Source organism: Eumetopias jubatus, unplaced genomic scaffold (genome assembly GCF_037043125.1).
Source record: "Eumetopias jubatus isolate StellerSeaLion01/CBP00866 unplaced genomic scaffold, mEumJub1_p1.0 scaffold_9, whole genome shotgun sequence".
NCBI classification, from domain to species: domain Eukaryota; kingdom Metazoa; phylum Chordata; class Mammalia; order Carnivora; family Otariidae; genus Eumetopias; species Eumetopias jubatus.
In genome coordinates this window covers 5,961,890-6,033,978 of record NW_028274815.1, presented here as the reverse complement: position 1 = coordinate 6,033,978, position 72,089 = coordinate 5,961,890, and positions in this window count along the sequence as shown.

Sequence of the window (72,089 nt, the reverse complement as noted above, 5' to 3'; positions counted from 1 at the left end):
CCCTCCCATGTAAATAACAGCACAGATCAGAAAGAAAGAATTAAGCAACCCATTGCAAATAGGCACAGGTAGAAAGAGGCAGAACTTAGAAGTGGAAGGGTCAATGACCAGGAAGCAAATCAAGAAAAGACTTTCCTCAGTATCAATTCAAGAAATTTAAATTAACAAAATTTTAGAAAAACTGATGTAAATGATCTGGGTTAGGATTCAAGGAAATAGAAATGCTCATACACTGCTGTTGAGTATCAACTGTTGGGGGAAAATGGACAATATCCATTGTAATGATTTTTTTTATGTTCAGTTAGCCACTGTATAGTACATCATTAGTTTTTGAAGTAGTGTTCAGTGATTCATTAGTTGCACATAACACCCAGTGCTCATCACAACACGTGCCCTCCTTAATCCCCATCATCCGGCTACCCCCTCCCCCCACCCCCTCCCCTCTGAAACCCTCGGTTTGTTTCCCCGAGTCCATAGTCTCTCCTGGTTTGTATAGTCTCCCTCTCTGATTTCCACCCCTTCAGTTTTCCCTCCCTGCCCCTGTGGTCCTCCGTGCTGTTCCTTATGTTCTGTATATGAGTGAAACCGTATGATGATTGTTGTTCTCCACTTGACTTACTTCACTGAGCATAATCCTCTCCAGTCCCATCCATGTCGATGCAAATGGTGGGTATTCATCCTTTCTGAATGCTGTGTAGTATTCCATTGTATATATGGACCACATCTTCTTTATCCATTCATCTGTTGAAGGGCATCGTGGCTCCTTCCACAGTTTGGCTATTGTGGACGATGCTGCTATGAACGTTGGGGTGCATGCGGCCTTTCTTTTCACTCATCTGTATCTTTGGGGTAAATACCCAGTAGTGCAGTTCCTGGGTCATAGGGTAGCTCTATTTTTAACATTTTGAGGAAACTCCATACTGTTTTCCAGAGCGGCTGTACCAGCCTGACCTCCCACCAACAGTGTAGGAGGGTTCCCCTTTGTCCACATCCTGGCCAACATTGGTTGTTTCCTGTTTTGTCAATTTGTTAATTGTAATGATTTGAGAATGGTCTTACTATTGGAATCAGCAGTTCTATTTTAGGAATTTATCCTAAGGAACAGTCACACTGTCGTACAACATCTATATGAAATCACAGTCCTTATGTGTTTATAAACAGTGGAAAATTTGGAAACCAACCAAAGATGTGGTTATGTTCACCTCTGATCCACAGGGGTGTCATCGAGCCCATTCATTGCACAGTTGCCCTCAAAGCTCTCCTTCCTTCTGAGACATGCAGGTCTCCAAAGCCACGTCCCAAATCCCCAGAGTGATCCAAAATTAAGGAGAACTTAATTTTTCTGGTATTTTTTTAAGTTCTCCTCGTTCCAACAATCTCCTTATCTTCACCAGAGAATCCTACCTATCTCCAGTGAATCTTCTGGGACGTCTGTCCCAACCTCCTCCTTCAGCCCCTTCTCTCCTCAATCTTCATATCAAAGTCTGTCATTCTGTCTCAGATCAAAGCAAACAGTGAGGCTGGTGCCAGATGCTTCCTCGGCCTGCTTCCATTTCTTATCTCATCCTTGCTGCTCCCAGAGGTGGTTGCTTCAGGTGATTGGTGCATGAGCATCTCCCATTCTGGGAACCCTGGTCAGGTGTTTAGCAGCCCCCTTCCCAGACACGTGTCAGCATAACTAGTGCTGCCAGAGCATCCCACACCAGCCACATGGCTACATGTCAGGCTGATTCTGACCTGTGGGTCTCATGTTCATTCCTCAAGTCCTGGCACAGCCCTCACTTCGTACACGGATGCTTCCATGTGGATACCCTGCTCGTGCTGTCCCTTCCTGAGATGACCAGGACTGAAACTTGCCAGATCTTCTCTGATAAGGACTTCCAGCAAACTCTGCATTGTGCCTTCCCCCATGCCATCCATCTCCAAGCCAGATTATGAGTTTGGGTGGGAAAGAAGGGGGGAATCTGGGTGTTCTGAGTGCCCTCTGATGGTATATATACCACAAGACATAACAGTAAAAGGAGAGGCAAGAACCCTACTGTGGGTTGAATTGTGTCCCCAAAACAGATACATGGAAGTCTTAACTCCAGGTGCCTGTAAATGTGACCTTCTTTGGCTTTCTGTAAATATAATCAGTTAAGACAAGGCCACATTGGAGTCGGATGGTCCCTTCATCCTGTATGACTGATGTCCTTGTAAGAAGAGGTAGAGACACCGACATGAGGAGTACGCCATGTGCCAATGAAGGCAGAGATTGGATTAATGATGACGACAAGATTACTTAGTGTCTCTAAGCCGAGGAAGGCCAAGGATTGCAGGCAACCACGAGCAGCTGGAAGAGGCAAGGAAAGACCCTCCTCTAGAGCCCGCAGAGTCAGCCTGGCCTGAGGACACCTGGATGAGAGACTTGTGGCCTCCTGAACCCTGAGAGAATAAGCCAGCCAGTCTGTGGTACTCGGTGGAAGTAGGAGGCTGAGCCAGCCCTGGAGCATCCCTGCTGTGTCCCCACTCTCTTCCATCTCTCACATTCAGGCCATTCACCTATGCTAGACGGTGAACTGCTTAGAGACAGATCCTTTGTTTTTCTGATCTTTGGGTTTCCTAGAGCCAGGGTTAGCCAACTGCGGCCTGAGGGCCAAATCCAGCCGACTGCCTGGTTCTGTCAAGATTGGCACTCCGTCACGCCTGTTTGGTCACATGCAGTCCATGGCTGCCTGCCAGCCCCAGAGACAAGTCATCAGAGACCATGTGGCCCACAAAACATTGACTCCCCGACCTTTACAGAAAAGGTTTGCCGGGCCCTACCCTAGGCCATAATAAACATTCCTCACATTTTTAGACAAATGAAAGGAATGGAATGGATTCACGCCCCTAAGACTGCCCCATCCACTCTTCTCCAGGGATGGTGAGGTGTGAGACAGCGTCCCTCCCGGGCTCAGCGAGGGGAAGACGGCATAAGCTACTCGCAGGACTTACAAGAGGGAAACTGCACGGTGATCAGGATGGATTTTCCAAGCTTTAGAAAAGCTTAGCTTTGTTTGAAAGAAAGAATTATTTGTGGTGGAAGAGAAGGCAGCCTGCCAAGAGAGAAGAGATTCCTCTTTTCTAAACAAAAGGTTTTCAAAGTGAAACCTGAGATGGGAGAGCATGGCTTTGGTACGGTCCTCCGAAGGCGGGGGTGGCCCGGAGCAGAACCCCAACTCCGCTGCTCACCACATGGGTGGCCTTTGGAAGCATTTGCCAATGTCTCTGGGTCTTACTCTTCTCGTTTATAAAATGGAAGATTCAATAAGGAGCTAAACCAAGGCATGGATGAGAATAACCTGGGCAGCTTGTTTGAACATGGGTGCTCAAGAATCTCCTTGGAGACTGTCACTGCACAGTTCTGAGGGAGGATCCAGGAACAGGACTCCTTAAGAAGCAGCCTGTGTGTCAGGCTTCCCCGGCCAACATAGGGCATCTCTGAATGAGTCTAACAGTCCTTCCAACTCAGTGACTCTCTACTGAGTCTTGATAATTCAGTAACCGGACCCAGCCTTCATTCACACTTCGCACCACCAAACCCCTTACCTCCTACCACATGCCTGTGTGTGTGTGTGTGTGTGTGTGTGTGTGTTTGTGCGCGCGCGCAGGCACACACACGTACACACACAGCATTAAGCTTCCTCTTTCCTGATGTTCTGGGTTTCCGTTTTCATGAGGGAAAAACAATGCATTTTTAACTAAACTGGCCTTTCCTGAGGGTATGTCATATTCCAGAAGATACTCACCCCGCATTTGTCTCAGTCACATGTTTCACTAAAATCAGAAGCCTCCTTATTTTCAGGGCAGCCACAGTCCCTGCTGACAAAGGACCTGGGACGGAGCCAACAGGTGAGTGAGCGCCGCTGGGTTCTCTGTGCACCTGTGTTCAAACAATTTCCAGAAACATATTGTGCTTTCTTAAATCAGCGAGCCGTAAGCGCTCGTGGTTTCAACTCCAGTGCTTGGCATTCTCCAGCTCTGATTTTTTTGTTTGTTTATTTCTTGATGATTTAAGAAGGTGAATAACTTCTGATCAAATTCGGTATATTATTTCAAGGGGTCCAAACAGCTCAGAGGATTAATTTATTGCCTTCTACCAGGTTGAAACAATTTGGCAATTCCTAATTTTCAAAAGGGATTAAGTTGTGCTCCTTTGAACAGATTGTCATGCATTTTAGTAAGTAAGTAGAGGTTAGAGACACATGTGATTACATGGAATGAGGCGATGAGTTAAGAAGCATGTATAAAAAGAGGTTTAAACACCAGACGTGTGCCATTTCTGCTGCACCTAGGGAGGGGAGTTAGGAATACTGAGAAATGTGTCTGTTTTCTCCCCTTCTCTCTCCTCTTTCTCTCTGAAGTGCTTACCTTGAACATAGAGGCTACAGGTCTGTTACTAAGTCAGTTTTGTTTAATTAGTAAAATGATTCCATAAATAAAATCCATGCCATGATACCGTCTGAATGTGTGTTCAGAAACTTACTTAATCTGCTTTTCTGGTACCTTAAAACAGTTTAAAGCAGCTAATAATTCTGGCCGCTCGGCTCTAAAGTTTTCCCAGTGGCCTTTGGGCAAACAAAATCCGCTCTATTCTGATGGGTCTCAGACATAAGAGTTCAATCCTGCAGCTCCTGCCTGGCCGCAGGAATAGGAACGTACTCTCTGTTTCTCCTCCTCATGTTTAACCTGGGGTGTCATAAGCACCTGCTCACGATGCAGAAGGAAGGGAGAAGCGACCGCTTGCCTGGTGCAGTGACCAGGACCTGAAGAGCAGAGCTGAAAAGTGTGTTTCCTGGACTCAAGCACCTCACAGATTGATGAAGAAACAGATCCGTAAAGAAATAATTGAAATATGTAGTTGTAAATGCTGTGCTATGTAGGATTATCCTTAATATTCTTGATTTGCATTGTGCATTGAGGCACCCCCCCCCCCAAGGAAGAAAGAGCAGTAAAGATTGTCCCGGGTGACGAATCCACTGTGCATTCTAACTCCTATGGAGGACCAGAAACCAGAGACCCCAAGACCCTGACGCGCTTCTAGCAGTGTGGTGCGTGTGGTCAGAAAGACAGCAGGGAAATTCTCACCAAAATACTAGCCAATAGGATCCAACAGTACATTAAAAGGATTATTCACCACGACCAAGTGGGATTTATCCCTGGGCTGCAAGGTTGGTTCAACATCCGCAAATCAGTCAACGTGATACATTACATTAACAAAAGAAAGAGCAAGAATCATATGATCCTCTCAATAGATGCAGAAAAAGCATTTGACAAAGTACAGCATCCTTTCTTGATCAAAACTCTTCAGAGTACAGGGATAGAGGGTACATACCTCAACATCATAAAAGCCATCTAGGAAAAACCTACAGCGAATATCATTCTCAATGGGGAAAAGCTGAGAGCTTTTCCCCTAAGGTCAGGAACGCGGCAGGGATGTCCACTCTCATCGCTGCTATTCAACATAGTATTAGAAGTCCTGGCCACAGCAATCAGACAACAAAAAGAAATCAAAGGCATCCAGATCGGCAAAGAGGAAGTCAAACTCTCACTCTTTGCAGATGATATGATACTGTATGTGGAAAACCCAAAAGACTCCACCCCAAAACTGCTAGAACTCATACAGGAATTCAGTAAAGTGGCAGGATATAAAATCAATGCACAGAAATCAGTGGCATTCCTATACACCGACAACAAGACAGAAGAGAGACAAATCAAGGAGTCGATCCCATTTACAACTGCACCCAAAACCATAAGATACCTAGGAATAAATTTAACCAAAGAGGCAAAGGATCTGTACTCAGAAAACTCACAAGAGGGAAAGTGCATGGGAAAATACTCATGAAAGAAATTGAAGAAGACACAAAGAAATGGAAAAACGTTTCATGCTCATGGATTGGAAGAACAAACATTGTAAAGATGTCAATGCTACCTAGAGCAATCTACACATTCAATGCAATCCCCATCAAAATACCATCCACTTTTTTCAAAGAAATGGAACAAATAATCCTAAAATTTGTATGGAACCAGAAGAGACCCCGAATAGCCAGAGGAATGTTGAAAAAGAAAAGCAAAGCTGGCGGTATTACAATTCCGGACTTCCAGCTCTATTACAAAGCTGTCATCATCAAGACAGTAGGGTACTGGCACAAAAACACACACATAGATCAATGGAACAGAATAGAGAACCCAAAAATGGACCCTCAACTGTATGGTCAATTCATCTTCGACAACGCAGGAAAGAATGTCCAATGGAAAAAAACAGTCTCTTCAACAACTGGTGTTGGGGAAACTGGACAGCCATATGCAGAAGAATGAAACTGGACCATTTCCTTACACCACACACAAAAATAGACTCCAAATGGTTGAAAGACCTAAACGTGAGACAGGAGTCCATCAAAATCCTAAAGGAGAACCCAGGCAGCAACCTCTTTGACCTCAGCCGCAGCAACTTCTTCCTAGAAACATCGCCAAAGGCAAGGGAAGCAAGGGCAAAAATGAACTATTGGGATTTCATCAAGATAAAAAGCTTTTGCACAGCAAAAGAAACAGTCCGCAAAACCAAAAGACAACCGACAGAATGGGAGAAAATATTTGCAAATGACATATCAGATAAAGGGCTAGTATCCAAAATCTATAAAGAACTTATCAAACTCAACACCCAAAGAACAAATAATCCAATCAAGAAATGGACAGAAGACATGAACAGACATTTTTCCAAAGAAGACATCCAAATGGCCAACAGACACATGAAAAAGTGCTCCACATCGCTCGGCATCAGGGAAATCCAAATCAAAACCTCAATGAGATACCACCTCACACCCGTCAGAATGGCTAGAATTAACAAGTCAGGAAACGACAGATGTTGGCGGGGATGTGGAGAAAGGGGAACCCTCCTACACTGTTGGTGGGAATGCAAGCTGGTGCAGCCCCTCTGGAAAACAGTATGGAGGTCCCTCAAACAGTTAAAAATAGAGCTACCGTACAATCCAGCAATTGCACTACTGGGTATTTACCCCAAAGATACAAATGTAGGGACCCAAAGGGGTATGTGCACCGCAATGTTTATAGCAGCAATGTCCACAATAGCCAAACTGTGGAAAGAGCCAAGATGTCCATCGACAGATGAATGAATAAAGAAGAAGTGGTATATATACACAATGGAATATTATGCAGCCATCAAAAGGAATGAGATCTTGCCATTTGCAACGACGTGGATGGAACTGGAGGGTGTTATGCTGAGTGAAATAAGTCAATCAGAGAAAGACATGTATCATATGACCTCACAGATATGAGGAATTCTTAATCTCCGGAAACAAACGGAGGGTTGCTGGAGTGGTGGGGGGTGGGAGGGATGGGGTGGCTGGGTGATAGACATTGGGGAGGGTATGTGCTATGGTGAGCGCTGTGCTATGGAGAGCGCTGTGAATTGTGCAAGACTGTTGAATCACAGATCTGTCCTTCTGAAACAAATAATGCAACATATGTTAAAAAAAAAAGAAAAAAGAAGATAGCAGGAGGGGAAGAATGAAGGGGAGTAAGTCGGAGGGGGAGACGGACCATGAGAGACGATGGACTCTGAAAAACAAACTGAGGTTTCTAGAGGGGAGGAGGTGGGGGGATGGGTTAGCCTGGTGATGGGTATTAAAGAGGGCACGTCCTGTGTGGAGCACTGGGTGTTATGCACAAACAATGAATCATGGAACACTGCATCAAAAACTAATGATGTAATGTATGGCGATTAACATAACAATAAAAAATTTAAAAAAAAAAGACAGCAGGGACTCAGAAATCTCTGCTCCCCCCCCAACAGGTCCCGTCTGACCTTTTAGCCGTGCTTCCTTCAAGATGTCACCTGTCTGAAGTGCCACTGTGGGGACTGAAGGCAATGACCCAGGCCAAGTGGTCAGCCAAGTCTGGCTGCTGGATAACCATTCGTTTTATTCCTCTTTCCAAATACAGAGCAAGTTCCTTAATGAGGTTGTCCCATTAGTACGTCTTTGTCCGAGTGCCATGAAATGTAGTGTTAAGAGGGACTGACGGGGTTCACATCCCCTTACCAGTTGTGTGTGCAGATTTTCTGAGCTTCTGTTTCCTCGCGTATGTGCAAAATAGGGAGATAGTTGCCTTTGTCTGCTAGTGTCCTTGTGAAGGGGAAGTGGGTCAGCATGCATGAAGAGCGTACAACAGTGCCTGGTATATGCCAATCTCCATTGTTCAGAATATCGGCTACATCTGTGTGTTGCCTCTTTCTGCTGTACAAATTGCCTTTATTAAAGACCGTCTGTCTTGGGATAAAAAGGGGCCCACCCATACCTTAGTCTTCACTCAACCGTGGGACCACAGTGGAATTCCTTCGAGACCTTGCTGTCTGTCTGTCCCTCACTGAACACATAGAGCTTCCTCTCGCAGAACTAGTAAAAACAAAGGATACCCACTCCCCACATTTCCTCTCTGGTGCGGGTTTGCAAGCCTGTGATATATAGTAAAAGTGGAAGGGCCTTAGAGGCAGCTTGTCTACACCCTTCATTTTCTGAAGATGGCCTTTGGGCAAACATGATCAGCAGATGAAGAGAGAGCGGCACTGAGACAGAAGGAGGGATTTGTCTCTGGCCAACCAATGTCAGAACTTGGACTAGAATCTAGGTCCCCCGCCCCTGCCCCCCGCCCCGCTCTCTTCTAGAGTATGTTAAGAGGCAGCACAGTGAGTGGAAAGAACATGAACTTAGAGAGTCATAAGGCCACGTCCAAATCTTGGCTCCTCTGATGCGTCACCTGACCATCTTTATCAAATAAAGATATTAACTCCTTTCTCACAGAGTTGCTTTGAGGATTAAACAGGGTTCTGTGTGTGAAAGCACCTGGCTTGAAGCAGGTGCTTAATGAATGTCAGTTTCTTCCCATTGCAATAGAACGTGTATATTTATAGATGCTTGGAAACAGGCGAGAGACCCCGGATTAACAAAGGCTTCTGACAGAGCAGCTGGCCCAGCGCCTTGCTCAGAGGTGTGCACAGGTGAGTGCCTTTAGGCGCCGACCTGAGCAGAGACGGAGAGCTCCAGCAGAGAACAGTGGGATCTCTTTTCTCCAGGAACACAAACGAACTGGCTCAGACGCTGTGGGAAAGGGAGGTTGTGAAACTCACAGGTGGCCCTGAGCAGAGCAGTGACCAGAGTCAATGTCAAGGCTGTTTTCCTCTGGGCTGTGCCCACTGCCAGGTTTGTGGGGCCTGTGGCCAAGTCAAACAGGGCGCCCCACACTCAGGGCCGCACTTCATCCAGGCGCTCCCAGGGACGAATGCGCCAGACTCTCAGGTCAAACGTTCGCCCCCTGTCACCGGGAGGCGGTGCCCCTGTGTGGCCATCACGGACCCGCTGAGAGGCCAGCCCCTCTATTCCTCCAAAAAAGCTCCTGGGTTTGCATTTTCTTTAAAGCATCAAGCACCAACTGAACGCCAAGCCCTCAGCCAAGTCTGAACATTTGCCTTGGCACCAGGCCACCCTAACACAAGGCCTTAATGCCGTCCCAGGCTGCCATGCCTTAAAAGAGATTCGCAAGTTGAAATTCAGTGGGAGCATAGATATGCCAGGTAGACAGTTGAATCTGAAGATTAGAATCACAGGGTGAGTTATTAAATCCGAGGAGAAGTCGGGAAACAGCAAACTAATTTTACAGCGTTCTGGAAGCCCCACGCTCGGAGAACGCCTTCCCCCTTCCCTTCATTGAGTGCTGCTCTGGCCACGTCCCTCCTGTGCCCTCCTGCTAAGCCTTAGCGACAACTTATTGTTATCATGACTACTTTGTGGGTGCACAGACTGAGGCTTACAGGTCATAGGTGACTTTGCACAAGGTCACGGAGCTTATGTATATGATGGAGCCAGATTTTAAATGAAGGTTGGTTTAACAACAACAACAAAAAAAAGAGCTCACATTGTTTTTATAGATCTGTTAGGAAACCAGAGTGAGTGAAAAAGAAATTAGATATCCTCCTAAGAGTCTTAACAAAAATTAACCAAAGTGTGGATTTCTTCGCTAGCTGGCTGCAAACAAATGCTAATAGCCTTCACCGAAGGCAGGACACAAAAGTTCAGGTTTCAGCTCATTGCCTGTGGCTCTTCTTCAATATTCTGTGCCCGTGCCAAAGTGGATTCTTTTCCAGTGCGCTCCCCAAGGGCTTTCTCGTTGTCATTGCCTCGCTGTTCCTTCTGCAGAGCACACCTTTCAGATCTCTGATTTCTGAAACCTTACCCACCCTCCACTCTCCTGCCCGCACGACGGGTCTCTGAGAACGACACACTGCATTCTGTGGGTGCTGGTTAAAATGCAGATTCCTGGGTCCTGCCTTAGAGATGCTGACTCACTGAGTCTAGAGTGGACCTCCAAAATATCTGTTTGAATAAACATTTAGATGATTGTGATACAGAAGATACATGGGGTGTGTCTAGCTATACAGACAGGAGAGTCTGAATCACACAGATTCCTCTAGCCCTTTGGACTCCCAACTGGGTGAGATAGAACCAGTTGGGTCTCTTGAGAGTTCGTACACCTACACTTTAGATAAATTAATGGATCTGCAAAAGGCCTCAGATATGATAAGCTCTGTGTGGCCCCAGCTCAAAGCTTCCTAAATGCCACATGCATTTAAACTCACCAAATTCAAAGTTCATAAGGAAATGTGAGGCTCAGCCAAAGCAAGGCTCAGAACACATGTTGTAGGCTTTGGAATCCAGTGTCTTCACAGTGGGCTTTAGAAAGCTTAACCTGAATCCCCAGGACAGCCTCCCGTGCTCCCATCCTCTTTCCCTGTGGCCTGGATCTTTAGACCATTCTGGTTTGTGCGTGTTGTGTTCATCCCTCGAAGGAAGCTTCCTTTCTTTTACCTTTTCCAGACCCTGGGAGATGTTCCTTTACTCAGTGGCTTGGCTCTCTTCTCCCTCCTTCCACTCTTTCTCCTCTTTCTGTTGCTCCTAGAATGACTGTTGAATTACAACCTTAGAGGCAAACTCAAATTCTCTTTATATCCCATAAAATTATTTCATAAGGAGGTTTGAGTGAGGTTGTTGTTAAGAATTAATTTGTAGCATCCACACCGGTGGGTGGAGCATACCATAACTTGATTTATTTACTTGATGTGAAAGGGACTATAATATCACATTTTATATTTCTTAACCATTTAACGAGATGGCCCTTTTTTGCAAACAACTTTTACTACCTCACTGGATACCCAGGATCTTTGGGGGCAGAGCTGGGCAGCACTGGTTTGAACACTTAGGCATTTACAACTTTCAGCATTTACCTGGAGGTTCTTTTAGATTGATGTGGTCATGCCACAACTCAAGGAATTCTCAGTCCTCTACTCATTAAATAAGAACAAATGAAAAAGCAAAAAAGAAAAAAAAATCACCACCTATTATGTGCCAGGTACTCTTCAAGGTGCTGGGAAATATGATCTTCACTCCTTAAGAACTCACAGTCTATTAGGCAAAACCTAATAAAATGAAATGAAAACAGACAATTTTGATAAAACCAGGTAATTGCTCCAAAGGGCGTGTGAATAAGGTTGACGAGACCATGGAGAAGGACCCTCTACAGTTCCCTGGACTGAGTGTAGAGGAGCACAGGTCCTGGACACAGAAAACTTAGATTTGAATCTAGACTCTTTTTCCTCTTTGACCTTGAAGTAGTGCTTTTATCTCTACCTGTATCTGCGTCTGTCTCTGTGTGTATGTATCTGTGTAAGGTGTTTCCTCATCTGAACTGGGGTCAGGAACAACGCTCACCACATAGGGCTGTGCTAAGGTGATGTGAGTTGATATTTGCTAAGTACTTAGAGGACTGCATGGCATATTTTCATTCCTTTTATTAGTTCATAATAATATCTAGTTTCAGCATAAATGTCTATGAAGAGCATTTCACCGATACCATACCTTTGCACCTCCTACTAAATCTTGACGCTAAATGAATATGAATGGCCACATGAAATACGGTGCTGACCATTAGAAGGATTACACTCCATCTTTACAGTTTCTCATTTAATTCGTCAGTAAATTAATAAGCACCATCATCCAATGGGGGTATGGCTCTATGCTAAGAGAGAGGGGGTATTAAGATCATCAAAGAACTTTCCCTTCTTAAGGTGAGCTCAAAGTTTAGTAGGACAGACAGGCATGTGGCTCTAATGGACAATTATAATAGTGAAAATTAGCAACACATGTCAGGAGAGTAGAGCTGGTCCACCTAATCCCGCTCGAGGGTCTCAGAGGAAGCCTCCCAGGGCAAGGCCCACCTGAGCCAAGTCCTCAAGGGTGTATCGAAGCTGGCTGAGCAAAGACATGAGGAGAAATGATAGTTTGGTGAGGAGAGAAATGAGAAGCCCCGGTAATGCCCAGTTAGGCCTCCACGGGGCCGGGAAGGTATGTGGAGGTCCCACTGGGAAGGGACTTTCTGGAGGCATGGTGGGTAAGGAAAACATTTGATAGGGGTGTGTTATTTGAATCTCTGAAGGAAAGTGACTTTCCCAAGATGACATCATGGAGGAGCTGAGGCAGGAAAGCTGGAGAGCCCTCCCAGAATGTGGGGCGCAAAAGCCCATGGCAGAGCTCAGAAAGGCGAATCAGCCTGGCTCTGTCTCCATCACCTGTGTTCAGAGGTGCGTGCGCTCACTCTCGGCCCGGGTCAGGCCACGCGGGCTTCTGTAATGGCTTGGCAGAACTGGAGGGCCTGGCCATATGCTGGCCTTCCCCCTAGGCCCCAAAGCAGCTCACTGAAAACAGCTTCTTTCTTTGTATATCCAACCTTAGGAAAAAAGAAAAATCTCAATGCTCTGTTCTCCTAATAGCTTAGGCTACTTTTTTTCTACTATAATTGTACATTACAATGTTGTGCCCATTAAAATGCTCCACGGCAAGCATGAGAACAATCAGTGTACAATAGGTATGAAGAATGGGGCCTTGCTGATACAGTTTAGGTTGACTGGTTTACAGGAATTATTTGTATTCTACGATAGAAATTTTGAGTATCACCAACAACACCGAAGACGAAACCTAACTTTGCAAAAACACTTGCATGCATGTTGATTAAAAATATTTAAAATATGATAAACAATATCTGCTTTTGTCATTCCCAGGCAGAGGAAAACTTCTGGGCCTCATGTTCTGCCTTTGGGCACATGCTGAGTCTCCCTAATTTTATGTTGCAGAGGAAGGCTCATTATTTCCTGGAGGTCTCTGCTTACTAAAGTCAGCACCAGGCCAGATCCCAAGTATCAGGGAGTGTTTGGGGACCAGAATAAAGCACCAGATAACACCTCCTGTTTGGTTATTTTCAAAACATCTGGTGTGTATCATCTCTCATGTGGTCCTCAAAGAAAACTTGGGAAATAGGCTGAAGATGTTATCCTAGTGTAGACTTTACAGATGAAGAAAGGGAGGTGGGGGATATTTTAATTCCATACAGTCTGATGGCTGTCAAATGGCATTTGTATCTTTTGACCACAAATAAAGGATCTGTCGCCTGAACCATGAGGAAGGTAGTTCGGTATCACCAACCTGCTTTGAGTTGGGTGTGGCCAGGGTGTTGTTGGCCAAGTTATGACCTCTGGACCTCGGCTCTCTCATCTGTAAGACAGATAAAAAGAACTGTCTTGTGGGACTATTGTAGGGTTACATGGGGCGGTGGGTGGTGTCTGAAGTGCTTAACACAGCACCCGAAACAGAAATTTCAGTGTTTTTTCTTAAGGCATTAATATGTAAATTCTTCTTTCCTATCTCAACTTTAAAGTATCTTCTCTTCCTTGTCATACAAAGTAGCTTTTTTTAACTTTAAAAAAATCTCTAGCTTGTTTCTGTTGTAGAAGAGACTCATGAATCTCATTTTCATTTCTGAACCTGGCAGTGACCAGTGTTGGTAACGTCACCGAGGGACTTGGTGTGTAGGGAGCAAAAGCTCCCCGGTCCCGGGTCAATCGTCTTTACGAGTATACTGTCGAGGGGACTGAAGACATGGCCCCAGAATGAAGAGGCCAGCGCTGCTAATACTGCTTTCCTTTGAGAGAAGCCAAAGGCAACAGACAACTCTGGCTCTTTCTTCACCTGAGGAGGATTCACTTTGTCCTCTTTCTCTGAGAACAAGGTGGAGGGTTCAACCTTACTTTGACTTTGCCCCCCGTTCATCTAGTGACCCCTCCAGACTGACGTATCGCCCACCCACGCAGAGCCTGCCAAATCCAGAATGACGTTCCTCCGCAGACCTGACCATCCTTGAATCTGTGATATTGTTCCAAAACTCTCACTTTTCTTACTGAAGAAAAACCTAAGTCACTGTCTTGGGATTCATGATCTAAGTACTAGTTCCTTTCCTGTCCTGTCTCACCTCCCGCCCGTCCTCAGACATGCTTGAATCCTATGTTTAACGATCACGCAGCGGATATTTTGTACATGTTGCTTCTGAAGGGCACAAAGCCTGCATTTTCCTCACCTCCTACGGAAGAACTGTTCATTCTTTGGGTCTCATTTCTGGGCAGTCTCTTCGGACCCTCAGGCATCTTTGGTCTGTCCTCCTTTAAGCTCTTGTGACTCCTTGCATGACTCACTGTACCCTCTCTTCTGACACATCTTTCCCTGCTCAGGAAGAAGTTTGACAGGACTGGGTCATCATCGCTGCGCCTCCTTGTCCTCACACGGTGTGGGACCCACCGCTGCTGCCTGTTAGTACTTGTTGAATCCGTAAATGTAGCTTCATTCTTGACCTCATGAGCTTAATAACTGCCACATACATGTTTACTGCCTACTATGTGTGATGTGCTGTTCTAGATGCCTCGGGCATGTCAGGGAGCAAAAAACAAACAAAAAAAAAAGACGAGGAACCCCAACCTTTGCAAATTATGTTCTAGCAGAACTGTGACTCAGCTCCTTCTACTTCTCTTTCTGTCAAAACAGAACTTTTATTCATGTATTCCTTCTTCTCTTCCTTCCTTCACTTATATATCAAAAATGAACATGCCTTTACCACATGTCGGGTGTTTTAACGAGGGATCCCCCATGCGCAATCTAGTGTAATTTTTACAAAATAATTTACAAAAATTCTATGAGACAGCCATCATTTCTGTTCTACTTATGGAAAAACTGTTCAAACTCAAAGAAGTAAACTATTCTACTAGGATGCTTTTGACTGTGGGCAATTTTTTAATCTCAAATATGTAACTTCAGAGAGAGGAGAAACTTCAGGGTTGGTTGTTGGTGTTTTCAGCTTACCAATAAGGCTTAAGTTCTTTCTAGGTCTCTGCTCTGATGTCCGTGTCGCTGACTTCAGCCTCCTCCTGTCAACCCTTCTTACTTTAAACACAGCTGCCAGAAAATCAGGGCTTTGCTTCTTGTTCATATCCAGTGGAAGGGGGAGAGTGAGATACACACGCGTGAGCGCTCACACACACACACACACACACACACACACTGTGTGAGAAAGAGACTATAGACTTTCTTAAGAAGTCTCTCAATTTTTTCCTCACAAGTTGCCTGAAATTTGTCACATGCCCATTATGAATCAGCTATTTGGCAAAAGAGATGGCATTACTCTTGCACTAATTATTCCCAAACTCGATCTGAGCTCAGTTCTCCAACTTGCACTGCATCCAAGAAACACTAGAATAGATGTCGGGGAGTCAACTGCAGTATCCCCCACAGACGACAGCGGGAGTAGGAAGAACCAGAATGTCCATACACATCTGAGGGGCACCATGAGTCAAAGCTGGTGAGGGGGATCTTGCCATCGCTGGAGGAAAAACAGCTCAGACGTGCGTGAAGAAGCCAAATTTTGGGACTCTGGAAAGAGGAAATAATGTGGAAGAGAATGAAAAGCAAGGAGCGGGGAGAAGCCCTAGAGCCCACAATGACAGGTGGGGCCCCAAGCGCGGATGCGGACAGACTGCTGGACAGAGCTGTCCCACAAATGTCCAGTTTTTATCAGAGGCTGAATTTTGACAGGGAGGGGAATGTTATTGCTGGGCTCACTCTGTGCTGGGTATATGGTACACAGGCATTTGGATGTAGAAACTATAAATGACATTTTTTCCACTTTGAAAATAGAATATGCTAAAAAATAGAAATATATTTTTTGATTCTCTTCTTTTATTCACTTTTAAAATTTTGGTTCACAACTGAATATTCATATTTTTCAAACATTTTTAATCCACTAAAATACTATGGTAAAAAGATTGATAAATGAGGCTACATTGGAAGCGTATAGGTACCGGTTTTTAAGCATGTTGATAATATTGATAATTAAAGCTGGACACTTGTAGCCCTGTCACCAAGGAAGTATGCACCTAGCATACCCAACAGAAAGGTGTGCATCCATTTACAGGCAACGCATGCAAGGCTGGTCATAGAAATGGTATTTTATAACAGTGCTAAGCCTGAAGTAACCCAAATATCCACCAATAATAGAGGAGAGGGGGTGGGACTTCCAAAATGACCGGGCAAGGAGCTCAGGGCTCAGCAGGACTTCCCTCCAGAAAAGTAACAACTGACTGGTTAAATTCATGTCAGAAAACAATCATATAATCTCTCTGGAAGTTGTCCTAAGCACACACACAGCAAATGGGGAAAATTTAATTCAAGAAAATCTCAATCTCCCTGTAATCAGTGAGAGTCTGTGGCATGTGGGCCACTCCCTGCTTCATTGACCTCCCTTACCCCACTCCGTGCTACAGAAGCTCTCCTGTGGGCCAGTGCAGTGAGAAGGGGTCCCTCTCCCCCAGTTCCTAGTCTGGGCTACAGTTTCCTTCCAAGAGGGGCAGGCAGCAGGGTCTCTCATCATCCCCAGCCCTGTGTTGCAGAAGCTTGGTTCCAGACAGGTGGGGCAGAGACGACCTGTCTATCTTCCCACACCCAACCGAGGCAGATGGGACTACAGGGACTTCTGTGTCCCCTGCCCCAGCTTGCTTGTAGGGAAAGGGTTCCGCATCTGGAAGGGCAAGCCAAGAAAACCAGAGGTTGTCCTTCCCAAGTGCCCCCTGTAGAGAGAGGTGTCACTCTGGGAGAAGTGGATTCCAGCACTGTCTATGGGGAAAGGCAGGTCATACGGAAGAAGAGCTCCATAGCTCTGCCTGAGGAGGATGACTCTTTGGAACAGCATGGGAGAAATCCGTTCCTCAGGGTATTGTTGAAAAGTATGGAGAGCTTGGTGGAGAGTGATGAAGAGTGGGCTGGTAGCTCCCAGATACATGTAAAATGGCAGAGGACCCAGTTTAATAGGAAGAACCAGGAAAAGAGATGGTCAGGAAGAACCCTCTCAGCATCAGAGACAACTCTGGAGATCAGGAAAGCTGGGAGCATGTGCTAGACTGCACCCAGTCAGAAGGGGTAGGACGTGGCATAGACTTGCAGGCATCCCCCTGAAGGCATTACTGACCAGTCAACAAACAGCAGAAAAGCCTCACCAGCCAAGAGGCTTAAACATGAGCTCTGCCCAAATACAGATGGAACCAAGTCTGACCAGGGACTATAGCTAGAAAGCCAGGCTTAAGATTAAAATCACACTCAGTCCTGGCAGCCTGGAAGGTTGTGTGTAGGTGCAATGCTGCACTCTCTCAGGGATTATCATAGAGGGAATCTGGAAGCTACCAGTCCTTGGAAAGCATGGGACTCTCTAAATTGATAGCAACCTCAAAGCATATACTCATCCAATGACCAAGGGTAAAAATATAACTGGCCAAGGGGACTTAAGCACAACCTTTGACCAATAAGGAGTTTATGCTGACCCAGAGGTGAAACCTCTAGATAGCAAGGCTAACAGAATTAAAAAAAAAAAAAAAAAAATTGGGGGAAAAAATCCAAGCAGGAACAAGAGAAACTGCTTTGCAAAGAAAGTAGATGTAATAGATTCAGTTTCAGCCAAGTCCATAAAGACCAGACAAACAACAGCCACCTCTGGGAAGGAGGACTACAATACGTTACCTACAAAAATTGTAAGCCATACAAACAAACAGGGATGTATGATCCACACACACTGGGGAGAAAAAGCAGGCATTTTGAAACTGCCTTTGAAGGTGAACTGGGCAGAGAGAGACTTCGAAGCAGATACTATAAATATCTTCAGGAATCTATGCTTTAAAAATTAAATGAAAGTAGAATGACACTGATATTGAATATCAATAAAAAGAAGTTATAGAAAGACCAAGAGTTGGAAAGTATAATAAACTAAATTTAAAAATTCACTAATGATCAGAAATAAGACAAGGATGCCCAAGAGTGGACTGCTTGTATTTTACATTTTCTTGGAGGTCCTAGTCAGGACAATTACACATTAAAAAAAAAAAGACCTCCAGATTGGAAAAGAAAAAGTCAACTCTTCTCTCTATATTGTAAATAGAAAATTCTAAGGAATCCACTAAAAATCTATTAATAAACTAATAAAAATTCAGCAATGCTGCAGAATACAAGATCAGTATGCAAAACTCAATTTCCCTTCTGTACGCTAACAGTGAGTATTCTTAAAATAAAATTAATATAGCAATACCATTTATGATACCATCAAGAGGAATAAAAACAAACATAACAAAAGAAGTGCAAGTCTTGTATACTAGCACTACAAAACAGTAATGAAATAAAGATCCAATAAAAGGAAAACATCCACATTATAAAATTTAATATTGTCAATATGGCAAGACTCCCAAAATAGATCCTCAGATTCAACTGAACCTTTCAGAATCCCAGATGCCATATTTGCAAAAATTGACAAGCTTTTCCTAAAATTTTATAGAAATGTACAGGACCCAGAATAGCCAAAACCATCTTGAAAAAGAACAAAGTTGGGAGACTCAAAATCACTGATTTCCAAAACTTAGAACAAAGATACAGTCGTCAAGACAGTGCGGCACTGGCATGAGGATAGACACATAAGCAAGGGGACAGAATTGAGAATCAAGAAACAAACCCATATGTCTATGGTCAAGTGATTGAGGATAAGGATTCCAAGACCATTCATTTGGGAAAAACAGTCTCTTCAACAAACAGAATCAGGAAAACTGGATACATAGATGCAAAAGAATGACTTTGGACCCTCACCCCACACCATACAAAAAACTATGAACTTAAAATGGGTCAGAAATTAAAAACTAAAACTATAAATTCTTATAAAAGATAGGACTAAATACTAGTGACCTTGGATTACATCATGGTTTCTTAAATAAGACACCAAAAGTATGAGTGATGAAAGAGAAAATAGTTAAATTGGGCTACATAAGAACTAAAAACTTTTGTGCCCCCAGACAATACCATCAAGAAGGTGAGAAAACACCCATAAAATGGCAGAAAACATTTGAGAATCATTTAACTGGTAAGAGATTTGCATCCAGAATACATAAAGAACTCACAATTAGAAGTCAATTTTTAAAAGACAACCCAATTTTTAAAATGGGCAGAGGATTTGAATAGATATTTCTCCAAAGAGTATATACAAATGGCCAATGAATATGTGAAAAGATGTTCCATATCATTAGTTATCAGACACAGGCGAATGAGAAGCACAGTGAAAGACCACTTCACACCCACCAGGGCTGTAATCCAAAGAACAGAGAATAACAAGTGTTGGTTGGAGATGGACAAATCAAAAACCCTCATACATTTGGAAAACAGTTTGGCAGTTCCTCAAAGAGTTTACCACAGGGTCACCACATGTCTCATCCGTTCTACTTGGAGGTGTGTCCCTGAGAGAAATGAAAATACACATCCATACACGTCTGCACTATTACAGCATGATTCATAATAGCCAAGACGCGGAAACAACCCAAATGTTCATCAACCGATGAACAAATCAATAAGAAGCGGTCCATCTGTACAATGGAATATATTCAGTTATTAAAAGAAATGAAGCACTGATCCATGCTACAGGAGACCTTGAAATTATTATGCTATGTCACAGAAACCACATACTGTATGATTCCATTTACACGTAATCCAGAATAGGTGAGTGTATGGATATAGGAAGAAGATGAGTGGTTGCTTAGGGCTGAATGGGGGAAGAATGCGTAGGGAAGTGGACACTGAGTCTCTGGGTTTCTTTTAGTGAGAACCAAAAACGTTCCAAAATTAGATTAGTTGATGGTGATGGTTGCACAGCCTGTTAGTACACTAAAAATCATTGAATTGTACACTTTAAATGGGTGAATCATATGCTATGTGAATTATTTTTCAATAAAGCCATTTTTAAAAGACTAGAACAGCTAAATTGTGATTAATTTGTGCATTATTTACAGAAATGGGAACGAATAAATTTATACATGAAACATGGGTGTCTATTACAAAGATAATGTTGAGCAAAAGAAGCCAAACACAAAAGAGCACAGGCTGTTTGATTCCATTTCCATACATGCGCTCCTGTGTGCAATGGACGTAGAGTTGGGGTTGCCTTCGGGAGGAGGGAGCCGATGGGAGAGGGTGCCGGACAGGGCGGGCCTCTGACCCACTGCTCATGATGCTTGCTTCCTCCATCTGGGTGCTGCTTACGTGCATGCATTCCCTTTGTGAAGTCCGTAGAGCTGAGCACTGCTAGTTTTGTCTGGCTTTTTTACATGCATGTTAAATTTCAATAAAAAAGATTTTTAAACACTCTATACGTCTTGTCATTTCATTGTGCACCCTCGTTCAGAGCTCTGGTGAAGGAAGCAGCCAAGCATGCAAGATTCTCAGTTTGGCAACATGTTCTCTGTTGGGTCAGCATAATATTTAAGACCCACACGCAGAGGCTTTGAAAATGCCCTAGGTTTCTGGATCAAGAAAGTGGACTGAACACTGCAACTGCTTTCTCTTTCCCCAAGTCCCCAGGGAATTAGCAGACAACATGTAGCTTTGCTTAAAAATAAGAAGGGGAGCCAGCAGTGGGCCAGATATTTTGAGATATCTTGGGAAACAGAACACAGATTAGATTGGATGGATGGAAAAGAAGAAAGAAACTGTGCATCCACACCAGAGAGATACAGCGTGGATGCCATCCAAGGTGACCCCAGAAGAGTCTCAAATGGATAGCCACACAGAGAGCTGAGTGATCATACTCTTTGGGGTGATCTGGGAAAGAATGGAGAAGTACATTCGGGGCAGCCGGGCTAACAAAGCACAGTATGGTGAGCTTCAGCTATGGTGACCCTCCACACCAGGTGCTGAGAGGCTGCAGGGAAGGCAGCTCCCCTAGGTAGAGCAACACTACGGATTCTTCATCCTTGTCCCCTCACTGGCATTGAGAGATACTCTAAGAGCTCACTGCTCTTAGTGTGGGCTAAGGAGCAGCAGCGGGGTGGGGGGTGGGGGGTTGCTGGTTGGAAATGTAGACTCTCAGGCCCCGCCCAGGACCTACCAGATCAGTCTTCATTTTAATCACCTGGGGGCGTTTATATGCACATTAAACATTGGGAAACTTACCTGCTAATACTTTTGAATCTACTGTAACAATGTCCTTAGCATACATTTCAGTAATTACTACATGTTCTTTTAGACGCGCTGGAGAAATTTCCCTCCAACCTCAGTGCCGAAAAGTGAATTAACTCATTGTGTTAGTCGGTGTTCCCCAGAGATGCAGAACTGATAGGATGCGTATGTATCTATACATAGAGAAAGAGATTTATTATAAGGAATTTGCTCGTACGATTATGAGGACGAGTCACAAGTTCTGCGGAGTGAGTGTTCATTGGGTATTTATTGAGTTACGTGCCAGGGACCGTGAAAACTGTTGGGGCGTGAGGGGTCAGGAGTGAACATAATAAATCTTCACAGAGTGGGCGCCTGGGTGGCTCAGTCGGTTAAGCGACTGCCTTCGGCTCAGGTCATGATCCTGGAGGCCCGGGATCGAGTCTCGCATCGGCAGGGAGTCTGCTTCTCCCTCTGACCCTCCCCCCTCTTGTGTGCTCTCTCTCTCTCTCTCTCATTCTCTCTCTCAATAAATAAAATCTTAATAAATAAATAAATAAATAAATAAATAAATAAATCTTCACAGAGTCTGTCGTTGATCCCATGAATAATCCAAACCTTATAACGGATATGGTTTCCCATTGCTTTAGTTATTAGGGACTTAGACTGATGGAGGATTCTATCTGCAATTTTGTAAAATCCCTCAGCATTAATTTTTCTGTACTACAATCATTTCTTTCATAGCCTTATCTTACTATTTTCCTTTCTTTTCACTTCACTCAGAGTTTTTTTTAAGATTTTATTTATTTAGTTATTTGAGAGAGAGAGAGCGAGCGAGCAGGGGGAGGGGGAGGGGCAGAGGGATAAGCAGGCTCCCCGCTGAGCAGGGAGCCCAATCCCAGAACCCCCACAATCACAGCCCGAGCCCAAGTCAGATGTTTAACCGACTGAGCCACCCAGGCCCCCCTTGATCAGATTTTTCATATTTATTTTTGGTTGTTCCATATGTTTTTGTTATCTGCTTAATCTCTCTCTGGGACATTGTGGCACAGTTGACTAAATGAGGATATGTGAACTATTTCTGCTGGGCTAGGGTACTTGAGGTGCCTCTGCCAGGGCACAGGCCAGCCCTGGGAGGAGGAATTTAGGGTATGGTGGCTGAGTAGAGACCAGGACTCCCCTCCCATTTCATCTCCCCTCATGTGGTGCTTTGTTATCTAGTGCTCTTTCAGGACACCTGCCATTTACTCACTGGCATCCCCTTCTGAGATGGAAAGAATGATGCCCTCCCCCCAATTCATGTATTGAAGCCCTAACCTCTAAGGTGACTGTATTTGGAGATAAGACCTTTAAGGTGGTAGTTAAGGTTAAATGAGGTCATGAGGGTAGAATGGATCTGGTTCTGTACGTATACAACAGATTTCTTATTTTGGCTCCGATTAAAAAAAAAAAAAGTTTGACAACCAGATCTTAATCCAAGATGGCTGATGTCCCTATAAGAAGCGGAAGAGACACCTGTGGGGTACACACACAGAGGAAAGGCCATGTCAGGACACGGAGAAGGCAGTCCTGCTGATACCTTGATCTTGGACTTCCAGCCTCTAGCACTGTGAGCAGTAAATTACTCTTATTACACCACACAGTCTGGTATTTTATATAACAATGCTCTAGACTAACATACCTTTGTTTAGCTTAAGCCAGATGGACCCCTAATCGCTCCCCTGCAGCCCAGGACTGAAGCTCATCCTCCAGCACCCTTCAGTTGCTCACTTCTTGGTCTGGCTGAGTTGATCTGATTATTTTCCCTGAGTACCAGCGAGGGGTGTTTCTCATGAACTAATCTGAAGGCACGTGAGAGGTGGCAGAGAGGATCTTTCTTTAAGGGATGATATTTATTGTCCACAGTGATTTTCCTTGATACCCAATGGCATGGTCCACCCAAAGGCTCTGTTTCTAGCTATCACATGGTTATTTCCACATCACCACGTCATCAGCCTGTGAGTGCAGAAGCTAGGGAAAGTAAAGTCTTCTGCAAAGCCCTTCCTGCCTTTCTCACCAAGGAGTGTACGGTTTGAGCTCTGGATCCAGTTGGGTCCACCCATTGATGGACCAATATCCTATATATCTACTATGCCTGTCAGGCGCTACTGGTCTGGGACAGAATTAGACAACAGGGACATCTGTCCCTTTTCCTCCACATTAACCTGCGTAGTGATGTCTCATGAGCCATCCTAGTTCATTTTGTTTGGCTCCTTTGTCCGATTTCCTTTTTCCTACTGCAGCGGTTCTCAAACCCATGGAGCTTCAGAATCCCCTGTAGTACTTGTTAATGGACAGCTTGTGGGAGCCCATTCCCAGAGGTTCTGGTTCAGCAGGTCTGGGGTGGAGCCTGGGAGTTTGCGGGTCTCACAGATTCCTGGGTGAAGCTACTGCAGTTGGTCAGGGGAACCCTCTTTGAGAACTGCCACTGTACTGTGACCCAGAGGGGCTTCTGGGTGGTTATTGACTTTGGGCCTGAAACCCCACACTTGAGAGGATGACAGGCTGCAGACCCAGTGGTTAGAGGAAAGCTACTGCCTAGTTCAGCCTCAGAGCCAGCCAACGCCTCTGCCAACGATTTAGGCTCTGAGTCAAAGTTCAGGTCAACCGTGGGAAATGTGGTTTTTAGCAGCATTGCTGAAACCAAAAACTTTGTCCAATTTAAAGTGTCAGAAGCCTACATCAAGCATTGGCTCTGCTTCTTTTCTTCTGCGGGAGTCTCTGCTCCTCTGTATGTGAAAGTTTCAGCTGCTATAGCACTTGGGGCTTGGCAGGGAGGGACATTCCACAATAATGAGGTGACTGTGTTCTAGAGGGCTTGACAATGCCGGATCTGTGTCTGGGTGACTTCCTCCATCAGCCAAGCTCCATGGAGTCTCCCTCCCCAGGAGAATGACATGCCTCCCCTCCCAGGCTCCGAGTCAGGGAGCCCCTTATGGAGGTGTCTTAAATGATACGACCTCACCTAGCCGAGACAGGCCACTGCAGCCATCAAACAAAAGTCCTATGGGAAGCATATTACTGTCACAAAGCTCATGCATTTTATTGTATCAGTGTAAGAGAATCTCGCACGCATGCATGGCTAGATCATTATTGTAAAACAAAGCCATGAATAGTATATACTAATATGCTAACAGCCATCGTTAGTGACAGAAGAGAGCAGAATGAATACCTAGACTATCGGTACGAATTTGAAAGAACTCCATGAGAGCAACAATCTGGGTCCAGACTAGGGGACATTCATTCCTTGCACTTTACTATCTCTAAGGGCACTACAGGGCACGGTCTAGTGGATGCAATGTTCTAAGCCCACCTAGATGGCCTAGAACTATAAGAAGGCCCAGCTAGGTTCCCTGTTCTCAATATAGGAAGGCTAAGATATGTATGCCGTATGGTATTAAGATTTCTACAGAATGATAGGGGGACTGTGGACTAGTGCTCCAAAGCCCAGAATCTGGGCTGAATTTGAATACAGACTTCTCCACGTACTAGCTGTGCAATCTTAGATGATTTACTGGATGTCTCTTGGCCTCAGTGTCCTCATCGGTAAAATGAGAATAATGATAGTAACTATATTATGAAGTTATTAAGAAGACAAAAGTTTTAATGCATGTAAAGTGCATTAGAATGGCCCATAGGATAATATATTGTTTATTAAATTAAGATAATCTGGTAGTTCATGAAGTACTTTGAATTTTTTATTAAATAAATGATCAAAACAGAATTTTAGATGTGTTGTGCTAGTAATCATAAATTTTGGTTATGGAGAGAATTCCTATTGTGGGGAAGCTCCTTATTTTCTGATTCTGGTGGGTAAATGAGATGCTCTGGCTATTTAAGACTTACAGGAAGGTGTTCTGGAAGTAGAGAAAGCGTGGGTCTCAGTTCAACAGATTTAGGCCCAAATCCTGGCTGTGTCAGTTCTAGTCAATGACCTTGGGCAGGACCATCACCCTCTCTGAACTCTGCTCTCATCCTCTGAGAAATAAATATCCACAACTTATTTAAAGCACCTCACAAAAGCGGAAACACTCACTAGGCCCTCCCTCAAAGGTGGGGTCGTGTGACTGTGTGTGTGGCCGGGAGGGCGGGTAGCAGCAGTGCGCTCTGACGGAACTCAGGTGTCAACCATACAAAGGCAAGGCACAGCAAGTTACCTGGGCTGCCCCTGCTTGCCCCCCGCTCCCCCCGGTGCCGGCCACCTGCCTGGCGGCCTGCTGGGTGTTTTAGGGCTGTTCCATAAAACAGTCACGAGAAGCCACCTAGACACCTGAGCTCTTGTCCCATCTCTTTTATTAACTGAACACAAACTCAGGTGAGTCACTTTCCCTTTCTGAGGCTCAGGTATTCTGTCTGTAAAATACTAAGCCTGAAGCACCTTCTGGCTCCCAATCCATCACAGTCCACAGTGACATTCTGAAGGGTTTTGACTGAGCCTGAATGAGCTGCAGTGAGCTGTCCTGTCCTCACTCAGTTTGCTTTTCTATTCACTGGCACATGAATTTTCATCCACATACGTTGGTTTTCTAGCCATGTTGCTCGTCTTCGTAAGCCCTTGCCTCAAGAGGCCAGCACTCGGCTATATTGTCCTCCCTCTCTGCAAACCTCACCTCTTCTTGCCAGTTTCCAGAATGTTTATATCAAGGGGCAGCTTAAAAACTCAAAATACTTTAGAGAACCTGACAAAATCACATCTGACAAATATATTTCAAAAGTATATGTGAGTCCAGGAGCAAGAAGGCAGAGAAGTAGGAGACCTGGATTTCGTCTGGTCTCAGGAATTCAGCTGAATAGGGATCCAACCATTCTGAACACCTACGAACTCAACAGGAGATCGAAGAGGAGAGTAGCAACAACTCTCTGAACAGAGAAGCGACCACTTACTGGAAGGTAGGACGTGCGGAGAAGTGAATCCGAGGTGATATTCGGGAGGATAGACGGCGGGGTGGGAGCCTCCGTCGGCCGCTTCTGGCAAGTGCTAGAGCCGCGGAGCACAAAATCGGACCTTTGAGAAGCCGGCTCCGCGGAGGGACGTCGCTCCAGTGGCTAAGCGGGGGGTGGAACCCTCGCGGGACAGTGTGGTCTCAGGACCCTCGGGGTCACAGAAAGACCGGGGGTGCCTGAGTGCGGGCAGAGCTCCCAGGGATCGGAGCGGGGAAGCCGGCTGCAGAGACGGAGCCGAGGCGCGGGCTCTCAGCTCGGGGTGGCCATAAACTGTGATCCGCGGCCCAGTCGGGCCACTGCTCCTCCAGCAGGGACCCAACAAGCGGCAGATTCGGGGAGACTCCCCTTCCTCCCCGGGGAGGAGCGGCGCGGGAGCGCACCGCAGGGATCTGCTGGGTTTGGAGACTCCACACGGGGTCGGGAGCCAGAGATAGCAACGCTCGGTCACAGGCCGGGTGAGCACGGAGTGCGGCTGGAGACCGGGGACACGGGAGTGACTGCTTTTCTCTGGGGGCGCACTGAGGAGCGGGGCCCCGAGTTCTCAGCTCCTCCAGGCGGAGAATGGGAGGCCACCATTTTCACTCTCCTCCTCCAAAGCTGTACGGAAAACTTGCAGGGAACAAAAGCTCCCGAGAGCAAACCCGAGCAGCTTGCTTAGCCCCGACCGACAAGGGCGGGGCAGTTCCGCCTCCGGCAAAGACATTTGGGAACCACGGCAACAGGCCCCTCCCCCAGAAGATCAGCACGAACAGCCAGCAAGCCAAGACCAAGTTTACCGATCAAGGAGAACGGGAGAACTCCAGCGCTAGGGGAATACTGCACATAGAATTCATGGCTTTTTTACCATGATTCATTAGTTCATCAAAGTTAATTTTTTTAACTGTTTGTTTTTAATTTTTCTTTTTCCCTTTTTCAACCAACATCTTATCAATCACTTTTTGAAAAAAAAAATTTATTTTTCATTTTTAGTCATATTCTATCCCTTCGTAGTAGATACCCTTATTTTTGTCATATATATATATGTTATTCTCTCTTTAAAATTTTGAGATACAGTTTCTTCTAACAGATCAAATATACCCTAAATCACTAGGGTATGTCTTTGTTCTAGTCTCCTGCCTGATCACATTCTCTTCCTTTTCTTTTCTTTTTTTTTTAACTTCTTTCTTTTTTCAAACAACTTCTTATCAATTCCTTCTAAAAAATCTTTTATAATTTTCATCTTTACAGTCATCTTCCATCCCTTCATTTTATCAACCCTTATTTTGTACATATATAAGTCCTTCTTTCTTTAAAATTTTAGGAGACACTTTCTTCTAACAGACCAAAATACACCCAAAATCTAGTGTGTGGCACTTATCTATGCACTAGCCTGATCATATTTGATCATATTCTGTTTCTTTTGTTTTCTCCTGTTTTTGTTTGTTTTTATCTTTTTCTTTTTCTTTTTTTTTTCTCCTTATTTTTTCTTTCTTTCCCTTTCCTTTCCGCTGGCTTCAGGTCTTTTCTGATTTGTTTAGAGTATATTTGCTGGGGACGTTGTTAACCTGTTAGCATTTTGTTCTCTCATTCATCTATTCTCCTCTGGACAAAATGACAAGATGAAAAAAAAATCACCTCAACAAAAAGAACAAGAGGTAGTACCGTCTGCCAGGGACCTACTCAATACGGACATTAGTACGATGTCAGACCTAGAGTTCAGAATCATGATTTTAAAGATCCTAGCTGGGCTTGAAAAAAGCATGGAAATTATTAGAGAAACCCTTCCTGGAGAAATAAAAGAACTAAAATCGAACCAAATCAAAATCAAAAAGGCTGTTAATGAAGTGCAATAAAAAATGGGGGCACTAACTGCTAGGATAAATGAGGCAGAAGAGAGAATCAGCGATATAGAAGACCAAATGATGCAAAATAAAAAAGCTGAGAAAGAGAGAGATAAACAACTACTGGATCACAAGGGCAGATTTCAAGAGATAAGCAATACGATAAGTCGAAACAACATTAGAGTAATTGGGATCCCAGAAGAAGAAGAAAGAGAGAGAGGGGCAGGAGGTATATTGGAGCAAATTATAGCAGAGAACTTCCCTAATGTGAGGAAGGAAACAGGCATCAAAATGCAGGAGGCACAGAGAACCCCTCTCAAGTCAATAAAAATAGGTCAACACCCCGACATCTAATAGTAAACCTTATGAGTCTCAGAGACAAAAAGAAAATCTTGAAAGCAGCTTGGGAGAAGACATATGTAACCTATAATGGTAGAAACATTAGATTGGCAACAGACCTATTGACAGAGACCTGGCAGGGCAGAAAGGACTGGCATGGTATCTTCAGAGCACTAAACGAGAAAAATATGCAGCCAAGAATACTATATCCAGCTAGGCTGTCATTGAAAATTGAAGGAGAGATAAAAAGCTTCCAGGACAAACAAAAACTGAAGGAATTTGCAAACACGAAACCAGCCCTCCAAGAAATATTGAAAGGGGTCCTCTAAGCAAAAAGAGAGCCTAAAAGCAGCATAGACCAGAAAGGAACACAGACAATATACAGTAACAGTCACCTTACAGGCAATACAATGGCACTAAATTCGTATCTTTCAATAGTTACCCTGAATGTAAATGGGCTCAATGCCCCAATCAAAAGACACAGGCTATCAGATTGGATTCAAAAACAAGACCCATCCATATGCTGTCTGCAAGAGACTCATTTTAGACCCAAAGACACCCCCAGATTGAAAGTGAGGGGCTGGAAAACCATTTACCATGCTAATGGACACCAAAAGAAAACGGGGGTGACAATCCTTCTATCAGACAAATTAGATTTTAAAACAAAGACTGTAATAAGAGATGAGGAAGGACACTATATCCTACTTAAAGGATCTATCCAACAAGAAGATCTAACAATTGTAAATATCTATGCCCCTAACATGGGAACAGCAATTATATAAGGCAATTAATAACAAAAGCAAAGAATCACATTCACAACAATACAATAATAGTGGGGGACGTTAACACCCCCTGACTGAAATGGACAGATCATCTAAGCAAAAGATCAACAAGGAGATAAAGACTTTAAACGACACACTGCACCAAATGGACTTCACAGACATATTCAGAATATTCCATCCCAAAGCAACGGAACACACATTCTTCTCTAGTGCCCATGGATCATTATCCAGAATAGATCACATCCTAGGTCACAAATCAGGTCTCCAGTGGTACCAAAAGATTGGGATTATTCCCTGCATATTTTCAGACCACAATGCTTTGAAACTAGAACTCAATCACAAGAGGAAAGTGGGAAAGAACTCAAATACATGGAGGCTAAAGAGCATCCTACTAAAGAATGAATGGGTCAACCAGGAAATGAAAGAAGAATTAAAAAAATTCATGGAAACCAATGAAAATGAAAACACAACCATTCAAAATCTTTGGGATGCAGGAAAGACAGTCCTGAGAGGAAAGTATATAGCAATACAAGCCTTTCTCAAGAAACAAGAAAGGTCTCAAATACACAACCTAACCCTACACCTAAAGGAGCTAGAGAAAAAAACAGCGAATAAAGCCTAAACCCAGCAGGAGAAGAGAAATAATAAAGATCAGAGCAGAAATCAATGAACTAGAAATCAAAAGAACAGTAGAACAGATCAAGGAAACTAGGAGCTGGTTCTTTGAAAGAATTAACAAGATTGATAAACCCCTGGCCAGACTTATCAAAAAGAAAAGAGAAAGGACCCAAATCAACAAAATCATGAATGAAAGAGGAGAGATCACAACCAACACCAAAGACATACAAACAATTATAAGAACATATTATGAGCAACTCTATGCCAGACCTGGAAGAAATAGATGCATTCCTAGAGATGTATCAACTACCAAAATTGAACCAGGAAGAAAGAGAAAACCTAAACAGACCTACAACCACTAAGGAAATTGAAGCAGTCATCAAAAATCTCCCAACAAACAAAAGCCCAGGGCCAGATGGCTTCCCAGGGGAATTCTACCAGACATTTAAAGAAGACTTAATACCTATTCTTCTGAAACTGTTCCAAAAAATAGAAATGGAAGGAAAACTTCCAAACTCGTTTATGAGGCCAGCATTACCTTGATCCCCAAACCAGACAAAGACCCCATCAAAAAGGAGAATTAGAGACCAATATCCTTGATGAACATGGATGCAAAAATTCTCACCAAAATACTAGCCAATAGGATCCAACAGTACATTAAAAGGATGATTCACCACGACCAAGTGGGATTTATCCCTGGGCTGCAATGTTGGTTCAACATCTGCAAATCAATCAACGTGATACAATACATTAACAAAAGAAAGAAAAAGAATCATATGATCCTCTCAATAGATGCAGAAAAAGCATTTGACAAAGTACAGCATCCTTTCTTGATCATAACTCTTCAGAGTATAGGGATAGAGGGTACATACCTCAACATTATAAAAGCCATCTAGGAAAAACCTACAGCGAATATCATTCTCAATGGGGAAAAGCTGAGAGCTTTTCCCCTAAGGTCAGGAACGCGGCAGGGATGTCCACTCTCACCACTGCTCTTCAACATAGTGTTAGAAGTCCTAGCCACAGCAATCAGACAACAAAAAGAAATCAAAGGCATCCAGATTGGCAAAGAGGAAGTCAAACTCTCACTGTTTGTAGATGATGATACTGTATGTGGAAAACCCAAAAGACTCCACCCCAAAACTGCTGGAACTCATACAGGAATTCAGTAAAGTGGCAGGATATAAAATCAATGCACAGAAATCAGTGGCATTGCTATATACCACCAACAAGACAGAAGAGAGACAAATTAAGGAGTCAATCCCATTAACAATTGCACCCAAAACCATAAGATAGATACCTAGGAATAAATCTAACCAAAGAGGCAAAGGATCTGTACTCAGAAAACCATAAAATATTCATGAAAGGAATTGAAGAAGACACAAAGAAATAGAAAAACGTTCCATGCTCATGGATTGGAAGAACAAACATTGTGAAAATGTCAATGCTACCTAGAGCAATCTACACATTCAATGCAATCCCCATCAAAATACCGTCCACTTTTTTCAAAGAAATGTAACAAATAATCCTGAAATTTGTATGGAACCAGAAGAGACCCCAAATAGCCAGAGGAATGTTGAAAAAGAAAAGCAAAGCTGGCGGCATCACAATTCCGGACTTCCAGCTCTATTACAAAGCTGTCATCTTCAAGACAGTATGGTACTGGCACAAAAACAGACACATAGATCAATGGAACAGAATAGAGAGCCCAGAAATGGACCCTCAACTCTATGGTCAACTCATCTTTCATAAAGCAGGAAAGAATGTCCAATGGAAAAAAACAGTCTCTTCAACAAATGGTGTTGGGAAAACTGGACAGCCACATGTAGAAGAATGAAACTGGACCATTTCCTTACACCACACACAAAAATAGACTCCAAATGGTTGAAAGACCTAAACGTGAGACAGGAGTCCATCAAAATCCTAAAGGAGAACCCAGGCAGCAACCTCTTCGACCTCAGCCGCAGCAACTTCTTCCTAGAAACATCGCCAAAGGCAAGGGAAGCAAGGGTAAAAATGAACTATTGGGATTTCATCAAGATCAAAAGCTTTTGCACAGCAAAAGAAACAGTCCACAAAACCAAAAGACAACCGACAGAATGGGAGAAAATATTTGCAAATGACATATCAGATAAAGGGCTAGTATCCAAAATCTATAAAGAACTTATCAAACTCAACACCCAAAGAACAAATAATCCAATCAAGAAATGGACAGAAGACATGAACAGACATTTTTCCAAAGAAGACATCCAAATGGCCAACAGACACATGAAAAAGTGCTCCACATCGCTCGGCATCAGGGAAATCCAAATCAAAACCTCAATGAGATACCACCTCACACCAGTCAGAATGGCTAAAATTAACAAGTCAGGAAACGTCAGATGTTGGCGGGGTTGCGGAGAAAGGGGAACCCTCCTACACTGTTGGTGGGAATGCAAGTTGGTGCAACCCCTCTGGAAAACAGTATGGAGGTTCCTCAAACAGTTGAAAATAGAGCTACCATACGATCCAGCAATTGCACTACTGGGTATTTACCCCAAAGATACAAATGTAGGGATCCGAAGTGGTACGTGCACCTCAGTGTTTATAGCAGCAATGTCCACAATAGCCAAACTGTGGAAAGAGCCAAGATGTCCATCGACAGATGAATGGATAAAGAAGCAGTGGTATATATACACAATGGAATATTATGCAGCCATCAAAAGGAATGAAATCTTGCCATTTGCAACGATGTGGATGGAACTGGAGGGTGTTAAGCTGAGCAAAATAAGTCAATCAGAGAAAGACATGTATCATATGACCTCACTGATATGAGGAATTCTTAATCTCAGGAAACAAACTGAGTGTTGCTGGAGTGGTCGGGGGGTGGGAGGGATGGGGTGGCTGGGTGATAGACATTGGGGAGGGTATGTGCCGTGGTGAGCACTGTGAATTGTGCAAGACTGTTGAATCGCAGATCTGTACTTCTGAAACAAATAATGCAATATACGTTAAGGAAAAAAAAAGAAGAAGATAGCAGGAGGGGAAGAATAAAGGGGAGTAAGTCGGAGAGGGAGACGAACCATGAGAGACGATGGACTCTGAAAAACAAACTGAGGGTTCTAGAGGGGAGGGGGGTGGGGGGATGGGTTAGCCTGGTGATGGGTATTAAAGAGGGCACGTTCTGCGTGGAGCATTGGGTGTTATGCACAAACAATGAATCATGGAACACAACATCAAAAACTAATGTTGTAGTGTATGGTGAATAACATAACAATAAGAAAATTTAAAGAAATTAATCACCAAAAGAAATCTGGAAATAAAAATGCTGAAAATGAAAAAAAAATTTTTGCGTGAGAAGAAAGCTACCTGGTTGATAGAGAAAGCCTGGGCTTTGGACTTGGCATTACTTCACCCATTCTCTGCACCTCACCTTCATCATCAGTGAAATGGGGACGAGTGAGAGCGAGAGCCAGCAGAATAGATGTGAAGGTGAAGGTACTAATTCGTGGTTTCTGGTGCAGTGCTTAGTGCCTAGAGTTGACAATTTTGTTATCTTCTCTCTGCAAGTTTTTACTTTGCTTAAATACCAATATAAATTAAAAGACAAAGTCAACTGTGGAATAACTCAGAAGGAGTTTCATAGTGAGGAGGCTGTGCAGGGCGCCATGCCATGCCAAGGGGTGGTCTTTCTCTGCCTCTAGTAGGGACCGGCCAGGCTGAGCCCCTCCCCTCTCCAGGGAGGGTGGTGGGAACTGGAGAGATCACTGGGCTTGGATGGGGGAGAGATGGGCTGGAGTCCTGGACCCCACACCTGTTAACTGTGGGGCCTCAACATTGGGGAACCAGTCTCTGAGAAAGACTGGCTCTTCGAGGGTGCTCACTTGCCCTTTCTGGGTGACAAAGAACCCGTCACTGTGAGTGCTCTGGAATAATGTCCAGCCCTCTGCCATATTGTTCTCACCTAGAATACAAGTTTTCCTCAACATTCCAAGGTGTTTGTTCTTTCCATTGTTTTCAGTATAGCGTTTGGGAGAAAAAGCACAAGTCCTTAGGGCAGTAGTCGGAGTCTCTTGCAGCCTTTGCCATAGCTCTTGTTTTTGCATTTAAAAAATGTCACTGACATGATTTAATTTTCCCTTGCAAGCTGAGTTCAAGTAATGTTTAAATGCAAATTGCTTACGTGCAGTCCCTTTCACTTGCACCTGTAGAGCTGCCGATATTAAAGGGAAAGTATTACCTCACCTGAGGTTTTACCTTTTTGTCATCTCATGAATTTTTTTTACAGCTTCACAATGGATCTTCTATTTCTCCATCTTTGAGCAAACAAAAACAGTTGGAAGATGTGAGACTACACCTCACTGAGCCACAACCAAGTTCACTTTTCATCCGTTCCTGCCCAAGTGTCTTAGCTTTGGCCTTGAATGATGACACATCATTGGTGGTGTACTTTTCAGAGAATTAATTTGAGATCTTGATGTTTCTTGCATAGGATAGCTGGTTGGGTTATGTAGCTGTCTGCTTGAGCCAAATAAAATAGTGACACGCAAACCGATCAAAGCTGTTTCCGCCTTAGCTCTCTGCCTTGTAAAGTGCGATTCGATCATTTGTTCATCCAGGCATCGGTTCATCCTTCCATTTAATAAAGACACCAACCGACTGCTATATCCAAGGCACGCTGCTGAGCAGTGTATCCAGTGCCCAGTTAACAGTGAATGTTCTACTGTGGCTAAATGCAAGGTGTTAAGGAACACAGGCTCTATGTCTCAGAATTAACTGACTGCTTCTGCTGTCTTACTCCCCACTGGTGATTGGGCCCCACTTGACTGAGATACAATGCAGGTGTACTCTTCTGGCTTTGAACTCAGCACTTTTCATAGACCACAGTTCTCAGCCCTTGTCTTCTGGGCCCATATGCAGGGTGAGTGATAGACAAAGATGCACCTATCCATGCTTCTGTGTGTGTATGTATGTGTGTGGTATGTGTGGTGTGTGTATGCATGTGGTGTGTGTGGTGTGTGCATGTATATTGCATATGTGTATGTATCTGGTGTGTGTGTATGTATGTGGTGTATATGTATGATGTGTGTGGTGTGTATATGTCTGTGTGTATGTGGTGTGTGTGGTGTGTGTGTATGTGCCACGTGTGTGGTGTATGTATGCATGTATGTATGTGGCATGCATGCATGTTGTGTGTGGTGTGTGTGTGGTGTGTGTGTATGGTTGGTGTGTGTATGTGTGTGGTGTGTGTGGTGTGTATTTGTATGTGGCATGCACGTACATATGTTTTGTGTAATGTGTGTAGTAGTGTGTATGCATACATGTGGCATGTGTGGCATATATATGCATGTGTGTGGCATGTGTGTATGTATGTGGTGTGTGTGGTGTATATATGCATGTGTGTGGCGTGTGTGGTGTGTGTGGTGTGTACATGTATGTATGTGGCATGTGTGTATGTGTGTGGTGTATATATATGCATGTGTGTGGCGTGTGTATGTGGTATGTACATGTATGTGTGTGGCATGTGTGTGTAGCGTGTGGTATGTACATGTATGTATGTGGCATGGGTGTGTGTGGTGTATATATGCATGCGTGTGGCATGTGTGTATGTATGTGGTATGTGTGGTGTGTACATGTATGCATGTGGCATGGGTGTATGTATCTGGTATGTGTGGTGTATATATGCATGTGTGTGGCATGTGTGTATATATGGTGTGTGCTATGTATGCATGTGTGGCGTGTGTGTGTGTGTATGTTTGTGTGTATGTGATGTGTGTGTGGTGGAAGAGGTGCTCATATTCTCGGTTTGGTCACTGGGGATGAATGTTGTAAATCACCTAGCAGAGTCGGTTCTCTGACTCCCTGTCAGTGCGAATGACGGGTGAAGTCCTCGGGGCGCCAAGACAGGAGGCACTGTGGCGTGGTGGGGTGGAGGCCTGGTGCACCAAGGTTGCTGCGCCCCTGCAGAGCGGCCCCGGGTCTCAGCTGGGGAGAGTGGCCTCATGGGGAAGGCACAGCGGTGGCACAGCAGGTGCACTGGCCGCTGGGTGTGCGGAATCCTGGGCTCTGGGGCACGAGGCCTCGGGTCAGACTCCACAGCCCTGAGCCCCCGACCCCCGGGGCCGGGAGGCACCCCCACACCGAGCCCGACCTGAGCAGCACCCAGCTCGCAAGTGGCCTTATTTGGTAGCAAAGCCAGCTAGCCTAGTTTGGCGGTCCCTCCTGAATTCCGCCTGGGGTCTGCGCTTCCTCAGAAGCACGAGGCCTGTGCTGTTTCGGAGTAAACAGGCTCCCCCGGCCGCACAGCCCGGCTTGGCAAGTGACGGCTGCCAGACAGTGGCTGACACAGGCGAGGACTAATTTGGTCATGGGGCGCACTGCGGAGTGACATTTACTGGCTCCTTGGTGGAGCTAACCCAGCACAGCCTGGGGACGCAGGAAAGGGCCTGGGAACCCCGGGGAAAGTGGAGGGGGGCTAGGGTCCTGGGGACTGGGGCTGGGGATCCAGGGAGGGGGCCTGGGGATGGGACTGGGGGAGCAGAGGGGGCCAGTTCCCTAGGGAAGTCGGAGTCCTGCCTGGCGCTGACTACTTCTCCATCTCAGGGGGTGTCTGGGATTTCTCCACCACCCATGCCCCTTGTCCTCCCTCGGTCCCTGCTCACCCCAGGCAGCAGCACAGTGAGATGCTGTGCTGTGTGAAAGGCAGCATTTTCCTGAGAAAACTGAACTGGCCCTTGAACTGTGCAGGGGAATTGTGGAATCCTTGGTGGAAAGAAAGCAGGTTCTGCCACCTTTGATTACACCGGGAGTGAAACCCATCATTCTCCCAGATTGCAACTGAATTTGATTCCAGGGGCCTGTTATGAAGAAAGATCTTGTTTTCAGGGCGCCTGGGTGGCTCAGTTGGTTAAGCGACTGCCTTTGGCACAGGTCATGATCCTGGAGTCCCGGGATCGAGTCCCGCATCGGGCTCCCTGCTCGGCGGGGAGTCTGCTTCTCCCTCTGACCCTCTTCCCTCTCATGCTCTCTGTCTCACTCTTTCTCTCAAATAAATAAATAAAATCTTAAAAAAAAAAGAAAGAAAGATCTTGTTTTCAGATACCCGTCCTTCAACTTGGAGGTCACTGGACTTTTTCTATCAGTGGACTGTAACTGTTTGAGGTTTTGTGAGCCGCAGGGTTTCTGAAGTAGTTGTTCAACTTTGCCCAGCCGTGCAAAGGCAACCCCAGAAAATGCACGAAGCAGTGGGAGAAGCAGTGTTCCCCTAAGACTTCATTTACAAAAGCTGTCCCCCAGCTGGATTTGGCCTGTGATTCTAATTTGTCTAACTCTCCTTTAATTCATCACCAAATACTGAGTAAATGCCTACATTTTCTCGGCCCTACAGAGACAGTGATGACCTCAAACACAGAATCATTGCCCCAGTAGAGTGCATATTTATGGGGCAGAGAAACCAAAACTCCTAAATAATTAGGCAATAAATGACAGGTTGCAAAGTGTGCTATACAGAAAAGCAAAGCTGGGTAAGTGACAGTCTTAACATTTATTCAGGCTCTTTAAGTTCCAACCTTGCATTCAACCCCGTGAGGACAGGAACCTAGAACATCTAATTTATTTTTCTGTCCCCTACACCTTGTGTAGTATTTGCTCATGATCACTTCCTGAAACTGGCCTGTGCAACTAGATAAGAGAAAGAAACCAATGACATAACACTTTGAAAGCAGGCAATAAAAGTGCCTATTTGTGGATGAGGTGCTTATATTCCTATATGAAAAATGTGCTTATATTCCTATATGAAAAATACCATAAACAGTAAGAAAATTCAGCTAATGCAGGGGGTATACACAATATAGAATGAAAAGGGGGGTTATTGCCCCTTCCATTTGTAAATATATCTGTTTACATGTACATACACACACAGCGGAAGAAATAAAGCCCATGAACAAAAACAACAAAACAACTTAAGAATAAACTTAGGATATATATGACCTACAACAAGAACATTTAAAAATATTTCTAAGGTAAGGATCAGAAAAATACAAGATGTGACAAATAGAAATGAATATTATATTTTTGATTAAGAAGGCTCATCATTATAAAGATATGAAAATTCCCAAGGACAAATGGTTTATTTAATGTAAATATAGATCCCTTTTATTTTTTTAAAGGAAGGTAATTCTCATTTGAAAAGGGACTTCTGTTTTATGCTTTCCTTTGGAGCTGTCTGGTGATGAAAGAGTTTCCTAACAAAGATACAGAGCCTACTTTCAGTCAGCACTGTCAACTTGATAGAAAAATAGGAGAACAGAGAAGTTCCTAGCTCTGTCTGTGATTAGGTTAGCTATTATTATTATTATTATTTTCATTAGAAAAGAAAGTAACTAGCTTCATCTTTGAAGAATGATATAGATATTCTAAATAAAACTTCATTAAATCCAATCTGGCACTGCATTAAAATGATCAAATAGGGTGTATCTGAGGAACACATCGATGACTTAATATTAAAATATCTATCAGCATGATATGACATATTATGGATTTGAAGAAAAAATACATCATTTTAATAGATGAAGAAATGATTTAGGAAATTCTCTAAGCATTCTAGACTTTTTAAGTTCTTAAGAAGTTGGATGCAAAATGCAAGTTTTTTTTTTCACTACAAAAAGGCATCTATCACAAATCTATAGTAAACATCATACTTACTGGTAAATGATGGAAAAATTTGCGTTAAATTTAGGAAAAGATAGACATTCTCATTATCACCAAACTTTATTTTTCAACAGTTTCTTCAGGTATCAGAAAATGCACTACAATAACAACAAAATGAAATAAAATATCTTATAAGAATTGGCAATATAGTAACAAAAACTTTTTAAAGATTGTTTATTTATTTGAGAGAAAGAGAGAAATGGGGGCCAGAGAGAGAGGGAGAGAGACTCTCAAGCAGACTCCACATTCAGCATGGAGCCCAACGCAGGTCTCGATCTCATAACCCTGAGACCATGACCTGAGTCCAAATCAAGAGTTGGACGCCCAACCGTCTAAGCCACCCAGGCACCCCATAACAAAATTCTTATTTGCAGAGACAGTTGTCCGCATACAAAATTCATGAAAATCTAAAAACAAACTTTGAGAATTAGTGATAGTTTAGCAAAGTTACTAGATATGTCAGTATCATATGAAAAAGGATACAATTTTCTTGCCAGCAAAGACAAATAAGATGTAAAACAAATACGCTAATTTTAGTAGTGACAAAACCGTAAGGTACATGGGACTCAATCTACTTGATTTTCTTTTTTCTTTTCTTTCTTTTTTTTTTTGATAAAAGTTAAATATCTTTTTTTTTTTTTTTTGAACTAGGCTCCACACTGGTGTGGAGCCCAACACTGGGCTTGAATTCATGCCCTGAGATCAAGACCTGAGCAGAAATCAAAAGTCAGACACTTAACCAACTGAGCCAGCCAGGTGCCCCCTTAACTGATTTTCTTATGAAAAGTATTTTTATAAAAATTATGGATAAAGAGACTTTTAGTCCTAGAAATGGCAGGTTAGGTGATTAAAATAAATCCTTTCATAAAAGACAGCAGTAGCAAAATTGCTGGATTAAAAGTGAGAATATTCTGAAAACATCCAAGAGCTAGTAACATAATAAGAAATAAGTGAGCTAAAATTAAAATCTAAGAGTAGATGATTCCCTGAAGAGGTAAACCTTACACTCACATAGGCTTTTCCTTGAGGATGACAGCTGATCAAGAAGAAACATCACCAATACCAGCATTATGGGATGGAGAAATTAACGCCAAGTGTCTGCCCAATGCCCAGCCATGTTTTAAGCTGGTGTTCAAAGTGGCTTCAACCACAAATTGAGTAGGAATCTGAAGTTAATCAGTGCTCCTGTGGGTACCAGCCTGTGCTTGTATCTCCTGGGTCTTCCGGAAAATCTCAAGCCTTGAATATGGAATTAAAGCACTCCTAGAACGTTTCTCCCATAGCCATAGAAAAGAAAGGAAAATCTTCTTTTAAGAAATACTTCAATTTTCGGGGTGCCTGGGTGGCTCAGTTGGTTAAGCATCTGCCTTCGGCTCAGGTCATAATCTCAGGGTCCTGGTCCCACATTGGGCTCCCTGCTCAGCGGGGAGCCTACATCTCCCTCTCCCTCTGACTGCTAGTCTGCCTACTTGTGATCTCTCTCTCTCTCTCTCTGTCAAAAAATAAATAAAATATTTAAAAAAAAGAAATACTCGATTTTCATATACCTCAACTTTTGCCTAGAAATAGTCTTAAATATTATGATCAGCACACAAAAGTAAACAGGCACCCCAAAAAACAAGGTGTGGGAATGTGAGAAATCAACAGACAACAGAGATGCACTTACACAAATAGACAAAATGTACACGGCCTGAAATAGTTATGTGTCCTATACTTAAAGGTCCTTGTCTGAGAGTAAAGGAAATGGTGACAGTGTACTTTGATAAGTTAGGATCGTATAGTTTATGAACTATTAAAGAGGCAAAAAGTGGAATGATAGAAATTCTCCATCAAACCAAACAAGGCAAGAAAGGAGATAAAGAAGCAGAGAACAATTAGGCCACATAGAAAGAACAAAATAAAATGGTTAACTCAAAATACAAAAGTAGTTATATTAAAGCAGAAGGTACTAAATTCTTCAATTAAAAGACAAAAATTGAATGGATTAAAAAGAGAAAGTGAGGTATCTTACACATAAGTGCATTAGTTATTTATTGCTGTGTAAAAATTACCCCCAAACTCAGTAACATAAAACCACACACTTTTGTCTTCTAATAGTTTCTGTGGATCCAGACATGGTTCAGCTGGGTCCTTTGCATCAGGATCTCGCAAGGCTTCCAACAAGATATCGAAAGGGGCTACAGAGTCTCTCTTCTGAAGGCATGCCTGAGGAAGGGTCTAATCCCAAGCTCGCTCATGTGGTGATTAGCGATATTGAGCTCCTTCAGGGACATTGAACTGATGGTCACCCTCAGGTTCTTGCCTATCCGTAGGGAAACTCACAAGCTTCCTTCATCAGAGCAAACATGTGAAAAGAGCCAGAGAGAGAGTTTGAGTAAGGCAGAAGTCAGGTTCTTTTATAACCTAATAATAGAAGTGATATTCTATCATTTTTGCCATATGTTATTTCTAGCGATGAATGACTAATCAACACCCAAGGACTGAGGACAGCATAGGGTGTGAATTCCAGGAGATGGGGATCGTCAGAGGCCACACTGGAAGGCTGCCTGACAAAGCTTGTCTATCCCAGCTCTCTGCAATTTTCCTTCCCCACATAATACTTGATGGGTTGCTTGTGTGTCTACTTATTTATTGTCTGTGTCCACCCCCTTGAATAATATGTCCAGGAGTGCAGAAGTTGCGCCTATTACAGTAGATGATCAATAATACTTATTGAATACGGGAATAAACCAATGAATGACCTGAAAATACCTGAGAAGTTGGCTGTCTTTCCTGGAGAACCAGTAGGCTGTTCTCCCTGGAGATTGCAGAAACCAGGGCACACTTTGACGGATGCAGGAGCAGTGGACCAGGGTGTCTCTGATTTATTTTACAGCAGATGTTCTTTCTGTTCTCTGATCTCTGTCCTGGGGAGAGCAGTTTAGAAAATGAAGGGGTGGCCGCACATGATTATGCCACACACACTTATTTAATTGAAGTGATGTCATTTGTGATAGCGACTATAAACTGAGTGAGAGCCCTGAGTGGCGGTGGTGGCTGTCCTCAATGGGCTGTTCACCTGGACCCTGGGCTTCATGGATCATCCTCTATAAATCTCTCTTCTGCTTCCCTGGCCGTTCCCCTCATCATTTTTCCCCTCTGCCTTCAAGATGACTTGTCTTCCTCCCCCAGCAGTTGAAATTTAATTATCCCTTATTTCATGATCTCATGGTATTCTATTTGTTCAACTTACATAAATTCTGGTCAAGGCTCTGATTTTAGTCATCCTCTGAAAGCCTGTATAAGGACAGCCTAAGCGCCTGCCTCAGAGTCTATTTCTCCCCTTGCTCACTTACATTCTTTAGCTCTAGACAGTCATGAAACTTGTACTGACATGCCCATGCCCTGCCCTAGACATTCAGCCTGGACATGCAGCAAATGAATTGGTCAAGTTAAAGGTAATGTTCACCACCCTTTCTAGAATTTCTGTTCTCTGGACCATGTGCTACCCTTCCATTTGCTATTCTTACCCTCTCGCCAAAGCATCCTTGGACCATCAGCTAATCCGGGGGGGGGAAAGAAAAAGAACTCTTAACTTTGGCAGTGATTGCGAATTTGAATCACAAACACAGATATTTAGATAATAAAATTTTCTTTTAATGTAGTCAAAGATGTCCAAAGCACATCGTTTTAGAATCTGGTAGTACTATGATGTTTACAAAAAAAAACAGGAGACTGGGTTCCACCTCTCTCATTTCTATTCCCACCTCAAAGAGGTGGCCATTCTAGCCCTTCTAGCTGATTTTTCCTGTGTTAGTGACCCACAGACTTCTATAAAGCCACCAGATGCTTCTATGTCTTGACTTTTCCATTTTAGCTGTTACCTATTGACTTCCTATTATGGAAGATGGGGAATCAGCTCCCTGACAACACCCCCCCACGCAGACACCAATACAGACATGTACACTCACATAGATATGTCCACAATCTCCTTCCCAAGACAGTGATGATTTCTGTGCATTATGATGATCATCTCCTTCTTGTACATTTCATTTTGTTTTGTTTTAATACTTTATCTCTTGTACCCATTTAGATTTCTAACTAGCCATAAAGAACGCATTCTACACCTGCCTAACTGGAGGGTAAATCTTACCTTAGCATATTGAATTTTTCTTTTTTTCCTGGAAAACATTTATTAGGAGTCTTCTGTTGTTCTCCTCTAATGAGCTAGACATGTGCCTAGCTGTACCCATGGGAATTCCCTTTATAGTTATCCTGGGAATTTGCCTATTCACTTTTTTTTCCCTTTGAGGTTAAATATTTCTCTCTTGAAACCCATCTTCTCCTCTTTCATGGTTTAATTCTTCATTTATTTGAGTTCGTCTTCCAACAAAGAGCATGTGGAAAGTAAAATGTTAATTTATCTTAAGACATTCCATACATTTGCTTAATGGATGGCTTGAATACAAATAGGATTCCAGGTGAAAAATGACTTTTTTCCACAATAATTTTAAAGATGTTGCTCATTTTCTTCTAGCTTCTTCTGTTGCTCTTGAAAAGTTCTTATTTCACTTTTATCTTGCTGAGTAGGAAACTGTCCCAGATATTAGTGCTTAAAACAATAATTTATCATTTGTCATGATTCTCTGGGGTGGCTGGTGGTTCTCTTACTGGACTTACATGGGCTACCTCATATGATAGCATCCACCTGGGTTATAGCTTGGGACTGGGCTCAACTGGGATTTCCTCTCCTTACCGTGTTTTGTCCTTAAGAGGGCTGGGCTTGGCTGGACTTCCTCACATGGTGGCAGCAGTATTCCAGAAAAGCACGACCCCAGCAACAGGACCACTTATTAAGCATTTCCTTGCAACATATTCACTGATGTCTGCCCATTGGCCAGAGCGAGTCCCATGGCTAAGCCCAGAGTGTTTGAGAGCTGATTATACAAGAGTGTGGGCACTGGGAGGTTTGATTCACTGGGCACCATTGGTGTATCAGCCTACAGCAGTCCATCCTCCTGCCCCAATGATTCACTCCTCTCCATATGCAAAACACACTCATTCCCTAATAAGACCTCCACCCCAGACTCATCAGGTCACAACAATGAGTTTGAAGTCCATCATCTCATGATCTACATCAGGCCCAGACGTGAAGTAGGCTGTGTGGATGCTTCTGTCTCTGACCAGAGATTTGTGAATTAAAAAGACATGCAATCTGCCTTTCACACATCTACACACAATGGTAATATGGAGACAAGATCACTGCAACAAAAACTCTGAATAGGAAAGGTAGGGACAGGAGGCACACAGGGCTCCCTGGTCCATAGCAATTCTGAAAACCAGCTGATCATGTCAGAGCCTGTGTCTGCAAGCAGGAAATCTTCCTTGATTGGGGCCAATTCTGCCTCTCAGAAGTAGTTCCCTAACTCATGATTTTTTCCTGGGTTTTGATTCCATCTGCTGGGATTCTTCCTTCTGAAACATCTTTCTTTCCTCTAAGAAATAGCCCATGTGTTCAGTTTTCTTAGCCTCCTTCTTGGCTGTGGGAAGTTGAGAATCCCAGAGGTATCTTTCCTTTTTAATGATTTCTACCCCTTTCAATCCAAACTTCTACAACCCCTTTGGAGATTTTGTGGGCTTTTTACTGAATCTGATTGACTCATTTCACGTCCCGGAAGCCGTGCCCTTACTTCTGTTTGAGCGAATGCTCTCAACTTCGGGCCAAGTATACAGCTGCAGCGAAGTGACGCTTTTAAGATTCTTAGAAGTGCTTTCTCCTAGTTGAGAGAATCTACTATGCTGGCGTCTTAAAAAGGGTCTTATGACCACATCCTTGATTTACTCTTTATCCTGAGGCCATTTCTTATTTTGAGAGTCTTGTGCCAATGGGTGAGCCTGAAAATGTGGAACTTCAGGTTTATTTTTTCAATCTAGTAAGTCTGGATTCGAAATTCTGCTTGCATTGAATAGTTCTCTCTTCAGCTCATCTTCATCATCCTGTATCTTATCATATGCAACTAACAGAAGCCAATTGGCACTTTCAGGATTCTGCCTAGAAATTTTATCTGCAGGCATAGGTTAATTTGGTACATTGTTTTTTTATTTTTCAACTTAATGGAAATGGTAGTTTTGCCACTTGTTTCATTAGAGCAAAACATGGATCATCATCTCTTAAGCCTGTACTCTCAGTTTATCACTGTATGTCCAGCCTCCAAATTCTCCCCCACCCCCAGCATCTCCTGCAACTGCCCCATGACAAAGCGAGCACTCTATGTTAGCAGTCTTTGTTAGAGCAGGGCCCTGTTTCCAGACCACCTTCCCGTTTTAGTTATCTATTGCTGCAAAACTAAGCACCCTAAAATGGGATAGTGTATGTCACTATGTAAAGCACGATACACCCCTGAGAAATAATATTTTCATTATTAGGTAAGAAGATATTCAACCTAAAGATAGAACAACTCCTGTGTTCTCTGTGAATGGTAGAAAAGAGAATGAACACCAAACCACTAACATTATTCACTGATTTTTGGATGTCATACCTGAAGATCCAATAAGTGGCTTTCAATGTCTTTCATCTCAAACAAAAGACATGCTATGACAGAATTGAGGAAAAAAAGTATTTTATTTTAAGATGTGTTTTTAATTAGAGAGCCAACTGAAAATGCATTTATCTGGAACTTAGGAAAGGTGGGTTGGTTTGCCTTTGCTTCTGTGAGTGGGTATCTGTACCAAATAACAAGCAGGGATTTAGAGTTCCCAGTGTCATCTCTGAGACCAAGTGTGTGACCTTGGGCAAGCCACCTCATTGCTCTAGCCCGTGTTCTCATTTGCAGTGTGGCAAGGTTAGGCCATCTGCTCTTCATCTTCTCCCCTAAACTTAACAGTCGATGACAGAATAATTTGAGCCTCTAAACAAATCTTCCCCATCTGGAAACTGGACTTAGCATAAAAAGAAGACAGTATTAGTATTGGGGAAAACTCCCGAGACAATTTTCATAAAAAATCTTGAGTTATTTTTTGTGAAGTGCCAAACAATTTTCAGTTTTTATTTACTAATAAGCTTGATCCTAAGGTAAACTAATGCGGGTAAATCACTTCCTTAAAACGTGTTGATCACCCCCCCAAAGATTAATGTGATTCAGGTGATTAATCCAGCTTCTATTTAATTGTAGGAAGGAAAGTGTATTAAAGGCCAAAGAAACCATTCACCTGATGAGCATGGGCAGTTTGCACAAGATAATCTGTGTCTCTGTCTCTAATAATTTTATTTTATTCTTGGAGCAGTTGTGTGTGGACAGGCTAGAAAACATTCTTGAGAGCGGAGTCTGCAGGGATTAATTGAAAATCTCTGCAAAGGGATGAAAGTACAGAGAATCCTTTCTGCTGCAAAAGGAATTCAACTTTCCAAATAGACAGGGTAATTTATTTTTGAGTAGATTAATTATTTACCAGATAATTATAGTTTATCAGACAGAAGACTCAAATTCAGAAATGGAAAGACTCACATCACCTCTGAGACCTTATTAAACTTAACATCAGTTTAAACAAAAACAAATATAACAGTTAAAGTCTCTTTTGGGCTACCCTACTTGCAAAATGTATAATTTTGGTCGAATAACTTAATTCCACTGAGCTTTATCTTTATAGGTTGCTGAAGGATAAAAAGAGAGTAAATGTGAAGACATTTTGTAAAGTATAAATTGCTATTAACATTTTAGGGCTTATTTTCATTCATGATGTTATCATAAATTCTTTTATTGAAGGCTCTTTAAATTGGCAATTAAAAAGCTAGAACCAATGTTAAGCAAGTTTTATTATCCCATACACTCTAAGTTGTTGTGAAAAACTGATAGTTATTTATATTATTTGTTTAATTTGTGGGAGAGAGAAAGAGAGGATGCAAGGGGAGGACAGGGAGAAGGAATTGTATTTTTTTATAAAATATGCTATATTGTAAATATTTTGAAATTTAATGATTCATGCCCCCAAACTTAACTTGAAGTGCATGCGTAATAGTTAATCTTCTCCAAGTACCCACAATTCCATTGGTTGCTCATTTAAATGTATTTCTAATTTTAAAAATTATAAATCATACGATAGTAATAATTTTTATACACAAATTAGCATCAGTATCTCTAACTATTTTAGTAGGATTGATTTCTAGAAGCTTCTGAAGTCAGGGTGAGGCCACTGGGCCAAAGTTATGCAGTTGATACAAATTGACAAATTATTTTAAGGAAACTTTGCACCAACTTGTTCTCCAACAGGGAGAATTCTTTTTATAGCACATGCTCCCCACAATTACCATGTTTCCAAATGTGTTTCTCATTTGTAATAAAAATGTCTTTTATTGTTTTAATTCACATAAGATTGACCATTTTAGAGCTGCACCGTCCCAAAGAGTAGCCGCTAGCCACAGATAAATTAAGATGGACTAACATTAAATACAATTAAAATTCAGCACTTCAGCTGCACTAGTCATTTCAGGTGCTCAGTAGCCACATCGTCGGGACTGTGCAGACCATTGCCAATATTTCTGCTGCTAGAAAGGCTAGGCTTTTTTTTTTCATATGTTAATTAATTATCATTCAGAGTCTCAATTGCAGATGACAAAGAGAGATCACTTAAGCCCATTTAAAAAATACAGGTAAATTCAAGAATGTTTTAGTACATGATTTTTTTTTAAGATTTTATTTATTTATTCATGAGAGACGGGGGGGGGGGGGGTGCGGGGAGAAGCAGAGGGAGAAGCAGGCTCCCAAGGAGCAGGGAGCCCGATGCGGGACCCGAGCTGAAGGCAGACGCTTAACCATCTGAGCCACCCAGGCGCCCAGCCCTAGTACATGATTTTTAAGCAGCGTTTTCCCCCCTCTCTCTCTCCGTCCTACACACACCAATCACCTCTTCTGTCGTAAATCTTTCCCTCAATTTCTGCCATGCTCTCTGGTGGCAGCGCCCACAGCCTGTGGTCTACCCTCTCCTCCCAGCTAGTCCTCCCCTTAGAGATTTGGCTTGACTCATTTTAATCATATGGATTGATTTTGGATCAATTTTTAAAGGTTGGTTTGTTTAAATGTTAATAGTACTCAATTTTCCCATCTAGAACATAGTACACTCTAGTCAGTATTCACTTTTTTAATAGGTCACTAAAATATTTTTGTGTTTATTGGTTTTCATAACAGTTTACACAGAAATCTTGCAAAACTTACACCTAGGTACTTCATATTTCTACTCTTATTCTCTATGTGGCCATTTTTTAAAATTTTATCTTCCAAAAGTTTATTGCTAATTTCTAAGAAAATTTCTGAATTTTCTGTATCTATTTTTTATCTGGCTATTTTGCTTAGCTAACATTTTGAGCCTAAGAGTTTTTTCAGTTGATTCTCCTGAGATATTTAAAGTATAATCTAAGCATAATCATTGAATTATATTTTAGTATAATTGGGTAATCCTAATATATTTGGTATATTTAAGTATATTTTTTAATTACAAATGGACTGTTTTTATTTCAAATAGTTCTTCATATATGTGTTCTTTGATTTTATTTATTTACTTGACAAAGAGAGAGAGCACAAGCAGGGGGAACAGCAGAGGGAGAAGCAGGCTCCCCACTGAGCAGGGAGCCCGATGCGGGGCTCGATCCTAGGACCCTGGGATCATGACCTGAACTGAAGGCAGACGATTAACTGACGGAGTCACCCAGGCGCCCCAGTATATTTGTTCTTTTTTCATTCTCTATAACATTCTGAGCCATTTTAATTTCTTTTTATTTAAAACTCTTATTAATAGTTCTGGCAGTTTTTTTTATTTTGAAAAATCATATTGAAAAGATTTAATACAAACTAAGTGCATTTTAAATCTTTACTTGGCCACATATGAGACGTTTTTAAAAATAGCTAAGGTGTTTCAAAATAGCATTTTTAAAGCATTTTTTATTACCAAAAAGAGATTCTTTAGGAGGGAAAACCCGCAACAACAACAAAAAGTGAGACAAATCCATAATTCATAGGAAATGCAGACAGTTTTAGTGGTGTGGTGAAAGGGTCAGAATAGAAGCACGGAAGGTCTTCAGCTCCATTTACAAAATTTCTTATTGCCACATTTTCACCTTTTCCTTGTGGTTGGATGACTACACAAAGGGGGCAGAGTTGGTCCGCCGGCATTTACTCAGCTGCATCCTGCTCCATGCCAGGAGCACAGGTGAGTTTGGCGCCACGAGCTGCCATGTCTTTGGGCTTCTCCTGAGCGAGGGTTTTCTCGACTCTGGAGCTACAGCCTTGAGGGGACAGCTGCTCGCACTGATTGCCTTTGTGACCCCTTCCTTGTCATGCCTTAGCGGCGAGAGCGCATGCAAGTGCACCCAGGGTCCGCACCCCCACTTTGCACAGAGGGTTTGAGTGCTTTCAGGGGCGCATGCGGTAAGAGCCACCACCTGCGCGGTGGTGGATCTCTCACGTTCCTGGCTTCCTTGCTCTCAGTTGTTTAGAGGAGCCTTCCCATGTGTTCGGCATCTACAACAGTTAAAACCATCAGGTTACTGCTTCCGCTGGACCTGCTCGGCAGCCTGTAATGCTAATGGTACCTGCACACTTCTTCCACGGTCCCTCCAGTCCTGCATCATGAAGTTTCTAGACTCAGACCGCTGTCCAAATATCTTCAGATTCACTTTTCACTTATAGGAAACCAAAACTTGAAATTCAGACATTATGTTATTGGTTCAAAAACCCCAATACAGAATTCTGTTCAATAAGCCAGTGGAAGACAAGACCTTGGACCTACATTGAAGTACTGGTGAACACATGAAATTTGCATATTTTTAAAGTAAAATAAAATATTAAACTTAATAACATATTATTAATCCCAATGTTAGGTTGTTATTTTTATACTTTCTCAAATCTTGATAGCAGCATTTTTTAAACTTTTGTTAAATAAATTAGGTAGCAGTGTATATACCTATGCTCTGGATTATATTAATATTTTGGAATTAATCCTTTCTTAAATTTTGAAAAAAAATATTGATAGCATTGTTCTTATTAATAGTCTAATCATTCTTGCTACTATTTTGACAACTTTAAAATTTTACAGAAAATTCTCCACCCAGTGGGATTGTAAAAGTACTGGGCATTTAACCCTGAATTTTCCCCCGGTGTCTGTTGTGATGGCACCTTTCTGGTGTCTCATCTCTTTCTTTTCATGCGTCATAGTTTTGCTCTGTCATTGTTCATTATTTCAAACAACTGATTCCTAAAATTTCTCATTTGTATTGTTATTTCCTATATTTGATTTCTGTTGTTTCCCTTTTCCTGTAGTTGCCCATCTTATTTTCCAGATTTCTTGAAATCAAAATCTAGTTTTTATCTATTTATTATTCTTTGATAAATAAAATATTTTGAGATGAATTTAGCCCTAGGTATAGCTTTGGCAACACCCCATGTGTTGTAATAAGAGATATTTTCTTTTCTTTTTTTTCTTTTCCTTCTCCCCCTCCCCCTTTTTGTAAGTTGACACTCTCCTACCCCTTTTGCTTTTAGTAGAGCAGTATTTTATAGACTACATGATGTGTTTCTCATCCTTGGATAGGCTACCTCTCCCAGGTTTACAGATACCCTTGGGCTAACATACGAGGGTGCTATTATCTTCAGTCTTTCGAATCTGATCTTAGGCTCAGACTGGTATGCACAGTACTCCCTTAATGTGTGATGGGTATAAGGTAGTCCTCTAGTGTTTTGCTAACTTGAGTTTGAATCTTCAAATTGGTCAGCTTCTCTGACCATAGTAGAGAGTTAGAAGTAATTAGCAATTTTGGGGGTGGGCTGAGTTTTATAGAAAAGGCAACACAAGCTATGTGAGCTCTTCCTGCCTCTGCCTAGTTTCTTAAGTTAAAAAACAAAATTTTTTTTTTTAAAAAAAGGGGCAGCCTCCTAAGATCTAAGCCTGCTCCATATGCATTCTTTTGCCTTGTACCATTGTGCGGGCCAGGAGTCCCTGAGTTGGAACAGAGGTGAGCGGGAATGAAATGCTGAAGATACTTATTGTGTTCCAGGCATGTACAAGTTGAACAGGCATGTGACTCCCAGTTCCTCTATGATAGAGTAAGAGGATTTGGGTCTGTGTTTCTCACAATTTGTGTGTTTGTTTTCATTTTCTTGATTATATCTTGGTTCATTGTACAGTTAGCAGAAGTCCTGGGATCCCTGAGAATCTGGGGCAATGTAAGTGTTCAAAAATCTTCTCCTACCATTTTTGGAACCATCTGACTTGTTTTAATACTCAACATAGAAAGTTCAATAGTTAAGCATGTAGTTCTCAAAAGAATGCAGAGTTAGGAGAAATACTGCCATTGTTATCTTTAATGTACTATGCCAGTAGATTCTACATATATCTTTATTTAATATATTTTACTGAGATGGGAGAAACATTTAGCCATGCTAAGTAGAAGTTTTCTTTAATTTGTTAAGTAACATGAAGACTTGGTAGAAACTTTGACTGATTTGAAGTATTTGCTTTGTCAGTATGTGACTCATTTCAGTCTTATAGGTAGCCCCTAAATCCAGGATGGGGAGCAAGGAAGAAGAGAAAAAAATCATCATCTTTTTTGTAGCACTTAAATGCAATGTATTTCCAAGTTCTAAAACTGCACTAGCAGTCTCATTTGATTGCCACAGATGGTGGAGCTGGAGCAACCCTTGGCCTTGGGCCATGCTCCTAGGTTTCATTTATTTGACAATTATTTATTGTGTCCCGGGCCATGTACTCATCACTGAAGGTAAAATTGTGAAAAAGACATGTGGTCTCTGCCCTTTTAGGGTATATGTCCTGGTGAAGAGAGGAAGAAACTGTTTAGTGCATTGTTTAATGCAGCAACACCATTAGTAAAGAACAGCCCATTGAATAAAAGCATTGGCAAGTTGCATTAACTACAGTGAATTTTTAAAAGTAGCTAAGTTTTAAAAAATAATGAATAGGAATCTATTTTAGATGAGCTTGTTAGGGAAGTCCTCTTCAAGAAGGTAATATTTAAACTGAGAGCCAAACTGTGAGAAGAGTAATTAAGTGAAGGGTAGACAGAAACCATTAAAAGCATAGGTAACAGCATTTATAAAGGCCCAGAGGAAAGCAATTAAAAAAAGAAAAAAGAAAAAAGAAAAGAAAACCAACTCAATATAGTTGAGAGTCAGAAAGATAACCAGTGTAGCTGAAGAATTGTGACCAGATAAGAGTGTGGCAGGACTACTGGGTATTTACCCTAAAGATACAAATGTAGGGATTCAAAGGGGTACATGCATGCCGATGTTTATAGCAGCAGTGTCCACAATAACCAAACTGTGGAAAGAGCCAAGATGTCCATCGACACATGAATGGATAAAGAAGATGTGGTATATATACACAATGAATATTATGCAGCCATCAAAAGGAATGAGATCTTGCCATTTGCAACGACATGGATGGAACTGGAGGGTATTATGCTGAACGAAATAAGTCAATCAGAGAAAGACATGTATCATATGACCTCACTGATAAGAGGAATTCTTAATCTCAGGAAACAAACTGAGGGTTGCTGGAGTGGTGGGGGGTGGGAGGGATGGGGTGGCTGGGTGATAGACATTGGGGAGGGTATGTGTTATGGCGAGTGCTGTGAATTGTGCAAGACTGTTGAATCACAGATCTGTACCTCTGAAACAAATAATACATTATATGTTAAAAGAAGAAGAAGAAGAGGAAGAGGAAGAGGAAGAAGAAGAAGAAGAAGAAGAAGAAGAAGAAGAAGAAGAAGATGATGATAGCAGGAGGGGAAGGGGGGAAATTGGAGGGGGTGATGAACCATGAGAGACGATGGACTCTGAAAAACAAACAGGGTTCTAGAGGGGAGGGGGTGGGGGGATGGGTTAGCCTGGTGATGGGTATTAAAGAGGGCACGTTCTGCATGGAGCACTGGGTGTTATACGCAAATAATGAATCATGGAACACTACATCAAAATCTAATGATGTATGGTGATTAACATAACATAAAAAAAAGAAACACTTTTGCTAAAAAAAAAAAAAGAGTGTGGCAGGAGATTGGGAGTGAGATGGGCAGGGGTCAGGTTATGCCTAGCATTGTCAGGCCATGGCAAAGAGGGTGGTGAGAAGGGCATTGTCAGAAGGGCAAAGACACATCAGAGGGGTTTAAACAGAACAATAACATGATCTTATTTATAATTTAAGAACATTACTTGTACTGCTATCTGAAGAATAATTAGAGAAGAGTTTGTTAGGACCCCTGTAGGAGCCTGTTAACAATAATCCAAGTGAGGACTGATCCAGTAGCCTGAATTAAGATGGTAGAAATTGGGATGGAGAACACAGAACAGATTCAGAATGTATTTTGGACACATAACTGATGAATCTATATTTGTATCAATTAAGAAAATATAAGAGTTAATGTAGTCCTCTAAGAGAAAGGCATAAGGAAAGAAGAGAAGTTGGTTTTGGAATTAGAGAAGCTCCAAGCCCCAGGGGTTTGGTTAGAATGAAAGCATATAGCAAAGGAGATGTAGAAGAATGGCCAGAAGGCATGAAGTTCACTGATAGCTGAAAGGAGAAGATTGAAATTGGGCAAGAAAACCCAATATTAGATTCAAAACTGATGAAAGTAGAAGAAACGGACACTACATCATAGAGAACTCTCAAGAAACATACAAGAAGGGTAGAAAAATAATCTGTTAGCTAAGAAATTCTATAAGGCCCAAGGATGATTTTTTTTTTTTGAACATGGGAAATTCTAGGACAATGTCTGTCTACCAATGAGAGTGATGCCGTAGAGATTAATGAGGTACAAGAGAGACGGAAACCCTGGAGGCTGAAGCCCTTGGGACAGGGAATGGAGACAGAATTCAAGGGCAGGCACAAGCATGAGCATGAATTCCTTTTTAATTGTTGGGCAGACGAAAAAGTTGGAGCATGTATAGATGGATCATTGGTTTAGAGGTGGAAATATAAGGGTTTATGAGCCTGGTGATTTCTATTTTCAGTGAGTATGAGGGTGCATGTGGAAAGATGGTGGAGCTTTCAGTAACAAGAAGACATGAAAATATAATACTGGGAAAACGTAATTTTATTGCCAGGATTTTGTATCAATTGAGGTTTGTGATTATGAATTTGAAGTGATTCTACTCCTGTTGTTTGAGTCCTGCTGGTATGGATTAAAAATCAAACTAACCAATTGTGATGAGGAAAGCAAACCCAGTAATTAGTGATCCTTACCATATGTTGACATGAGGCTCGTTGGTTGCCATGCCCACTGCCAAGCCGCTTGAGTTAGTTATTACTTTGCTGGCACTCCTTTCATGCCCTGGGAAACCTCAGTTTGGCGACTTGGCATGCTGCTTTTGAGAGAATGCCAATCCTTACTTTAAAAGTTCCCAAATAAATTTTTATCTAAAAAACGTAATCAGTATCTATTATCCTACTTCTCCAAGAAATCTTCAAAAATCCTGAAATCTAAATATTTTCACTCCCTACCAATGGTAGTTTTGTATAGTTCTATTAAAGCACTTATGACATGGTCTGGCCCATGCCAACAATCCCCCATCATCTCATTCCACGTTGGCTTTCTCTTTGAGGCTGGGCCATGTTTCTTGTCTCTGGTATAGAGCAAATGCTAACACTGAATTGGTTTTCTGATGAAAATAGTACATCCATAAAAAGGTCTTTCCTAATGTTTCCTACTAGTTTTTCCCCCTTCTGTGTTTAAAAATATCTACCACTTTCCCCTAAGAGAGCACTGTCTTTCTTCACCCCTTTGGTATCTCACAGTTTTGTCATGGGACTTGGTTTGACCAATGACATGTGACAAGTAGAATCTTCAAGAGCTGGCACTTAAGTCACCATACCCTCTTTTCCACCCTGAGACCTTGAAAGCCTGTGCCAAAGATGGAAGACCATTGGTCTGGGCCCCTGATTGAGTGTGATGAGCGGGACACATGACCTTGGCTTCTGAGCTGGCCAGAGAGCAGTAAGAAGACTCTCAGCATGGTTTGTAAGGGTGGTGATCCCCATTAGGTCGCAGTGAAACACTTAGTGAAACCGCCATCCACAGTAACTTGGAAGACAAATAATAAGACCATATGTAGGTTTAGTCAAGTAAGTGGGAATTCAGACTTGGGCTGGCATGAGTTTCTTGTGAATGGTTACAATTGATGAAGGTTGATGAGAAAGAGATGAAATCAGGGAAGAATTGTCCAGTTTACAATCAGGAAAAAAAAGAAAGAAAGAAATGGAGGGTCCATAAATCAACAGCTTGAAGGGTTGGAAGATGCAGCTGATTCTCAGTCTTCCAACTTTAAGCCTCACAGACTGACAAGGACCAAATCCAAGGGGTGTTTGTACTCTTTGTTAAACCACGTACAATTTTAGTGAATTACTTTCAGTTGTATAAAAACAGTTCACATAGAGAATTGCTTTGTCTCTCCCATGGAAATCTACTAGACTCAAGGCAAAAGCAGCTAGATCTAGAGGGGGGATAAATCCATGTCTAAAAAATGATTTTGAATATGGCTCTTGAAATAAAGTAGCTAAGAGACTGAGCTAATAAAAGAGATTTTTGAGAGAGTTGACTGCCCAAAGAACCACTAGTCTGAACTAAAGCAGAGGGATCCTTAAGACTTAAATGGAGGCTTGGGCCTACAACACTATGCAGGAAGCATGCTAAGACATTGCTGAGTCCCGAAGAGAAATATCAGCTACTGATGTCCTCAAATGTGGCCCAGTAGGATGATCAAAAGGAGGATGGGACCAAGGAACAATTTGTTCTGTGGATTAAGGAATAGAGCAGGGTCTCAAAAAGCAGTGTCTGTTGGGGGGTTTTGGAGTGTTTGTTGAAACGAGGCAATCCCTCTTCTACTGTGGTTGTATTGGGTACAGGGAGGAAGAATCCACCCCCCACCCCCGCATCTTCCCCTCCCCTCCTTCCTCCTCCCTTACCTTTTTTCAGTATATAGATCTCCAGTGCAAAGGAAGCTATTTGGGGAAGGAATGAGTGTTGGCAAGCCAAAAGGGGCATAGAAGTAATATTTGTAACCAGAATGGCAGACTGTGGGAAACTGTCCTGTCATTTATAGCTACCCGCTATCCCTCTCAAGTGGAGGACACTTCCCTCCACAGTGACAAAAGGCCTGGCCAAGTGAAAATGAGCATCGTGTTGGTCCATGGTAATGATCAGAAATGACTTTAGAACCAGCGTGTGGGGGGCACCTGGGTGGCTCACTTGGTTTAAGTGTCTGCCTTCAGCTCAGGTCATGATCCCGGGGTCCTGGGATCGAGCCCCGCATCGGGCTCCTTGCTCAGTGGGAAGCCTGCTTCTCCCTCTCCCACTCCCCCTGCTTGTGTTCCCTCTCTCGCTGTCTCTCTCTCTGTGTCAAATAAATAAATAAAATCTTTAAAAAAAAAAAGAAGAACCAGTGTGTGGTCCGCCATGCTCTCTTCCATATCCCAGCTCTTAGGATTATGGGTTAGGATAGAGCCTCATCCATCAGCCTGGACGCCTACTAAGAGCAGCTCCCTCTTGCACCAGCAGTGAACTTGGGAGGCAAAGGAGAAATGAACTGCTGTTTTGAGCCAGTTTCATGAGATTATTTGGGTGTTTTCCCTGCAAACCGTGCCTAGTCTAACTTATTCCCCTGGTATAGCTCTCATAGCACCCTGCTCTTTTTCTATCACCATCTGATATATCATTAGTTTTGTAACTTTATGAAGTGAGGTGAGAAATAGTATTACTTCTTCAGCTGGATATTCGTGATGAAGGATGCTTTTTGTTTAGGAACTTTGATCAGATGCCTAGGATAGCAGGTAGGGCACTAAGCACATGAGTTGGAGGGACAAGAAAGAGATGAATTGGACTTTCATAAATCATGAGCTGAAATTCAGAGATAGCTAGGAGAGCAGAGAAAGAGGAGAGATGAGCAGAATTCCTGCGTAGTTTATGGGACCAAGCTGGAAATGGCAGAAAAGGAAGAGTATTCCAGCCGCAGGGAAGTCTAGTACTCCGATGACTCTTATCCTTGGAGCCGTGCGTGTCTGCGGGTAGGGCAGCCCCAAGGGAGTTCTGTAAGAGGCACTGTTCTTCTGCAAGGGATCGAGCCTGTGTTGTATGTTCCTGTTTGCTTTTACATGTAAAAGAATAAGCCCCTAAGTGAAAAATGGAAGGCAAAGTTGATTAGAAGAACTATGGGTCCCCAGGGATTTACAGAGATCTTGGGAAGAACAAAGGAATTTGGGCAGAATCTCTGGAACTGAAGGGCCCTGCTGACTCTAGTTGATACCTGGCTCATGTGTATTTAATATCTATCTCCTCCACTCTCCTGCAAGCTCCTTGAGTGCGGCACTGGCCCTGACTTACACAATGTCTTTATTTCAGTGCTTGCCTTAACCCCGGACATAAAAATAAGTGAGGCATGCATGCATGCATGCATGCATGAATGAATGAATGAATGAACAGTGACTGAATGAATTGAGTGGAGTTATTTATGTATATATTGGTTTTCTCCACCTGAGTGAGAGTTTCAATGAGCCAAAAGCCATATTGCATGTCTCTCAACATTCCTACTAAATAATGAACATAATGTTTGGGGAGGTTAGGTATTAAATTAAATTATTCTTTCTTGGTTATTTATTTGTTGTAGTCAACATTGTTGTTGTTTTAACTAACTCCATTTGTCTGATTGACTTCTGTGAGTCTTCGGGACTAAATGTCTTTGCCTGGAAATGTGGGCTGCTATCTCTGAGGCCGCAAGAAAAAAAGTCAAGTGGACAATTATGACTTTTGAGGCCAGATGGTTGTAGGATCAAATCCTAACTCACCCAAATACAATCTTGGGCAAGTTCCTTAGCTCTGAGCTTCTGCTCCTCCTTCTTTAAAAAGGGCATTGATGGGGCGCCTGGGTGGCTCACTTGGTTGGGCGTCTGACTCTTGATTTTGCCTCAGGTCATGATCTCAGGCTCATGAGATCCAGCCCCACGTTGGGCTCCATGTTCAGTGTGGAGTCAGCTCGTGATTCTCTCTCTCCCTCTGCCCCTCCCCCTGCTCTCACTCTCTCTCTTTCTCAAAAAAGGGGGGGAGCATTAATGCCCATGTTGCAGTCTTTTATGATAGCTGAATTAGACAGCATGCTTTTTTTTTTTTTTAAGATTTTATTTATTTGACAGAGAGAGACAGCCAGAGAGGGAACACGAGCAGGGGGAGCAGGAAAGGAAGAAGCGGGCTTCCTGCTGAGCAGGGAGCCCAATGCAGGGCTCGATCCCAGGACCCTGGGATCATGACCTGAGCTGAAGTCAGAGCTTAACGACTGAGCCACCCAGGCGCCCCATGAATTAGACAGCATGCTTAATGCCCCCTGCAAAGTGTTTGATGGTAGAGGTTTAATCCATCTTGGCTCCCTGGTAGGGGCCTAATGCTGCAGCCAGAAATGAGGAAAGCCCATCCCATTTCCACACAACAGATCAGCATAGCAAGTCCTGGCATGTTCACGTTCTACTGGAAGCTGCACTGTTTTCACTGCCACTGGGAGATCATTTCTAACTTTTTACTATTGCCATTTTAGTTAGTGCTTGGTACAATTAGTTGAGGTTCCCTGGTTCTGATACCATCCTTGGGGCAAATCATGGTTTCTCCAAACGAACAGACAGACAGACACAAAATGAATGGACAGAAAATGAATTAGAGGGATTTTTTTGAAACGTGGGCTCTTCAGAGATCAAAATAAAGAAAAACGTCCTAGCCATTCAAACTTTCCTTTCTTTCCCTGAGTTCTGGAATGGGGGAGGAGACATGGAGTGAGGGTGTGACTGGGATGACATTTCATTCTGTGATGCTTCTGAGTTCACAACTGGTTTAAAGTGTACATTTATGACATTTTGGTTAAAAATTAATTAGACATTGGACATAGCCAGCATGCGGAGGTCATTGCCATCTTGGACGAGGGTAGATCCAGAGCCACATGGCCACGGGGTCAGCAACTGCAGTGGTTGCAAACAATCATTATTAATCCCCCAGAGATGCCGGTTCCTGAGAACATTTGCAGCGTGATGCTATGGAATTGGTGAGGACCTTCCCGGAGCAGGTCTGGTTGTGGGTCTGATATCACTAACCACAGGCTGCATAGCTTCTTCTGTGTCTGGGATCTGGGAACCAAGTCAAAGTTAAGGTGACACCACCCAGGTTGTGGGAAACGCATGGAGAACTAGGGAACTGGCTGCAGCCTGTGAGGTTGGATCATCACAGATACAGGTGGGAGGCCATTACCCCTGACACCTGCGCTGTGAGCAGGAAGTCACGGGTTCTTAAGAAGAGACGGAGTTACAGTCCTCATGGCTATTAGCATAGGTCCGCGATGGGGCTTTATTGCCAGTTAAAGAATTAATGGAAAACCTGTCCCCTCTTTCCTTGTCAGATCCCCCAAGATATGAAAACTAAGGTCCCTGACACGATGGGTTCCATTTTTTGGTCCTCTTTTCCCATACCTCCTGATCTAACTCAGAGATTCTGAAGTGGTAAATGGGTTTTATTAAAAAAAAAAAAAATGAGTTTGCATTTAAGAAAAAGCACCTCTGGAGCTCCTATGGCATGTTTGCTGTTTGTTCCATCAGCGCTGTGATCATAATCCTGCCCCACTAAAACCTTTAACTAGCTTTTCATTGCCTACACGATGAGTCAGCATCATTTCAGCGAATACTCTAGATCCCCCAAGAACTGACATCTGGCGCCTTCTCAGCTATTCTGTGCTTTTTGTCTGACTCCACACACACGTCCTGCTGAACTATGTGCACGCCATGGGTGAGGCTGGTTTTCCACAGATCTGTACATTTTCATTTTTAAGACTTAACACCGAACTCAGGATTCTCCCTCTCTACGCACCCTCCCTGACCTCACTGCCTCTTATGGACTAGAATTATACCTGGTACTACTCCTATAACATGTTTGCCTTGTATCATAGTTCATACGTCAACTCCCTTCATACCTTGTAATTTATTTGAGGAGAGAGAATCAGTCCAACTGATGACTAATCCAAGGTTGGCACATAGAAGGCACAAAATGTTGATGAATTGAGATAGAAAGTTCCTCTTAAGTAAAATATTTTTAATCATTAATAAAAGCTGGAGTTTTAAACACAAAAAATTAATGAAGGAAGAAAATAGCAAAAGGACCAAGAAAGAGATGATTATGACTGATGTAACTCATTTGACCATCAGATCCTTTATTCCTGTTATCAAACACCACGCACATCTCATAAAGAAGCATAATTTCAAAAGACATTAATTATTGTCTCTTATATCACAAAATAGAGACAACAAAACCAGCACATCAAGGGAAAGCATGAGGCTGACACACTCTTGGATAAGCCATAGCCTGTCTCTAGCCACCAAGGGGACTAGGAGCCAAGAGGGTTAAAACCTTGAACTACAGCCACTGTGACTCAGGTCTCAAGTACAAGAGACGGAGGAGGCTCTGGTTACATTCAAGTCATGATGGATATTTGGGACGCAAGTGACAACAGTCTGACAAAAGGCTGTTTCCTTCCACCTGGGTGCAAAGCTGAAGTCCATCCTCGAAGATGTGCAGCTTCATAGAGCCCAGGAACAATTTCCTTCTGGGCTCTTCCAGACCATTCCTAAGCAAAAGCTAGATTGCTTTTCTTTTCTCTTTTCTTTTTTGCTTTTAAAATATGTTGACTGGATCATGTGAACGTAATTCTCCTCAATGGGCCCCAGCAGGTGAGATCCGCATGATGTCATCATCAGATCCTCTGCACCCATGCTAGTTACTCCCCTTAGCATTTTGAGCTGAAAGGAGGCTCTCTTGAAGCCTTACCTCATGCCCATCTCCCCCACCTCTCTGCTGAGGAGGTTTCCAGATTGCTCCTTGCTCAGTGATGGCAGATTTACCTTCACGTTTTTCAAATATCTATTCTGGGTCAGGCATAAGGTATACATATACCTGCATCATTTTTTTTAATTTTTTATTGTTATGTTAATCATCATATATTACATCATTAGATTTGATGTAGTGTTCCATGATTCATTGTTTGTGCATAACACCTACTGCTCCACGCAGAACGTGCCCTCTTTAATACCCATCACCAGGCTAACCCATCCCCCCACCCACCTCCCCTCTAGAACCCTCAGTTTGTTTTTCAGAGTCCATAGTCTCTCATGGTTCATCTCCCCCTCCGACTTACTCCCCTTCATTCTTCCCCTCCTGCTATCTTCTTCTTTTTCTTTTTTCTTAACATATGTTGCATTATTTGTTTCAGAAGTACAGATCTGTGATTCAACAGTCTTGCACAATTCACAGCGCTCACCATAGCACATGCCCTACCCAATGTCTATCACCCAGCCACCCCATCCCTCCCACCCCCCACCACTCCAGCAACCCTCCGTTTGTTTCCTGAGATTAAGAATTCCTCATATCAGTGAGGTCATCTGATACATGTCTTTCTCTGATTGACTTATTTCACTCAGCATAACACCCTCCAGTTCCATCCATGTCGTTGCAAATGGCAAGATCTCATTCCCTTTGATGGCTGCATAATATTCCATTGTGTATATATACCACTTCTTCTTTATCCATTCATGTGTCGATGGACATCTTGGCTCTTTCCACAGTTTGGCTATTGTGGACATTGCTGCTATAAACATTGGGGTGCACGTACCCCTTCGGATCCCTACATTTGTATCTTTGGGGTAAATACCCAGTAGTGCAATTGCTGGATCGTACACTAGCTCTATTTTCAACTGTTTGAGGAACCTCCATACTGTTTTCCAGAGGGGTTGCACCAGCTTGCATTCCCACCGACAGTGTCGGAGGGTTCCCCTTTCTCCACATCCCCGCCAACATCTGTCGTTTCCTGATTTGTTAATTCTAGCCATTCTGACTGGTGTGAGGTGGTATCTCATTGAGGTTTTGATTTGGATTTCCCTGATGCCGAGCGATGTGGAGCACTGTTTCACGTGTCTGTTGGCCATTTGGATGTCTTCTTTGGAAAAATGTCTTTTCATGCCTTCTACCCATTTCTTGATTGGATTATTTGTTCTTTGGGTGTCGAGTTTGATAAGTTCTTTATAGATTTTGGATACTAGCCCTTTCTCTGATATGTCATTTGCAAATATTTTCTCCCATTCTGTCGGTTGTCTTTTGGTTTTGTGGACTGTTTCTTTTGCTGTGCAGAAGCTTTTGATCTTGATGAAATCCCAATAGTTCATTTTTGCCCTTGCTTCCCTTACCTTTGGCGATGTATCTAGGAGGAAGTTGCTGTGGCTGAGGTCGAAGAGGTTCCTGCCTGTGTTCTCCTTTAGGATTTGGATGGACTCCTGTCTCACGTTTAGGTCTTTCAACCATTTGGAGTCTATTTTTGTGTGTGGTGTAAGGAAATGGTCCAGTTTCATTCTTCTGCATGTGGCTGTCCAATTTTCCCAACACCATTTGTTGAAGAGACTGTCTTTTCGCCATTGGACATGCTTTCCTGCTTTGTCAAAGATAAGTTGACCATAGAGTTGAGGGTCCATTTCTGGGCTCTCTATTCTATTCCATTGATCTATGTGTCTGTTTTTGTGCCAGTACCATACTGTCTTGATGATGACAGCTTTGTAATAGAGCTGGAAGTCCGGAATTGTGATGCCGCCAGCTTTGCTTTTCTTTTTCAACATTCCTCTGGCTATTCGGGGTCTCTTCTGGTTCCATACAAATTTTAGGATTATTTGTTCCATTTCTTTGAAAAAAGTGGCTGGTATTTTGATGGGGATTACATTGAATGTGTAGATTGCTCTAGGTAGCACTGACATCTTCACAATGTTGGTTCTCCCAATCCATGAGCATGGAATGTTTTTCCATTTCTTTGTGTCTTCTTCAATTTCTTTCATGAATATTTTCCCATGCAGTTTCCCTCTTGTGAGTTTTCTGAGTACAAATCCTTTGCCTCTTTGGTTAAATTTATTCCTAGGTATCTTATGGTTTTCGGTGCAATTGTAAATGGGATCGACTCCTTGATTTGTCTCTCTTCTGTCTTGTTGTTGGTGTATAGGAATGGCACTGATTTCTGTGCATTGAGTTTATATCCTGCTACTTTACCGAATTCCTGTATGAGTTCTAGCAGTTTTGGGGTGGAGTCTTTTGGGTTTTCCACATACAGTATCATAACATCTGCAAAGAGTGAGAGTTTGACTTCCTCTTTGCCGATCTGGATGCCTTTGATTTCTTTTTGTTGTCTGATTGCTGTGGCTAGGACTCCTAATACTATGTTGAATAGCAGCGATGAGAGTGGACATCCCTGCCGCGTTCCTGACCTTAGGGGAAAAGCTGTCAGCTTTTCCCCATTGAGAATGATATTCGCTGTAGGTTTTTCATTGATGGCTTTTATGATGTTGAGGTATGTACCCTCTATCCCTATACTCTGAAGAGTTTTGATCAAGAAAGCATGCCGTACATTGTCAAATGCTTTTTCTGCATCTATTGAGAGAATCATATGATTCTTGTTCTTTCTTTTGTTAAAGTATTGTATCACGTTGATTGATTTGCAGATGTTGAACCAGCCTTGCAGCCCAGGGATAAATCCCACTTGGTCGTGAGTGAATAATCCTTTTAATGTACTGTTGGATCCTATTGGCTAGTATTTTGGTGAGAATTTTTGCATCCATGTTCATCAAGGATATTGGTCTCTAATTCTCCTTTTTGATGGGGTCTTTGTCTGGTTTTGGGATCAAGGTAATGGTGGTCTCATAAAATGAGTTTGGAAGTTTTCCTTCCATTTCTATTTTTTGGAACAGTTTCAGGAGAATAGGTATTAATTCTTCTTTAAATGTCTGATAGAATTCCCCTGGGAAGTCGTCTGGCCCTGGGCTTTTGTTTCTTGGGAGATTTTTGATGACTGCTTCAATTTCCTTCGTGGTTAGAGGTCTGTTCAGGTTTTCTATTTCTTCGTGGTTCAATTTTGGTAGTTGATACATCTCTAGAAATGCACCCATTTCTTCCAGGTTATCTAATTTGCTGGCATAGAGTTGCTCATAATATGTTTTTATAATTGTTTGTATGTCTTTGGAGTTGGTTGTGATCTCTCCTCTTTCATTCATGATTTTGTTGATTTGGGTCCTTTCTCTTTTCTTTTTGATACGTCTGGCCAGGGGTTTATCAATCTTATTAATTCTTTCAAAGAACCAGCTCCTAGTTTCCTTGATCTGTTCTACTGTTCTTTTGGTTTCTAGTTCATTGATTCCTGCTCTGATCTTTATTATTTCTCTTCTCCTGCTGGGTTTAGGCTTTATTTGCTGTTCTCTCTCCAGCTCCTTTAGGTGTAGGGTTAGGTTGTGTATTTGAGACCTTTCTTGTTTCTTGAGAAAGGCTTGTATTGCTATATACTTTCCTCTCAGGACTGCCTTTGCTGTATCCCAAAGATTTTGAACAGTTGTGTTTTCATTTTCATTGGTTTCCATGAATTTTTTTAATTCTTCTTTCATTTCCTGGTTGACCCATTCATTCTTCAGTAGGATGCTCTTTAGCCTCCCTGTATTTGAGTTCTTTCCGACTTTCCTCTTGTTACTGAGTTCTAGTGTCAAAGCATTGTGGTCTGATAATATGCAGGGAATAATCCCAATGTTTTAGTACTGGTTGAGACCTGATTTGTGACCTAGGATGTGATCAGTTCTGGAGAGTGTTCCATGGGCACTAGAGAAGAATGTATATTCCGTTGCTTTGGGATGGAATGTTCTAAATATGTCTGTGAAGTCCATTTGGTCCAGTGTGTCACTTAAAGTCTTTATTTCCTTGTTGATCTTTTGCTTAGATGATCTGTCCATTTCAGTAAGGGGGGTGTTAAAGTCCCCCACTATTATTGTATTGTTGTCAATGTCTTTCTTCGCTTTTGTTATTAATTACCTTATATAATTGGCTGCTCCCATGTTCAGGGCATAGATATTTACAATTGTTAGATCTTCTTGTTGCATAGACCCTTTAAATAGGATATAGTCCTTCCTCATCTCTTATTACAGTCTTTGTTTTAAAATCTAATTTGTCTGATAGAAGGATTGCACCCCAGTTTTCTTTTGGTGTCCATTAGCATGGTAAATGGTTTTCCACCCCCTCACTTTCAATGTGGGGTTGTCTTTGGGTCTAAAATGAGTCTCTTGCAGACAGCATATGGATGGGTCTTGTTTTTGAATCCAATCTGATAGCCTGTGTCTTTTGATTGGGGCATTGAGCCCATTTACATTCAGGGTAACTATTGAAAGATATGAATTTAGTGCCATTGTAGTGCCTGTAAGGTGACTGTTACTGTATATTGTCTGTGTTCCTTTCTGATCTATGCTGCTTTTCGGCTCTCTCTTTGCTTAGAGGACCCCTTTCAATATTTCTTGGAGGGCTGGTTTCGTGTTTGCAAATTCCGTTAGTTTGTGTTTGTCCTGGAAGCTTTTTATCTCTCCTTCTCTTTTCAAGAACAGCCTAGCTGGATATAGTATTCCTGGCTGCATATTTTTCTTGTTTAGTGCTCTGAAGACATCTTGCCAGTCCTTTCTGGCCTGCCAGGTCTCTGTGGATAGGTCTGTTGCCAATCTAATATTTTTACCATTGTAGGTTACATATCTCTTCTCCCAAGCTGCTTTCAGGATTTTCTCTTTGTCTCTGAGACTCGTAAGTTTTACTATTAGATGTCGGGGTGTTGACCTATTATTATTGATTTTGAGAGGGGTTCTCTGTGCCTCCTGGATATTGATGCCTGTTTCCTTCCTCACATTAGGGAAGTTCTCTGCTATTATTTGCTCCAATATACCTTCTGCCCCTCTCTCTCTTTCTTCTTCTTCTGGGATCCCAATTATTCTAATGTTGTTTCGTCTTATCGTATCATTTATCTCTCGAATTCTGCCCTTGTGATCCTGTAGTTGTTTCTCTCTCTTTTTCTCAGCCTCTTTATTTTCCATCATTTGGTCTTCTATATTGCTGATTCTCTCTTCTGCCTCATTTATCCTAGCAGTTAGTGCCCCCATTTTTGATTGCACCTCATCAATAGCCTTTTTGATTTCGACTTGGTTAGATTTTAGTTCTTTTATTTCTCCAGAAAGCATTTCTCTAATAACTTCCACCCTTTTTTCAAGCCCAGCTAGTATCTTTAAAGTCATGTTTCTGAACTCTAGGTCCGACATTGTACTAATGTCCGTATTGAGTAGTTCCCTGGCTGACGGTACTACCTCTTGTTCGTTTTGCTGAGGTGATTTTTTCCGTCTTGTCATTTTGTCCAGAGGAGAATAGATGAATGAGAGAACAAAATGCTAACAGGCTAACAACGTCCCCAGGAAATATACTGTATACAAATCAGAAAATACCTGAAACCAGGGGAAAAGAAAGGGAAAGAAAGAAAAAAGAAAGAGGAAAAAAAAAAAGAAAAAAAGATAAAAACAAAAACAGAACAATACAAAAAAAGCAGAATATGATCAAATATGATCAAGCTAGTGCATAGATCAGTGCCACACACTAGATTTTGGGTGTATTTTGGTGTGTTAGAAAAAAGTGCCTCCTAAAATTTTAAAGGAAGAAAGACATATATGTATAAAATAAGGGTTGATACAATGAAGGGATGGAAGATAACTGTAAAGATAAAACTTATAAAAGATTTTATAAAAGGAATTGATAAGATAAGTTGTTTGAAAAAAGAAAGGAGAAGATTCAAAAAAAAGAAAAAAAAAAGGGAGAGAATGTGATCAGGCAGGAGACTAGAACAAAGCCATACACTAGTGATTTAGGGAATATTTTGATCTGTTAGAAGAAACTGTATCTCAAAATTTTAAAGAGAGAACAACTTATATATATATATATATATATACCAAAAATAAGGGTAACTACTATGAAGGGATAAAATATGACTCTAAAAATGAAAAATAAAAAATGTTTTTTTTTTAAAAAGGGATTGATAAGATGTTGGTTGAAAAAGGGAAAAAGAAAAATTAAAAAAAACAGTTAAAAAAATTAACTTTGATGAACTAATGAATCATGGTTTAAAAAAAAGCCATGAATTCTATGTGCAGTATTCCCCTAGCGCTGGAGTTCTCCCGTTCTCCTTGATCGGTAAACTTGGTCTTGGCTTGCTGGCTGTTCGTGCTGATCTTCTGGGGGAGGGGCCTGTTGCCGTGGTTCCCACATGTCTTTGCTGGAGGCGGAATTGCCCCGCCCTTGTCGGTCCGGGCTAAGCAAGCTGCTGGGGTTTGCTCTCAGGAGCTTTTGTTCCCTGCAAGCTCTCGGTACAGCCTTGGAGGACCAGGGTGAAAATGGTGGCCTCCCATTCTCCGCCCGGAGCAGCTGAGAACTCGGGGCCCCGCTCCTCAGTGCGCCCCCAGAGAAAAGCAGTCACTCCCGTGTCCCCGGTCTCCGGCCGCACTCCGTGCTCACCCGGCCTGTGACCGAGCGTTGCCATCTCTGGCTCCCGACCCCGTGTGGAGTCTCCAAACCCAGCAGATCCCTGCGGTGCGCTCCCGCACCGCTCCTCCCGGGGGAGGAAGGGGAGTCTCCCCGGCTCTGCCGCTTGTGGGGTCCCTGCTGGAGGAGCAGTGGCCCGACTGGGCCGCGGATCCCAGTTTATGGTCACCCCGAGCTGAGAGCCCGCGCCTCGGCTCCGTCTCTGCAGCCGGCTTCCCCGCTCCGATCCCTGGGAGCTCTGCCGCACTCAGGCTCCCCCGGTCTTTCTGTGACCCCGAGGGTCCTGAGACCCCACTGTCCCGCGAGGGTTCCACCCCCCGCTTAGCCACTGCAGCGACGTCCCTCCGCGGAGCCGACTTCTCAAAGGTCCGATTTTGTGCTCCGCGGCTCTAGCACTTGCCAGAAGCGGCCGACGGAGGCCCCTCCCCCGCCGTCTATCCTCCCGAATATCGCCTCGGATTCACTTCTGCGCCCGTCCTACCTTCCAGTAAGTGGTCGCCTCTCTGTTCAGAGGGTTGTTGCTACTCTCCTCTTCGATCTCCTGTTGAGTTCGTAGGTGTTCAGAATGGTTGGATCCCTATTCAGCTGAATTCCTGAGACCAGACGAAATCTAGGTCTCCTACTCCTCCGCCATCTTGCTCCGCCCCCTCCTGCATCATTTTATTTAATCCTCATGACCAGTGGAAAGGTAGTTACTGTTGTCCCCATTTTAAGGATAGAGGAATGCAAGAGCAGAGAGGTGTACAAACACAACTTCATTCAGAGCTGACTTATAGGAGAGCAGAGATGCCCTGGCTTGGGGCTCTAAAGTCCTTTCTCCTTAATGATACTTCCTTGCTGTCTTTCCTCTGCCAGAGCACCGCCATTATCCCCCTGCTTTCCCACGTAATAACCACTGAAGCAGGGCCAGCCAAGGTCATTTCTGAGATTTTTTAGCAGATGCACAGCCCCAAGTATAGCCAAGTACCCCTTTAAAAAAAAATAGATAATACCTCACAAATCTCACTGGCTTACCTCCTTAAAACCATGCTGTATTCTTAATATATACAATCATTTTTACTGTTAGCCAAGAAACCTATTCTTTGCCAATATTAATGTTTACTCAAATTTGGCGGGGGGGGAATGAAAATGCAGAAAAGTAGAAAAAAATCATTTGTAGTACCCCAATCCAAGAATAGTCAGTATTCAGTATGAATGGCTTGTTATCACAGTCCCAACAGACTCAGGTCACTCTGGATCCAGCCTGGTGGCTCATGTGACACCAGAGGCTCCAACCCACTGGGGTAAGCCACCGTTTACTGAGAAAGTTGTCTCCCTCCCCTGTTGGTTCTTCACAGGATTCAAGTGTGCATCTAGAGCACGTGCATAATTTGAAAGTTCACTTGTAAATTGCAACTTCCTGCTACTCAAAGAATGCTTCCTTTGTTGTCCTCAGGAAAGGCTTGTTGTCCCCATTACCCCCATGTCAAGAAGAGGGGTGGGCCCACAGACTGGAGGTGAGACTTTAGGTGGAGGATCTCTGAGAATGGGCAAAATAAATAAATTCATTTTTAATACCCACTCTCTGCTGAGTACTTTTACAAGAGATTTTTAAGCCCTGTGAGAAGCAAGGTTTGATCTGTCTTATTCCCTGTCATTTCCCCAAGACATAGGACTGTTTCAAACACATTATGGCATTTAATTGTTTTTATTATTGTTATGTTAATTACCATACATTATATCATTAGTTTTTGATGTAGTGTTCCATGATTCATTGTTTGCATATAACACCCAGTGCTCCATGCAGTACGTGCCCTCTTTAATACCCATCACCAGGCTAACTCATCCCCCGACCCCCCTCCTCTCTAGAACCCTCAGTTTGTTTCTCAGAGTCCATAGTCTCTCATGGTTCATCGCCCCCTCCAGTTTCCGCCCCTTCATTCTTCCCTTCCTGTTATCTTCTTCTTTTCTTTTTTTAACATATAATGTATTATTTCTTTCAGAGGTACAGATCTGTGATTCAACAGTCTTGCACAATTCACAGCACTCACCATAGCACATACACTCCCCAATGTCTACCACCCAGCCACCCCATCCCTCCCACCCCCCACCACTCCAGTTTGTTTCCTGAGATTAAGGAATTCCTCATATCAGTGAGGTCATATGATACATGTCTTTCTCTGATTGACTTATCTTGTTCAGCATAATACCCTCCAGTTCCATCCACATCATTGCAAATGGCAAGATTTCATTCCTTTTGATGGCTGCATAATATTCCATTGTATATATATATATATATATATATATACCACTTCTTCTTTATCCATTCATCTGTCAATGGACATCTTGGCTCTTTCCATAGTTTGGCTATTGTGGACATTGCTGCTATAAACATCGGGGTGCACGTACCCCTTTGGATCCCTACATTTGTATCTTTGGGGTAAATACCCAGTAGTACAATTGCCGGGTCATATGGGAGCTCTATTTTCAACTTTTTGAGGAACTTCCATACTGTTTTCCAGAGTGGCTGCCCCAGCTTGCATTCCCACCAACAGTGCAGGAGGGTTGCCCTTTCTCCACATCCCCGCCAACATCTGTCGTTTCCTGACTTGTTAATTTTAGCCATTCTGACTGGTGTGAGGTGGTATCTCATTGAGGTTTTGATTTGGATTTTCCTGATGCCGAGCGATGTGGAGCACTTTTTCACATGTCTGTTGGCCATTTGGATGTCTTCTTTGGAAAAATGTCTGTTCATGTCTTCTGCCCATTTCTTGATTGGATTATTTGTTCTTTGGGTGTTGAGTTTGATAAGTTCTTTATAGATTTTGGATACTAGCCCTTTATCTGATATGTCATTTCCAAATATCTTCTCCCATTCTGTCGGTTGTCTTTTGGTTTTGTGGACTGTTTCTTTTGCTGTGCAGAAGGTTTTTATCTTGATGAAGTCCCAATAGTTCACTTTTGCCTTTGCTTCCCTTGCCTTTGGCGATGTTTCTAGGAAGAAGTTGCTGCGGCTGAGGTCAAAGAGGTTGCTGCCTGTGTTCTCCTTTAGGATTTTGATGGACTCCTGTCTCACATTGAAGTCTTTCAACCGTTTTGAGTCTATTTTTGGGCGTGGTGTAAGGAAATGGTCTAGTTTCATTCTTCTGCATGTGGCTGTGCAATTTTCCCAATACCATTTGTTGAAGAGACTGTCTTTTTTCCATTGGACATGCTTTCCTGCTTTGTCAAAGATGAGTTGACCGTAGAGTTGAGGGTCCATTTCTGGGCTCTCTGTTCTGTTCCATTGATCTATGTGTCTGTTTTTGTGCCAGTACCATACTGTCTTGATGATGACAGCTTTGTAATAGAGCTGGAAGTCCGGAATTGTGATGTCGCCAGCTTTGCTTTTCTTTTTCAACATTCTTCTGGCTATTCGGGGTCTTTTCTGGTTCCATACAAATTTTAGGATTATTTGTTCCATTTCTTTGAAAAAAGTGGACGGTGTTTTGATGGGGATTGCATTGAATGTGTAGATTGCTCTAGGTAGCATTGACATCTTCACAATGTTTGTTCTTCCAATCCATGAGCATGGAACGTTTTTCAGTTTCTTTGTGTCTTCCTCAATTTCTTTCATGACTATTTTATAGTTTTCTGAGTACAGATCCTTTGCCTCTTTGGTTAGATTTATTCCTAGGTATCTTATGGTTTTGGGTGCAATTATAAATGGGATCGACTCCTTGATTTGTCTCTCTTCTGTCTTGTTGTTGGTGTATAGGAATGCCACTGATTTCTGTGCATTGATTTTATATCCTGCTACTTTACTGAATTCCTGTATGAGTTCTAGCAGTTTTGGGGTGGAGTCTTTTGGGTTTTCCACATACAGTATCATATCATCTGCAAAGAGTGAGAGTTTGACTTCTTCTTTGCCGATTTGGATGCCTTTGATTTCTTTTTGCTGTCTGATTGCTGTGGCTAGGACTTCTAATACTATGTTGAATAGCAGTGGTGAGAGTGGACATCCCTGCCACGTTCCTGACCTTAGGGGAAAAGCTCTCAGATTTCCCCATTGAGAATGATATTCGCTGTAGGTTTTTCATAGATGGCTTTTATGATATTGAGGTATGTACCCTCTATCCCTGTACTCTGAAGAGCTTTGATCAAGAAAGGATGCTGTACTTTATCAACTGATTTTTCTGCATCGATTGAGAGATTCATATGATTCTTGTTCTTTCTTTTGTGAACGTATTGTATCACGTTGATTGATTTGCGGATGTTGAACCAGCCTTGCAGCCCAGGGATAAATCCCACTTGGTCGTGGTGAATAATCCTTTTAATGTGCTGTTGGATCCTATTGGCTAGTATTTGGGTGAGAATTTTTGCATCCATGTTCATCAAGGATATTGGTCTGTAATTCTCCTTTTTGATGGGGTCTTTGTCTGGTTTTGGGATCAAGGTAATGGTGGCCTCATAAATGAGTTTGGAAGTTTTCCTTCCATTTCTATTTTTTGGAACAGTTTCAGGAGAATAGGTATTAATTCTTCTTTAAATGTTTGGTAGAATTCCCCTGGGAAGCCATCTGGCCCTGGGCTTTTGTTTCTTGGGAGATTTTTGATGACTGCTTCAATTTCCTTAGTGGTTATAGGTCAGTTCAGGTTTTCTATTTCTTCCTGGTTCAATTTTGGTAGTTGATACATCTCTAGGAATGTATCCATTTCTTCCAGGTTATCTAATTTGCTGGCATAGAGTTGCTCATAATATGTTCTTATAATTGTTTATATGTCTTTGGTGTTGGTTGTGATCTCTCCTCTTTCATTCATGATTTTGTTGATTTGGGTCCTTTCTCTTTTCTTTTTGATTTGTCTGGCCAGGGGTTTATCAATCTTATTAATTCTTACAAAGAACCAGCTCCTTGTTTCATTGATCTGTTCTACTGTTCTTTTAGTTTCTAGTTCATTGATTTCTGCTCTGATCTTTATTATTTCTCTTCTCCTGCTGGGTTTAGGCTTTATTTGCTGTTCTTTCTCCAGCTCCTTTAGGTTTAGGGTTAGGTTGTGTATTTGAGACCTTTCTT